Here is a 72,089-nt window from a genome sequence, read left to right as displayed (position 1 = left end):
ATTTTGTAACAGCCCGATTCTGGGCCTAGTCGGAATAGTGGTTTCGGGACCACAAATCCGACGAGGGAAAATATGGTTATTATTATATTTTTATGGTCTACAATTTCACGGAAAATTTTCGTAAAAATTTCGTTCGAAAATTTCGACGTTTGGGCACTCAATTTAGTTAAAAGGACTAAATTGTAAATAGTGCAAAAGTTGAGTTCTACATCTTAGAGGTGTCTAATTGTTATGAAATTTTAAATTGGAGGTCTTTATGTGGTAATTAGACCATTAGTTAGTTGATGGACAAAAATAGACATAAGAAATGGGTGAAATAGATTTTTTTTAAATGGGGCATTTTAGTCATTTGGTTATTAAATAGAATTAAATGGGAAAAAGATGGCAAAATATGCTCATCTTCTTCATGGTGAACGAAATCAGCAAGGGGAAGCCATATTTAGGGTTTTAAGCTTTCAAGCTCCATAGTAAGTGATTCTAAGCCCGCTTTTAATGTTCTTCGTATTTTGGAGTCCCAGAACTTGGTTTAGCTTATTCTACCATTAATTCGTGTTAGGGTTCATATTTGGAAAAATATCCATAGGTGAAATGTGTTTATTTTGCTGTTTTATGGTGGAATATGAAGCTAGAGATTATGTTAAACAACTTTTGCTAAGCAATTTTAAGCGAAAACTGTAAATAGACATAATCGGTAAAAATAATTAATATTCAAAAGTATGTGTTGGAGTGGGAATTTGATGTTGCCATAGAAGGAAAAATGTTCAGCATGTTATAAAACTTAAGAATAAGTGATGAAGTTTAATTTCCGAGCTTGGGGACAAAAGTGTAATTATGCAAAAGTTTGGAGGCAAAATTGTAATTTTCAAAAGTTGGGTGGTGGATTATTTTAATAAATGTGAATATTAAACGAGTTAAATTTGCTATTATAGATCAAGAAAGACGTGAAGAGTATATCAAGCGGGAAAAGAAAAGATAGTGGAGTAAAGTGCAAAATTACGATATTTTGCAATCGAGGTAAGTAAACACGTGACTTAATGTATTATTTTGATATTATTTGATATATGTTGAGATTTATTTGGAATTAAAATAAATGTTTGGCAATATCCTAAAAATGTTGTTAAATCGGAAAGGTGATAAAGGGTTGCAATATATGGGTTATGGGTTGAACACTTAATAAGCCGTAGTATGTTGTATATAAAAGGGGTTCTTGTGTCTGATTCCCGATTTATGGGTGGTGCTATGTGTGATCCACCATATCTTTGAAATGTGAAAGGGGTTGCTATGTGCTGATTCCCCAGGGGTTGCTAAGTCTTGATTCCCGATTTCATTGGTGGTGCTAAGTCGATATCCACCATATCTTTGAACCGAAAAGGGGTTGCTATGTCTTGATTCCCCGAGGGTTGCTAAGTGCTGATTCCCGATTCATTGGTGGTGCTAAGTGCGATATCCACCATATCTTTGAAATAAAAAGGGGTTGCTATGTCTTTGATTCCCAGGGGTTGCTAAGTCTTGATTCCCGATTCAAGGTGGTGCTAAGTCGGGATCCACCAATAACGGCTAACATTCCAGTGTTCAACGAAAAAGTGTGGAAGATGAATATTTCCATATGGTGGAAAATTTTATGGGGTAAATATTGAGTTGAATACTAAATCGACCCATGTATGAGATGGGAGAAAATATCAAAAAGCAAAAAGGAACGATTTAATTATAAACTGTGTTGAACAACAGCAATTGGGTAACTTTGAAAAATCACCATAAATGGTGGAAAATGAATGGGAAGCTGAATAATATATGAAATTGAAGTTGAATGTATCTATTCTCATATGAAAGAAATAGAATAAGCAAAGGAGTTGTATTTTTGGAGATATCTGAATTTTACTGAAACAGGGCTGGATTGATTTCGAGATCCCCTGTTCTAACTTTGGAAAATTACCAAAAATTTTAAAAAAATAATTATGGCATGAAATTTATATCCCTGGAATCCTTATTGAGTCTATTTTTATTAGAAACAAGCGACACCATTTTTCAAATTTTGTACAGAGAGTTAAGTGAATTTTAGTGAGGAAGGGTCAGAACCGTTGGGCAGTGAAACAGGGGAAGGTTTAATGAATAAAATGTACTAATTGGCTGGGTTAAAAATTCTGAAATTTTTATGGTGAAATGGTATATGAGTCTAGTTTCAGGGAAAATTTACGGAACTCAATTTGGAGCCCTGTATCTCCAGATAAAAATAAATTAGCGACTATGACGCAGAAAAACAGCTTGCTGGAAATTGCCTAAACAATAAAGTTATTCATGAATAAGTTTATATTTTGGTGTAGTTATGGGAGTAATTACTTATTTATCATGTGTTTACTTACTAAACTATATGCTTACTCGATTTTATTTTTCTCTTGGTTATAGTGACTTCCAACAACTCGGAAATTGGAACGAAGTCAGACAATCATCTACACTATCCTTCACATTTGGGGTATTTTACTACTAGTGTTCAGAAATTTTATGGCATGTATAGACACTTTATGTAATGTGGGATCATCATGTAAATATATGTTATGGTTCCTTTTAAATGTAGTGTTTATTAATAGTTAAACTATATGTGTGTTTATACAAATGAAATTGGTTGGTATATTGGAATGTGTTCTAAATTTGCAGGAGGTTTAAGCAAAAATAAGTAGGAATCTTTGTCAATTTTTTTAAAATTTAGTAATACCTCATACTCTGTTCCGGTAAGGAATACGGGTAAGGGGTGTTACATATTTCACCATTTCACCATGAATATTTTTCTATTTTTTAATTTAATCCCTAATTGACAATTTCATCAAAATTCCCTTTACAAAAATTGTTCAACTGTCATCAAACATTCATTTTCATCCATCAAATATATAAAAAAAACTAATATACATTCATGGTAAAACCCTAGAATGTTAGCAGTTTTGCAAATTAGTGTATGGGCTAGCTAGATTAAGCTACGACTCCAAAAACATAGAAATTATTAAAAACGGGACAAAAATGCACTTACCTGCAAGTGAAATAGTTGGCCGAATGCTGGAATGCCCAAAAAAGATGTTTTTCTTAGGTTGAAAATTGACTAAGAAAGAAAACAAAGATGATAGCCTTTGTTTTTATTATTTTACTAACTTTATTTATTAAAATCCATAAATAACCTTTAATTAAACCTTTAAAAATCACTTAAATGATGTTCATATTTGTTTACTATTTATTTTAATGGTCTAATTACCATTTAAGGCCACTCATTTTCCAATCTCATAGCAATTTGCCACCTTTTACTTATAGAACTCAAAATTTACACCTTATGCAATTTAGTCATTTTTATCAAATTAAGCATGCAAGCGATAAAATTTCTTAACAGAATTTTTATACGACCCTACTAACATGCTGTAGACATTAAAATATTAATAAAATAAATATTTCAACATCAGATTTGTGGTCCCAAAACCACTGTCCCAATTTTACTGAAAACGAGTTGCTACATTAATCACATACCTTTTAAAGCTTTAGTTACCCGTTGAACCAATAGAATAACATCGAATACTTAGGAATGCTCACACATGCAACTGTAACCTTTTCGATGATGCTCACACGAGCTGTGGGTCGGGATGATAGCTACACGATGCTGTTTACACGAGCTGTGGAGAATCCAAAACAAATGCAGGATCTCAGACATCGGTAGAACATCTAGGACCAGCACCTGAAATCGTATAATCTCTACTAACGTGCCATCTGTATCCTACGTATTCATGAGATTCAAACGGGGCATTTTTTACATATCAATCCTTTAATTTTCATTTCATTATATCCTTTTCAAACATACATTTCCTTCATCATAATACCATTTTGAATATCTTATCCAAACCAAAGCATTATTAGATCCAAATTGATTAACATCCTATTTTGATCCATATTACCAAAATATTATATTACTAATATAATCCATTCGTAACATAAGTATTTATTATTACATACCAAACATTTCATAATAGTTTAGTCTTTATACAAACTTACCTTAACAAAAACAGTTGTAAAAACGAAGTCTACGACTAACGCGACACATTAGCTTTTCCTCGATTTAGATCCGGTTGTTGCATATCTTGATCTAAATAGTAATATAATTCAATTAAACAATTCAAATAACTTAAAATAACTAATTCAAGCCTATAATCCTTGTTAAGGTGAAATTACAAAATTACCTTTAACATTTTAACTTTTGTGCAATTTAGTCCCTAATCCCGAACTTGCAAATTCACTATTTTTAACCAAAAACCATGCCAACCGATTTTTTTAATAGATTAAAAAACCCCATATTTTGCTCTATTTCACATAATTATCATAAAACGTTACTATTTTCTTAAATAAATCCTTAAACTCTAAAATCATCAAAATCACTTAACAAAATATCTCCATTTAACAACGAAGCTTCATAATCTATCAATTAAATTCACAAACCCTACAAACTCATTCATGAAAAGTCCCTAGACTTTTAATAACTTTACAAATTGACCCTCGGGCTAGCTAGATTAAGCTAATACGAACTCAAAAACAAAAAAAAATTAAAAATAGGGATAAAAAACATACCATGCACCAAAGAAAGCTTGCCCGAATATTTCTTAACCTAACAATGGTAGTTTCGACAATAGCAAAGTGACAATGAAAAAGATGATAGCTAATTTTTACTTGATTATGCATTTTATTTATTAAATTATCACATTACCCTTAGGTTATTAACTTATAAAATAACAAAGTCATACCCATAATTGTCCACTTACTTTTCATTTTGTATAATTACCATCTAGGTCCACTAGTTTTCCTTGCCATAGCCATTTAACCCATTTAACTAATAGAAACTCACTTTCGCAACCTTTATTTATTCCTTTTAATTAATTAATTAAAAAATATTAAAATTTCTTAACCATATTTTAATATGACCCTAATAAAACTCTGTAAATATTTAATAAAATATTTATGGGCTTGGTTTAAAGAAACAAGGTCCCGATACCTTCTTTTCTAAAACTAATTGAATTTAGGGATATACCACTTGAACCTAATTATTCATTTAAATAACTTAAATTATCAAATCAAAATTTAAGATAACGTTATACTTGGCTCATAAATATTAAATATAATATTTACGGACTCGCTTGTTAGATTTGTGGCCCCGAAACCACTATTTCTGACACCACTAAAAAATAGGCTGTTGCAAAATCATAATCACATAATAATCTATGTCGAGTATCATTAATAGCATTTCATTTTCAATTCATGATTTAAATTTTATATTCAATCAATTGAATATCGTTCGATGGAACTATAGTAAAACAGACTAAGATACACGAGAATGTCATGCTCACACAAGTTGGAGTTATATCGAGTTTACTCGTCTGAGCTAAACCTATTATACATATACATCGAGAATCTGCAACAAATTCTAGATCTTGTAATAACGAGTAAAATCCCTAATTAATCACTCGTATAACCCTAATGGCATGTCATACATATTCTAACCTTTTACTATGTTCACTTGGGTATCATTTCTGTATAAATGATATTATCATTTCCTGTACACCATTTCATTTTTCATATGAGACTTATATTCAATTAACAATCTCATTTGCATCTTGTTTTATTTCCATATAACCAAAAATTTCATGAACTTAGAATTTAGTCTAAAACATATATTTCGCCAATTACCTTGATTCTACTCAATTCTAAAAATATAACTCGAACATAACTAAAAGATAAGGTATTAAATTCCATATGAACTTACTTTGTTCAAAACAACAAACAAATTGAATCTTCAAGGACTAATCAACAATTTTTACTTTTCCACGATTATTCCGATTTGATTCAATTGTTGATCAATATAATTATTTCATTCAATTCATCAATATTGAGAACTTATACATTTTATCATGTTATGAATGAAATTATGAAATTTCAATTTTCAATACCCTTAAATTTTTACATTTTATTCAATTTTGCCCTAAAACTAAAATAACCATAACTTTCAATTTTGAGCCTCAATTTTAAAATTTATCTCAATTACAACCTTTAGGGACCCTCTACTATCTATTATTCCCAAAATTTCATATCAACTTTACATTTTATTAAGTTTCATCCTTATGAACAAAACTAACAATTAAACTTTACAATTTAGTCTATTTTCATATCTAATCTTAAAGTCTATCAATTTAACACCAATTTCCTCAAGAAGTCAACAACGAAACTTTCAAAAACATTAATAATTTTGAAAATTGGTACACAAGCTAGCTAAATCAAGCTCCCATGACCTTAAAAACATAAAAATTAGAAGAAAATGACGTAATCGTACTAACCAAATTATAGTTGAAAGCTTGAAGCTTTGAAAAGGGTTTTCTTATTGTTCGGGACAAAAAAAGGAAGAAGATAAAGAGGATGTTTACGTTTTTCCACTAACTTTAGTATATATAGCATAATTAAGTTTTAATTATGTAACATCCTATTTTTCTGTGGTGTCAGAAATAATGGTTTTAGGACCACAAATCCGACTAGTAAGTTCATATAATTAGTATTTAAATTATACAAGTTAATAATAATTTTTTATTGAATTTTGATTTGATGAATTGAACTAATTGAATTAAAAGATAGTATAAGTGGTTCGGTTCAAAACTCAAGTGGTTATTAAAAACGAGGTATTAGGACCCCATTTTCATAATTTTGGGTCGTAAATATTTTTATTAAATATTTACAGAGTTGTATTATAGGTAAATTGAAGTTTGGCCCGGTAATTTTGACGATTGATTGCTTAATTTAGGCAAAATAACTAAATTGTAACAGAGGTAAAAGTTAATTACTATAGATTAAAATTAGTGAAAGGACCAAAATGGTAATTAAACCATGTTCAAAAAGTCCAAACGGTGGTGGCATGATTAAATCCACTAACTTTTGGGTTATTTGCTCATTTACTCCTAATTAATTTAGGATTAAATTGTAATTGAGTTTATTTAGTTGGAATTTAATTTAATTGAAGGACCAATGGTGCAATTAAACCCTCCTTAAGTGGTAAATAAACCATATAGAGTTATGGTGGATAAATTTGGACAAATTTTTTTAGTTATGGCTAAGGATAAATTTGTAAATATCAAATTATAAGTTAAATTAAAACATAAAATAAAAGAACTAAAACCTATCATCTTCAAATTTCTTTCTAAGAAACCTGAATAGCCATGGTTAGGGTTGGGAAACCTTTGGCTAAGCTTTGATTTCATGATAGGTAAATGAAATCTTACCCAATTTTAGTAATTTTTATGTTCTTGAGTTTGTATTAGCTTAATCTGGCTAACCTGGGGTTTAATTTGTAAAAATGTCAAATGTTTTAGATCCTATCATTAATGAGTTTAGTGTATTATTTAAGTTTTACAAAAGATTATTGAGCTTGATTGCTAGATAGGACTATTTTGTAAAGTAAACTTTGGTAATTTTAATGTTTAAGGACTAAATCGTTAAAGTGATAAAAGTATAAGGACTTGATGTGAAATAACATGTATGGTCTGTAGAGAAATAGTGAATTATTCAGCTGAAATGAAATTTGAATAAAAATGGTTAAATTGCATGTTTTGGGCTTAGGGACTAAATTGTATAAATGAAAAATATTAGGGGTAATTTTGTAAACATTTCAAAAAAGAATTAATTGCATAAAATGAATTAATATTGCTGTTAAAATCATTGTACTTTGCCGGTGCTACAAATTAGTCTGGTAAGTTCGTACGGTTTAAACTTAGTACATTTTTAAATGTATTATACACCTTAATTGTATGATGTTTGAATTATATTGATATGTGTAATTGAAAATGAAAATAATGAATTAACACAACGTTGATCATTGATTGAGCTATTTTGGACCGTTACTGCAAATCAGACCTGTAAGTTCGGTCTGTTTATAATTCAATATTTATATGAATTTTATGATGATATGATATGAAATAGTTGATATTAATTGTTTAATGGATGATACAAAGTTGTTGGAAAAATGTTATTAAATTTTGGTACTTGGGCTGGATGAACGCGAGATAGAGTGCAACTGAATGACGGCGTGTTACGTGGGGTTGGAATTGAGATTGACATGGTGTGTTATATATATTTTCTTGAGTATACCGAGGTTTAAATTTTGTTGCGAACCCTCGTGTTATACTTGTAACGCCCTGAATTTGGGCTTAGAAGAAATAGTCCTTGAGTGTAGGAACACCTAAAAGTTTATGTGTGCAAGGAAATAACACAATTAATTGTCTGCTTCAGTGGGTAAGTGATTTAGCAATGCTTGGGAGTGTCTGAGAAGTCTTGGGGTTCAAATCTAGGCTTTAGCAAAAATTTCAGTTTTTTCCTTAAGTGAAGCATGGTGTTGGCTGGAAGGCCTTATAATTATTTATGGATAAAATATGAAAAAGGAAACATGTGGTCTAATGGCAAGTTAGTGTTAGGAGTATGTGTGTGGTTTGAGGTTCAAGCACACAGAATTTTTGGTTGTTCCTCGAATAAACCTGGATATTGGCGTGAAGGCTTTATAAAATATTGAGGATAAGTTATGACATAAAGAGCCTATTGGCTTGATGGTAAGAGGCATGATAAAGCTTCAAAGGGGGATGGTGTTCAAGTCACGCTTAGAGTGAAGAAATTTTTATTTTGCTAGCGTGGGACGGCAAGTATTGGAAGTAGATTCGAATTCTATTGAGTGAAAGTTTCAACTGGTCTTGGAGTTGTTATGAAGGATATCAAGGAGGGAAAGGGGAGTGATTTGTGGAGACTTTCAAGGAATTTGTAGTGTGAGGGGAGTTGTAGCCGAATTGGGTATCTTGAGTAGGTGAATTTGGCTAGGGGACCTTTGGTGTGTGTATTTGTGGTAGTTTAAGAGCTTTGGGGGATAAGATTGGTTGTGCCAATTGTAGTTTTGGTATTTTCCTTATTGCTTTCTTTGATGTTTTGAACCTCTAAATCCTTCCCTTTTCTCTGTAGTGCCAAAATTGGCAAGTGACCATTCGGGTTATTTTTGTAATTCTTCGTTTCGTGAAATACCGAAGCTTTGTGTTTCATTTTCCAGGTCTCTTTCTTCTTTTTATGTTTCAATCCCTATCGAATCAATTATTTGTGAGTTTTCTCTTCTACCTTCCCCACTCTGGCCGAAGATCCCTTTCTCTTTTACTCTATTCCTTCGGGTTTTTTTCGAGTTTCCCTTACATTTATTTAAGCCAAATATTTTCTTCTCTTTCCCTTTTCTATTTTCGGTTTCTCTTAAAGGAGGGGGAAGTCGGCTTCGATATTCCTCTGTTTCATTGGTTGAATATTTGGTATTCCTATTCCTTTGACTGTCTTTCTCCTAGCGGTTGGCTCTGCCCAACGCGAGTTGCTTCTGGTGGATAAGTATTTCGGTAAGGACAAAAGTAGCGTTGCAAGCGTGTAAGTAGTGTGTTATTTGGAAATCTATTAAGGTTCTTAACTTGTGATCATGTCGCATTGTTTTGGCAGCATCCAAACTTATTGAACTCGGCTTATATACGTAACACCCCCTAACCCTAAATCGTCGCCAGAACAGGGTTACGAGGTATTACCAGGCATATCAAAAAATTTACGGACATTTCATAATAAAATAACAATCGTAATATAATTGTATAACTAAGTCTCTGTAATAAGCTTTCAAAGTTTAAAACATGAATTAAAAGTGAAATGAAATTCGTTCGAGTACTTCAAATTTATTTATTTATTGTTATTTTTTTTTACAAAATTTCGGCAGCATTTCTGCTTATTTTCACATAAAACCCCCTGCAAATTAAAACCATAACATTTCCAATCACAACCAATTCAACCAATTCATTTCACATCCTCAATTCCAATTCTAAATACCTTCTAATCAACTTAATCAACATAATATCAATTTAAATTTAACAATGTACTAAATTAGATAAAAATAGTTAAACTTCTTTCATTATAATGCATAAACTTATAATGCTAACACTTTTAACCATTTATATTAAAAATATAATAACATTTATACGCGTCCTATTTACATGCCACATTACCAAAGAAAATATACATCACCAAAAAGTTTACTGAAGTCGGGTCTGGCTTTGGATGCTGGTCAGTACTTGACTTCTTCAACCTGCGCATGGAAACAACCGTACGCTGAGTATGCATATACTCAGTGGTATCGCAATAATTCAATTTATCATTAAATACATTATATCACTCACATTCTTTTTATTACAATAATCACTACTAATAAACAATTCAATATTTTTATATTATCCATTAATTATATATATATACAAATATCATTCTTATTTCTTTATTTCAAATTTCACCTTTCACATATTTTATATCACTCAATTTAATTTTTATCAGTCAATTCATTTCATTTGCCCCTATTAACTCGACTCGGACTCGGCGGATACACGGATTCCAACCAAACACACCATGGCGATGTCGATCAGACCTAGCGATAACAATAATAATAATAATATTCAACACACAAAGTCTTTGAATCATAATAAAGATATGATAACGATTTTGACACACAAAGTGCCGAATCGATATATGATAATGATGAGTCGGCACATAAGTGCCTAATCGATGGTCAACAATTACCCGTACTCTTCCATATCCTATGGCATGCCAACTATATCTGACTAGCCCGACTAGTTAATAGGGTATTTAATTCACTTTCAGTACAATTTTTCATCTTAGTTCAAGATCAATTATAAATTACTTATTTCAATCGGTTTCACGATATTACAATAATTTATTACTTGATAATTTCACAATTCAATGCAATATACATAACAATATTCAGTATTTTCACAATTCACTCAAGACTCAAATCAATATCCAAGATTCTATAATTCAGTTCAATATCGGTTTCAATTTCAATATCACATTATAAATTTATCATTTATTAAACACTTACCTTAAAATACTCACCACACAGAATTAGCAAATTAAATATTTAATAATAATAAAGTTTGAATTATAGTGATACAAACCGTAATTCTCGTGTCTATTCCTCGTCCACTTTTTCTTTTCCTTTCCTTGTGGATGCCTCGGGTGCGATATTAGCTACGAAAAAAAATTAAGATAATTTTCATAATCATTAGCATAACACAACTTAATTGCTGAAATTTTAATCTAACTTTTACTTTAATTTCAATTTAATCCTAGCTAAACCTATATATTTTTCTTTCTCAATTCATACCTTCTTGCTACTCAATTTCTTGCCAAACTCATATTTAACTATCTAATTTTTATCATATTTTCATAATTTTCGAATTTATTTCAATTTAATCCTAAAATTCAAAACTTATAGTTTAGTTTACAATTTAATCCTTTATTCAATTCCAATCAAAATTTCTATCAAGTACATCTCTAACTTAACAATTTATTCAACATGAACCATGCTTAAAAATCTATAAACTTCCAAAACCTCAACTTATCTTTAACAAAACTTTGTTTTAAAACTTCTAAAACATCTAAATTAAAAGAAAAGGACTTGATTGACTTACCAAATTAAATTCCAAGCTTTAAAAACCCTATTTTCCCTTTTTCCTTCTTTTTCTTCTTTCTTTCCCCTGTTTCGTTTGCTTCTCTGTTTCTTTGTTCTTTCTATTCTGTTTCTTTTCTTTTGCTTTTTTTTTAATTTCCTCTTATGTTTAATTAATTATTATTATAAAATATCTATTTTAATAACAAATATAATTAATACATTTGTACCATATCATAACCTTACAATTGTCACTATTTAATTTGTTTATCAATTAAAAATCTCATTATATAATTATTTAATTAATTAATGTCTTTTACTTAAATTTTAAGTAAATAATAATTATAATACAAGTGTATATATATATATATATCTTATTACACTTGTACCATCTTATCACCACAAATTTGTCTTAATTTTAATTTATTCCATAATAAATAATTCAATTAATATAAATTACCATTTGAATAAATAATTATAATAATTATAATAATTATATACATATAATATTTATATATAACTTAAACAAAATCTTGAATTTAATGCATATGCCGCCTCATTTATGGGACTTGGCATATTGGCCTATTTAGTCCTTTTAACTTTCTTTTAATCTATAATTAGACTTTTACTCTTTATTCAATTTGATCCTTTTTCCTAATTATTCTTAATTAGACTAAATTCACCTAATTAATACCTAATTAAGCATTCAACTAAACTCATAATTACTTCTAATAATTATTTATTAACTCAGTTTACTAAGACGGAGGCCCGATAATACACTTTTTCTGTGTCCACAGATTTTGGGTCGTTACAGTCTACGTATTTGTAAGACTACATCGATTGAAGCAGTGGAAGTGTGAATCATTTCAGGATCATTCATACCTGGAATCGAAAAAGGTGTGTAACTGCTTTTCGTAAATGATAATCGGTTTAAAAGCTGAAAAGGGTGTGTAACCATAAACCAAATTTGTTACTGTCAAAACTTGAAAAGGTGTGTACACACACCACTCCAATCGTAGATCGACAAATGCCGAAATCTCGAAGTATTAAAAAGTTAAAAAATCGAAAGTACGACTACGGCTATCACAAGAGCGCACGAACGCACGTGTGGATAAGTCGATACAACGACAGAGGTTACCACGAGCGATCTCGTGGTCTTAGGCCGTTTTTGGGCCAAATAGACCGGACTGGGCTAAGTGGGCCCGTGGGCCCTACGCTAGTAAATTTTTTTGGATGGATAGGAAATAATGAGCCGGCCATGACGATCGCATGGTCAAGGGTAGTTATGGGCCTCGTTGGGCTAAAATGGGTCGTGTGAGCCTAATAGGCTCGCGAGCCCCACACGGATAAAATCCACGTTAAGTGGAAAATTCTAGACTGGGCTATGTGGTTTGCATAGCCGTGACTGAAATTGGGTTAAATGGGCCACACAAGAGTGTGGGCCTACTTGGGCCGAATATTGGGCCTTAGGCCCATTTACACTGTTATGATCTTTTATGTTATCTGTGTCGCTCGAGATGACTGTAGACCTCGGAGAGGTCGTTATCTGCATCGAGACCCCAAAGTAAGTAAAATAACCGTAATGCCCTTATAGGGTAATATTACCGAAATACTCCTAGTTTGTAAAGTTATCGAAATACCCTCAATTTGTAAAATTATTGAATACCTCCAGTTTGAAAAATTACCAAAATACCTCTATAGGGTAGGATTACTGAAATACCCCAAAAGGGTAAAATGACTATTTTACCCTCGAGGCTAAATGACTGACTTGTGCTATGATTTGACTGATTTAACTATGATTGTATGAATATGATTTGAATGACTTAACTGTGAATGAGATGATGATTTGTGGGCCAGACATTCTGCATACATGACATATTGCATCGAGTTGGGATATTGGTTATGCAGGAAGTACTGTTCTGATAGGGTCGCACGGGACGCATGAGACAACTATGGACCCAGAAATGATCTGTTAAAGTCGTATGGGTTGCACGAGATGACTGTAGATCTATCGATGGCTTAAAATCACGTAATCCGATTATGGCTTTGTGCCAACCTAAATATGGCTCTGTGCCATCTTGATTATGGCTTTGTGCCAATCGTATTTACCTGTGGCTATGTGTCTAACATATATATTGATGACTCTGTGCTGATCATAATTACCCGTGGCTGTGTACCGATTATATTACCGTCACTGATGGCTACGTGCCAAACTTATTACAGGTACCGATGGCTCAGTGCCATCCTGATTATGGTTTATAACCATTCTGTCTATGGCGCTGAGTTGTTCTGTGTGTTGGCTGGGTAGGTCGATCTTATCCCCACGTAAGTGTAGGGTTGGTACAGGTGGTGTGTTGGCTGGATAGGGGTGAGATGTGTCCTCATACTGTTGTATATCTGTTTATGAGATTTGTCACTGTATTGGGCTTAGGCCCACTTGTTCTGTATTGGTTTGGGCTAGGTGCAATTGATCCTGTTATGGGCTGCGACCCAAATGACATTTGTTTTGGGCTTTGGCCTACATATACTCTGAACTGAACTGTACTGTTACTATTAAAGGGCTTAGGCCAGACTGATTCTGTTTTTGTATACTGACTGTTTCTTTAGTAAGGGGATTACACACTGAGTTTTCGTAACTCACCCCATTTTTAACCTTTCAGGTAATCTCCAACGTTAGATGGTTCGGAGCTGCGAGGGACTCGGAGAGGGCCACACAACTGCACATGTTTTATTCTATTTTGCTCATTTACTTAAGCACTTTGATTTTGATTCGGGTTGTAATAAGGCCTCTATAATTTTCTGGATTTTAAATTTGGGATTTTATTGATTGTGATTTATATCTACTGGAAGTAGAACACGGTCTTCCAAAACAATAACTATTTTCAAACACTACGTTTCTGCAACTCAACCATTTTTAAAATATCACGTTTTCATAAATCATTTGTTTTAAATTAAGCTTCCGCAACAAATAAGGTTTTAACGGTAATAATGTTTTAAAAGGGAATAACTTTTTAATAAACCACGATTGAAAATAAACAAACGCGAACTGAGGTTTTGTACAAGTTTTAAATTTTAAGAAGGGTTTTCAACGAAAACATGATTTTTGAAAAATACTTCAATGTGACATGCCAGATTCGGGCCTAACTTTTAGGCTGAGTTTAGGGTGTTACAACACTACCCTAATCTAACGTGGTATGGGGGCGAATGTATAGCCTATGGGCTACGCACTTAGTGTTGTGGCGTGTTATCAATTGGATTAGATCTTATGAGCATTTGGCGTGTTATCGAGTGGATTAGCTCTTATGAGCATTTGTCGTGTTTTTGAGTGGATTAGCTCTTATGAGCATTTGGCGTGTTTTTGAGTGGATTAGCTCTTATGAGCATTTGGCATGTTATTGTGTGGATTAGCTCTTATGAGCGATTGGCGTGTTTCGGTTGGATTACTTGTGTACTCGTATCTGTAAGTGCTACATGAAATTAATGTGGAAGAATTTAAGTAATTATTGATATTGAGCTCAAATAAATGAATTCGTCAATTGAGTTTTGATTGGCAGGAAATGTTTATGAAATGATTTACCTAAATGAATTATTATAGTATGTTCGGTAAGACTTATGTTAAAGCCAATGAACTTACTAAGCTTCATTAATATTACTTGTGTCGTTTAATGTTCTTTGTAGATTTTCAAGAAGTTTAGAGGATCGGATCAACACGTCGGGTCACACTATCCAGTTGCTCCGGTAGATTTTGTTATGCATTTTATGGTTTATATGGCATGTCTAGGGCTGGATTGGAAAAGAGCTAAATTTGAAGTATGGTTGTGAATGATATATATGTTTGTATGCATGTGTTTAGCAGTAGATTTTGGTAAATCAATAAATAGAGTTATTTAGGTAGGTTTAGGTAATTAAGTTGTGTTGAAATATTATGTTTAAAACATGATTTTTGGTTTGTGTTGAATGTTTGATTGGGGATATTTGATGTATTAATATGTTGTGTATAGGTTGATATAAAAAAGGGTGAGAAAAGTGGCCTTAAAAGGGCCTATTTTCGTCTACACGTGCGAGACATGGGCGTGTGTCTCAGCGTGTGTGACACACGACCTGGCACATGGGCACGTAGTCTGGCCGTGTGTCCTCTGCACCTTAAAATTTTGAAATAGAATACCCAAGTTTTTTCACACGGGCGTGTGTCTTGGCCGGGTGACCCCTGCACTTTGCACACGGCCTAGCACACGAGCGTGTGGTTGGTCGTGTGACCTAATTCAGAAAGTAACACAGGTATGGACACGGTTTGGGACACAACCGTGCACCTCACATCGAATGCCCACACGGCCATTGACACGGACGTGTCTCCTAGCCGTGTAAGCAACACGGGCGTGTGTCCTTTGTTCTTAAGAAAATTATTGAGATTTAGGGAAAAATTCCTTGTGTATCCGGCTTAGTCCCGATTCACTTCTAAGGAGTATATTAGGCCTCGAGGGCCCATCTAAGGGACAATATGAGTGTTATATGATTGATTCTTGATATAAATAATAAAGGTTGTGAAATGTCCGTAATTAATTCGTAAAGTCTGGTAATGCTTCGTAACCCTATTTTGACGACGGATAAGGGTTACGAGTGTTACAATGCATGTATCATTCTTGGTTTCCTTGAAAAGATTCATCCTCACATACTGCCTTTGGTCAAATCTTGGTTTGATTTGCTTGACCTGTGACCTTGTTGTTCGGCCTTGAGGTAGTGTAAGCCCATCACATCTATGGGCTTGAAATTGGGCCTCGATACTTATATCATTTATGGGCCCAGTTTACAAAAAATAGGATTCTAATACCACTAAAAATCGAGTTGTTACACAGTAACACCCCTTACCCGACCCGAATTACCGGTCTTGAATATCAGATGTTACAATATATAAACACTTAACCAAAATTTTTACAACAATCGTATGGTCAATCTAAACATACTTCTTATTCCCTTATTTACTATCTAAAAACAAAAGATTAAATAAAGAAAATGTTTAAGAATACATCTGACATTCAAAAATAGCATATGACGTTACAACTTAAAACTATGTTAAAGGCAGACTCAACATGGTGTAAAATACTAAGCGCCATAGCCCTATGGTGTCCTCTGTATGAATAAAATTGTAACTCAAACTGCGACCTTGACGCATTCCTGGCTTGGTCTCTCTCAGTGTACCAACTCTTTAATTGAAAACCTGTATTGTAAACAAACGCTTGTAAGTTCAAACGAACTTAGTGAATATTAACTCAGATCTTGAAGTATTTATTGTTACATTCCTTAACTTGAAGATTTTGTATTTCTTTTCAATCCTCAACTTTTCTAATATCGGGCACATACATATACGCCAACTTTCATACTTGACCACCACATACCCAATTCACTTCTTAGGCAGGTTATAGATTTCCCCACTCAATACATATCTCATTTCTTTTCAGAAATGGATACTTTCTTTAGAAGGATATTCATACAAAATCTACTTTTGACAGTTTCAAACATAGACAAATGTTGAACACTTCACCCAGGATTGTGTACTCTCCTATATTTTTCTTGGCGGATACTTATACTAACTGATCTTTTAGGATGAACTTCAAACGAACTCTACCTTAAGTGGATTCTCATACTAGAATTGGCAACTATCAGCATATCAGTCAGATCATATCTTAAAACAACCCAACTACCAACTTATTCTGATGGATGAAACATTCTAAGTCATCCTAAGGACCCCAGACAACCATATTACATATCATGAGAATGCCCTCGTTTGATAACCTTCTTATATATAACGTGAAACACTCAGATTTGGCAGATATTATAGAATTTAAATAACTTTTTTACATAGTGTAGACAAATTATAACACCCCCGACCTGACCTAAGAGTTTTGGCTAAGTTGAAGGCATTACATTAACCACCGAAGTGATCTTGTAAAGCCATTATTTTGCTTTAAGTTGTATTGTATGAAAATTGATTTTCTGTTTTTAAGGAAAACATTCATTAATTAAAACGGCTTTACTTAGCAATTCAATTACAATACAATTAATATGATGTTTTGAGAAAAGCGGTTAAGGTTTAAAAAGACTTTTCAAAACTTTAAAGTATTTATAAAGCAATAGAAAACATTTTTAAGAATAATAATTTTCTAAACCAAATAACATGAAAATTTCAAAGTATTAACTAAGTATTATGCTTTTAAAGTTAATAAGCTAAACAATCCCTAACCTAAGATATAAAAAGCAAGAATTAATTAAAAATTGCTAACCTAAAAATAATTAAGGGAAACTTTAAAATAATAATAAGAGAAAAATGAGCTGTTAATTTGAGATTCCTTAGATGCCATACCAAGTCCTAGTTCTCTACAATACCCGAGAGGTAAAAAAAGAGGGAGTGAGCTTATGACAGCTTAGTGTGAGTCTAATTTATAAATCATTATAAATCATTATGTATAATCATACAAATAGTAAAGTATTCAATTTATAGCACATAACAAATTAAGCATAATATGAGGATTATTCATTAAATCAATGTATGTATAGAATAAATTCATGATGAAACACAATTATGATTTATTTTAAATTCCCACTCATCCATCCTATCTGCTCTCGAGTATTGCTTGACACTCCAAAACACATGGCAATAACTAACCATATTAGATTTCCTGGTGACGATGGTTGTTCACTTGTCATTTGTGACGATGACTTTTTCTACAATAACTTACTATTCTGATTGTCCAGTTTTGATGGTTTTTTAAACTATTATCTCGGTTTATCTGGTTTTGATAAAATTTCCACCTACTTCATGTAGTAATGTCTATGTGCGGAAAAAAATCAATATCCAAGGGCTGTTTGGTTTTTATTTCTTCTTCCAAGGTCGGTTTAACTTGTAATTCGTCTAAGACGCCTCCATCATCGTAAAAGCTTAATCTTGTGAACATTACCCTTAGTTCTGTTTTTGCTTTTCTACTTAGGGACCTCTTAGGTCATATTCGAATTTTTTCATAAGGCTATCCAAACAAAGATATTTTCAAACTTATCCAAATCTCTACCATAGAGTCGTCTAGTGAAGAAGTCTCTAAACTTACCTTAATCTCACCACAAAGGCGGTTATCCAGATTTCACCTCAAAGGCATTGCAGAATATGTCACAAATGCATCACAGAATACACTACAAAGGCTTTACAGAACATTATGTGTTTACTATCCTGGTAGACTATCTCAGAGGGTAGCATAGGTTTCTCCCACATTGTCTTGTACATATTTTCATGTTGCGATATGTTAGTCTGGTTTACATCTTACTGGAGGCTACACCATGAGTATTCTCATTGTCATATGATGCCATGGGTCTCTAACACATGTTCTTACATATATTTTCATAAATTTTCATGTTGTGATATGTTAGTCTGGTTTACATCTTACTGGAAGCTACACCATGAGTATTCTCATTGTCATATGATGTCATGGGTCTCTAACACATGTTCTTACATATATTTTCATATCGTGATTTTTCAGTTCGGTTAGCAATGTACCTACCCTACTGGAGGCATCACAAATGGTTGTGTTACTCATTTAACACATGATACACTTACCTAGGTTCATTCACACTCCTAACGAATTCATATTCTCTCATAATTTATTTCACATGCATACATACCACACATCATCTTATTCATGTAGCAACTCATATATCTTATTTGTAATTATGCAGAACATTTAGGATAAGTCATACACACATGCACTCACCAGTTACCCAAGAAGACCTTGACACATGATTTACCATTATAAACTAACATGCATGAGTCAGGATAAAGACTCACCTTTACTGTAGTTTGGAGTTCCAAATCTGATCGTGCTTCCTGAACTAGCAACAACATCTGCTTAAAAAATATGAGATTGCCATTAAAACCCTTTTTTAAGATATTTTACCAATATATCAATTACATGTAATCCTCATGTAGGGCCTTCTATTCACTTCCTACTGTATTTATACTTATTAACATCCTTACTCTTTCAGAATCATAACATGTAGAGCTATCACACTTACCGGGAGATTGAAACATCCACCGATTAACCCAAAAACCTTAGCTTCTAGTTTAACGAAGAAGAAAAGAATATTTAGGTTTAAGAAGAAGAACCAAAGTGTGGAAGAGGAGGAAGAAAAACTATCTGAGTGTTCCCTTCTTACCATATATATTCAATTCCTCTTAGTAGATCTTGACAAGTGTCGAACGTATACAGATATTGTCTTTTAAATGTTCTACAAGAACTAGGATAAATATTAAAGAGAATCGTATGCAAATGTTGTTTGACCAATCATTCAATGACTCCTAATCAATCATATTACAAAACCTACCTTGCACAACACTCGAGCAAACTGGACGTACTATACCTTTAGTGGTAACTCTCATAAGGCGTGCTTTTGAAGACGATTTAATCTCCCAAAATTTTCTCATGCACTTAGTAGATGTTTCATACTAAGCCAAAACTCTGAGGCATACTTTTTGTTTTTCGTACTCTTCCTTCAATTGAAGAATACCCCGAGATGAAGTCCTTAGATACTTCTACGAGCGGATACATTATGCTCCAAGATTTAACTTGTCAGAATTATAAAAAGTGGCGGACTATACTATAATAGTGCGCCGGAACAGATAACCTTCACATCTACTTGTTTCTCTATCGGATCTGCCAATTTTGGGGTGTGATAGACACAGTTAGTCGTGTGTTGGCCAATAAGGCTATTGAGCTTGCAGCGAAGGATGGTCAATTGTTTTTAGTAAACAGACAAAGAGTGAAGCCTTATTTTGGGGGAATAGTCAGTAATCTTATATTTGGATTGTATTGTTTATCAGGCTGAGACTGAAGATCATGTTCTTGAAGAGGACAACAATGTTACGAGGTTGTCTTGGAATATAGCTGAAGTTTGAATTAGACAGTGCCATTGTATAGTAGAACTTAGATTTTTGGATTTTTGGGTTTTTATTTTATTTTATCATTTGCATGTTTTTGTTTTTGGTTTGTTTATTTTTTTATATAGACTATCTACTCGAGAATTACACAACATTCTCGACCTTCAATGAGGAGGTAGACAACCTCGAATTTACCTCACATCACTTCATGAAACTTGGGAAATCCTTAAACCTCTTATTCTTTATTGGGAATACATTGAGTACAATGTGTAGTTTAAGTGTGGAGGACTACATAGAATTTTCTTTTCTTTATTTTGTGTTTTCTACTTGATAGTTTTGTGTTTTCTTGTTTGGTGCATGGTGCTTAAGCATGGTATGTGTGAGTAATTGGTTGATTTGGTATGATATATTGTAATTGACATATTCAAAACATATAAATTTTGCATGATGGTAGACTTTTTTTTTTTTGAGTTTAGATTAGTTAGTTTAATTAATTAACTTATGCAATCGAGTAGAGGTGGTTGCTACATGTCGAAATATCTAAATTTGTGTCATGTGATAAATAGTTATTTGTAAATGCATGTATATACACATGTTTTGAATTTGATAACCATGAGGAAAGGGGTTGGCCGGTTCTCATCATTTTCTTAGGCACGCTACAGTTATGTTTGTTGAAATTTGAACAATACGTGATGCATCAATGCTTGTTAAGGATTTTAATGTCACTTAGTTGTTGAATTTAATGCTACGTCAGTCATCAATCTTGTTAAAGGTTCTTCAACAAATAACATTACGTCAATCATCAATCTTGTTAATGATTATAGGGCTATTTTTAAGACTTTTCCACATAATTGAATCCATCATGCTTTCCAAGAAAGAAATAGATGTGTTGATGCTCTTGCAAGGAAGGGAATAGCCTTATTTTATGTAGTAACATTGATATTTTGAACTTTGATGAAGACTGTGTTGTTTATTCTACTGTTCCAAACATTATTTATTAAGTAGTGAAATGTTTTTTTTAAAGTGTTCACATTGATTATTTTCCTACAATCAAAATATAATTGGTAGTGGTAAAAATAAGAGGAAAATATGTCGATTACTTATCTAATTCAATAGATTTGATTCAAATAGGATCAAATTTAAGAAATGATTCTATAAATTTGAATGGATTTTATCTAATTTTAATTATAATATATAAGAATATTAATATAATTTTTAATATATTAATTATTTATACAGTAAATGTGCAAATGCTAGTTCCCAAAATTTATTGGCTAAGAGTTCTTGTTGTAAAACAAGGGAAAAAAATTATCAAGTGCTGAATGCAGTATTAAGACATATTTCGTTTTTAAGGGGAGAATTCTTGTTCGAACCTGTTGGTGCGTGGGAATAAAATGAACTTATGAGAAATTAAATGAAAGCTTCAAGGCGTGTAACCATGGCACTATCTTCAATGTTTTATTTGCCCCTACTATTTTGGTGTGCAAAAAAGTTACAGAAAAGTTACAGATAAACAAATCTTGAGGATACAATGAAACCTAATGACTGTCGATATTATGCACCGACGGAAGCAGTCCACTTAGCATTGAGCGGAGCAGAGCGAGAATATCAATTTTTATAAAGAACTTTTGCAATAGTTCTTTATAGAACAATCTAGAAATATCAGATGAATGAGACTAGAAAGAAACTTTGTTCCTCAATTTTTGATGTCTTTTTGGTAATCTTTCGTATCCATGCAAATGAAATTTATAACCTATTTATAAGAGTTATCATGTTTCTTCATAGAGACATAACTTTTCAATAGGTATCTATTCTAAATAATTACATCTTTTACATAGACATAACTATTCAAGTATTGAATGGTTTTAATTCTTTCTTAAAAATAAGTGACATAACTATTTGTATTTAAGAGACATAACTCATCACTATAATTATAGATTAATAATTAAAATCTATAACTATTAGTTGTTTATAACTTTTCATTTGCAACTATTGGAACACTATGTATTTTGAAAATGTTCCAGCAGAACCTTGAAGACAATATTGTTGAGAGGGATAATAATGAATCGTCGAATGAAAAAATTTATTAAAAAAAGAAAAGAGGGGAGAGAAACAAATATCAAATCATTTGTTCGCGTTGTTTGTTATATTTTACATGTGAATAGATGATACTAAACACGGTATGATCATACAACATGAATATGATATGAAAATAATTAAAATATTATTTTAAATTTAAATTTTGATAAACCACTTAGCACTACTTATAATTCTTTCTTAACCCTAAATAGGATAATAAATGTACTTCAAAACGCGTCGAAATCTATGCCTTCTTGTACTAATAATAATATCAATATTAACGAAGCTAAAACTCAATTCACATTTTAAATTTAAATTTTAAATATGCAAATAACTCAAAAATATAAACCGCCATAAAAATTTGAAAAAGCATATTGTCCCCAACTGCTTGACTTTTTACTTTTATGGATAAAATAAAAGTGGAGTTGAATAACGCTATAATTGAAGCAAAACTGTAGATCAAGATTCAAGTTTACCATAAATAGTGATACAACAAAAAGAAACAATGTTGTACAAAGAATAATTTCATCTAATTTTGGAATACATACAAGATGTGTCGTCAAGGTAACGTGTCTACCATTAAACCCATTGAATGGTTGAAAGGGTATGTATAAAAATAACATTGAGTTTAAAAATTATATCATTTTAACTCTAATATTCGAGATTTAAGCTCGATTTATAATAGTTTTATTTTTATGCATTCTATAATATAATGTGTTAAATTTATGTTTAAATTAAAAATAATATAAGTAATTTAAATGAATTTAAGTTTATAAAAATTTAGACTGAATTCACCAAATTTAAGCAAATATTATAGTATTGATAGATGCATTAACTCAACCCAAACTAAACTCCACCCATGCTTTGGCTAAAAGAAATTGTATGCGTGGGGAGAAAAAGGAAAAAGAGTGGATCAATCTTTACTAGAAGAATGAATTACCAAATCTAATTAAATAAACCATTCCCGTCGGCTAGTTTTGCCTTGGATGTATTTTGGTTTCCCCCTTTTCCTTTTTCCTTTTTTATAAGCTTATAAATATTCAAAATATAAACATAAGTACATAAATAATCACAAAATAAATTAAGAATTGAAACAATTTAGACTAAAATTAATTAACCGAACTAAAACACAATAATATATGATGGGACTCGAAGGTCTAAACATATAATTGTACATGATGAATCTCAAACTTAAATGCTCAAGACCTAAATCCTTTGCCTTTATCAATTGCACCAAGGCCTCTCGTTGATTTGGTTTGCTTCTTGAAAGAGAAAAGATCTAGATTCATACTTTCATCAAGTGAAGAGGTATTTATACATTAGATCATGTTATAATTAGATTTTAAAATTTTCATGCTCAAATCTGATAAGATACGGTGTATCAAACTCGTTTTATTATTTTAAAAAGTAAAATATTAAAATTAATATTCATATTATTTTATATTATATTATAAAAATAAAATAAAAATATTTTTATTGGTTAGTTTTAAATTGAGTAGGTTGGAGTTTGAAATTTTTTGTACAAACTAAGTTGTTGCTTTGGGAAAATAGCAATAAATTATCAAAGTTTAAATTATTTTTTATTATAATATGAATCTATTGAGTGAATATACTATTAATAAAATTTAATATTTACTGTTGAAAAATAACAAGAATTGTAGGAATTTTCTCTGTGTTTTATTCCTCCCAAAATCAAGAACATATATACACGGTAAAATACAAAGATAGAAACCAAAATATTATCTCCTAAACTTTAGCATCTAATCTCCTAATTAAACCAAAATATTATCTCCTAAACTTTAGCATCTAATCTCCTAATTAAAAGAAAATAGATATACACAAAAACTACCATACATATTTACAGAATTAATTCCAATACCCCCCTCAAGTTGGAGCATGAAGATCACAACTTGCAAAGGAGAGAACGAAAAGATGTCTGACCAAGAGCCTTGGTAAATATATTCGCAAGTTGTGATGTTGTTGGAACATAGGTAGGTTTCACATTGCCTTGGAGAATTTCATCCCGAACAAAATGACAATCCACCTCGATATGTTTGGTACGCTCATGGAAGACCGGATTGTGAGATATATGAAGAGCAGCTTGACTATCACAAGCAAGCGTTATTGAGTGCGGATGACAGACTCCAAGACTACCTAATAATCCCTTTAACCATTTGAACTCACATGTGGTCACAACCATGGATCAATATTCGGCTTCTGCGGAGGATCGAGACACCGTGTGTTGTTTCTTTGTCTTCTAAGATACCGGAGAAGTACCCAAGAAAATCAACCATCCTGTGAGTGATCGTCTTGTCAACGGACAATCGGCCCAATCCGCATCGCACCAACCGTACAACCGCAGATCACTTTTGCTACTCAAAAACACTCATTGACTCGGAGTTCCTTTCAAGAAACGAACAACTCGAAGCGCTGCATTCCAATGATCAATGCGTGGTTGTTGCATGAATTGAGATAAAATATGAACACTGCATGCAAGCTCCAGTCTTGTGAAGCATAAATAAATAAGTCGTCCAACCAAACGACGATACGGTTCTGGATCATTTAAAAAAGAACCTGTAGCAAGAACTAACTTATGATTCTGCTCAATAGGAATACTTGATGGTTTGGCTCCTAAAAGTCCAACTTCCGAGATGATGTCAAGAATGTATTTTCGTTGATTCAAAACAATCCCCTCTGGAGAATGTGCAACTTTCACCCCAAGAAAATATTTTAAGGGTCCTAAATCCTTCATATGAAAACAATCACTGAGATAAGATTTAAAAGACTCAATAGCTTCATGATTATTACCTGAGATAATCAAATCATCAACATAGAAGAGAACATTGACTTGAGATGTATCTCTTTGCAAGGTAAAAAGAGAGTAATCCGAATGCGATTGTTTGAATCCATAATCTTTTAAGGCTGTCGAAAGCTTGGCAAACCAGCATCTTGGTGCTTGCTTGAGCCCATAAAGAGATTTTCGAAGCTTACACACTTTTCCCGGTTGTGTTACTCGAAATCCGGGTGGTATCGTCATATAAACTTCCTCCTAAAGATCCCCATGTCGAAAAGCATTATGCACATCCATTTGACGTAATTCCCATTTCTTGGCTGCTGCAATAGCAAGAAAAACCCGAACAGTAACCATATTTGCAACCGGTGCAAATGTGTCGGTGTAGTCAATTCCAGCCACTTGATGATTACCAAGAATCACAAGACGAGCTTTGAATCGTTCAACGGAGCCATCAGAGTGATGTTTTATTTTATACACCCATTTGCATCCGAGTGCTTTTTTCCCTTTCGGAAGATCCTCAATCTCCCAAGTTCTTTGCTTTTCTAAAGCCTCGATTTCACTAGACATGACATCACGCCATTTTTTGCTTCTAGCAGCTTCAGAATAAGATTTCGGCTCTCGTTCTACGGTAATGGCTGCAAGAAAATTCTAATGTTGCACAGAAAATTTATCACAGTTCACATAATGTGCTATAGGATAGGGCTTACCTTGCGAATGCCGTGGAGGGGAGAATTTCGGGGATAGACTTTTCCTCTGAATGGTGTGTATGATAAAGTCCTACAACCGAACTGAGGACTGCTTTAAATGCCGTCCACGTTCCAACTCTTCTTCACCACTTCGAGTATCAGTTTCGCTACTTTCATTTTCAGCCTGCTGCTCATCTACATCAGTAGCTTGATTATCATTTGAAACCGCTACCTCATTCCATGCCTCGTCAAGTCCTTCACTTTGAGGGAGTGCAATTGTGACGATCATGGACTGATTTGCAAAAGCTGTAGCAAAAGGAAATTGATCTTCAAAGAAAACAACATCTCTAGAGACAAAGAATTCCAGTTTTTCTAAGTCATATAAACGCCAACCTTTCTTCCCATAAGGATAACCCATGAACACACATTTTCTACTTCGGCTGGCAAACTTATCCCTAGTCTTACAATGAGCGTAACACGAAGATCCAAAAATTCTTAGGTGACCAAAATCTGGTTGTCGACCATAGAGAGCCTCATATGGCGTCTTTCCATTTAAACCCAAATAGGGAGTTCGATTAATTAGGTAACCTGCAGTCAAAATGCACTCACCCCAGAACTTGATAGGAAGCGATCCTTGAAATCTAAGAGCACGCGCAACATTTAAGATGTGCCTATGCTTTCTTTCGACTCTCCCATTTTGTTGTGGAGTGCCGGTACATGAAGATTGGAAAATAATACCATGTTCCACAAAATAATTCTTCATGCAAGTAAATTCTTTCCTGTTGTCACTACGTACCATCTTTACTTGTTTATCAAATTGTCGTTTGATCATAGTGAAGAAATTTTTAAACATTGAAGGTACTTCAGATTTATTGTTAATCAAAAAAATCCACACACTCCTTGAAAAATCATCAACTATTGTCAGAAAATATGATGCTCCACAAGTAGACAAAGTGTTATAAGGACCCCATAAATCACAATGTATTAATTCAAAAATATCAACTGCACAATGTTCACTTAAAGAAAAAACTTCTCTAGTTTGTTTTGCTCGAAGGCACACATCACAACATTTATTCAAAATCTCATCCCTACTATCTCTATCTACCTTAGAAACAAGTTTCGTCATCTGTATTGATGGATGACCTAACCGCTTGTGCCACATTTCTAACGAGTTACCAGCAGTCACCCTCATTGCCTTGATCCTTGAAATTTCCCGAAAGTAGTAGAGTTCATCCCTTTGTTCACCCGCTCCAATCAGCATCCCCAAGGTACGGTCCTGTATAACACATAATTTTTCAGTGAACTGGATAAAGCAAGAATCATTTTCCATAAGTTGTGACACAGAGATAAGATTGTATGTCAAATTCGGCACAAATAGAACATTTCGTAACAATAAATCTCCTCCAAGAGCAACAGATCCTTCCAAAGTAGCCACAGGTTCACTCCCATCCGGTAACCCAACGGGACAATTAAGAATTTTATGAATATTATGTAAAAATTTTAGATTACCCGTCATATGATTTGACGCTCCTGTGTCAATAATCCAAGACAATTTCTTACCCGTCATCTTCTCAGTCGTAGTTGATCTTATACCCTTTAAGGTTTGGAGCAAAACTTGCCATTGTTCATTGCTAAGCCCAGGCAAAGTGTTTGTTTCAGTATCATCAGTGCTAGAATTTGAAGACGATACTCCCCCTGTGTGGGTCCGGACAGCATTAGCTCGCTGCCCCCTCGTCCTCGACCGTTTGATTGACGTTGGCCTAAATTCTTGCCACGGCTTCCACCCTTCATAGTTCCTCGGGGTCGATCTCCCCACCATTCAGGATAACCAATAATAGCAAAACAATTATCAATATCATGTCTGGGTTGTTTGCAATGGGAACAAACCCCCCCTTTCTCCTTACTTTCTCCACGGCCTCGACTTTGCACCGCCATAACCATCACATCAGAGTGATCTTCCATCTCACGAGATATGGTCTTCACTCGTTCTTCCTGAATAACCATCGAATAAGCCTTGCTCAAGGATGGCAACAGATCGTTAGCCAAGATGTTGGATCTAATCGTGCTATATGTCCCATCCAATCCCATCAGGAAGTGGTGAACTTTTTCCTCTTCTCGTTACTTTTCCAACTCGGCTGATAGTTGACAAGTACAATTCTCGCATTTACAAGTCGGCAATTGATCAAAAATCGCCAATTCATCCCATATCAGTTTCAATTTTCCAAAATAATTGACAATAGTCAATCCTTTTTGCTTGCATTATACAAGATCAAATCTGAGTTGTTGGATTCTTGGACCATTGGCCATTGAAAATCTCTCTCGAATATCATCCCACAAATCCTTAACCACCTCGACATGAGATATGGTGGATCGAAGAGTTGGTTCAATGGTATTCCGAATCCACGAAACTAGCAACGAGTTAATGGTCCACCAATCTTCAATATCGTCTGATGTATCATCTGGTTTTTTAATCGATCCGTCAATAAATCCGAACTTCTTCCTAGCACGCAACGCCGTTCGGAAAGAACGAGCCCATTCTTCATAGTTTTCCCCTTTCAATTGTACTTGAGTGATTGCAAGTCCAGGATTATCAAGCGAGGTTATATCGTACGGAGAAATCGTTTTTCGCACAACCACCCCTTCGCCGAATTTGTGACCGGAATCACCTTTCCCACCAGCCATTAGCAAAACTTTACACGTTCAAAACTTGCTCATGATACCATGAAAAAATAACAAGAATTGTGGGAATTTTCTCTGTGTTTTATTCCTCCCAAAATCAAGAACATATATACACGGTAAAATACAAAGATAGAAACCAAAATATTATCTCCTAAACTTTAGCATCTAATCTCCTAATTAAAAGAAAATAGATATACACAAAACTACCATACATATTTACGAAATTAATTCCAATAACTGTTTAAAATTTTTCATTTACTGTCTAATAATGCAAATAAAACCATTTGATTAAAGTTGAATAAAAAATTAAAAATAATAACTTTCATATAAAATTTAAGCGATAAATGTTAATGTTGTTTTATATTTTACTAGTACAATAATTAAATTCATAGGTTTAATAGTAAAAACAAAACTAATTAAAATCAATCCCTTATACTTTCACATTTCACTTATGCGTCTCTTTTGGAGTGTGTTGTGTTTTTTCCAACCAATGTGACCATTGTTCAATCCTTTTAACTTGAACTTGTCCAATCAGAAAAAGGAAAAGAAAAACATTATCAAGTATTGTTTTTATGAATATGTATTTGGTTTTATAATAAGATATGTGGAGTCAAATTCGTCTAATTATTAAAAAATATATTATAGTAATTTAAAATTTTACTTGGAATTTATTACGGGTAAGAAATTTAGTATTAAAATCACAAAAAAAAAAATCGAAAAATTCAGATAATGTCGGTTTCTGATTATTTATTTACTATGCATGGTGGCCTGGCTTTAAATTTTCACGCCGAATTTCAAATTTACAAACCATTTTGAAACCTTCCAACAATTCAAATTATAGCTTCACTCCCGCATGGCGTCCGCCATTGAACAGTCTTCTTCGCGACGAAATGAAGAACAACCAGAGTTCAATTTGAGGGAGTGGGGTCTCAAAGCTCGAATCCGCCATGAAAACACTGTTTCAAGAAGATATTCGGGTTCTTATATCAGAAATTTCAGAGAAAATACAAGCTCATTTCGATCCAACTTTACCATTTCCAGCACTGCGTCGTCTCCGGGATGTTCTTTGAAAGGTATCTCTCTTGTTCATCTTTCCTGTAAAATTTGGTTTTGGATTCAGTTTTTTATCTGAAACATCTGCATCCTTTTATTGAATTCAGTGTTTAATCTAACAACTTTCGCATCATTTTTGCAGATGGGATCGATCCTTCTACATATTCATTCACTACAGCTCTTAAAGGTGATTTCTAAATCATTGTTATTCAAAAACTTCATAGTTGTCTGACATTTATTCGAATATAGATACCGGAATACATATCAGTATTTCCAATTATATCGAAAAACTTTAGAAAGTTAAACACTCGAGTCCGAATAATTTAGGTTTAACTTTCAAGTTGTATTTTTGTTGTGCAGCATTGCAGGCGAGGACAGTGTATAATAGTTTGGAATGCTCACCTGAGGGATTTGCTTTAAACTCCAAGTGGAATGAAGCAGAGAAGTACATTTGCAATCCTCTTTCAGGAGAGTTTCCAGTGGAATGTTTGTCTGCAAAAACACTCAGTGGAAGGTCATTTCGCAAATTACCAAACAAAATCACCATTTCTGCTCCACTCTTTTACTCTTCAACCACACTTCAGGATGACATTGCTCACTTCCCAATTCCAGGTTTCTGAAATTCCTCATCATCTTTTCCCAGCATTTCATGGGGTTGACCAAAATAATTTGGTTCTTACCAGTTTTTTTTAAAAAGATTCTACTGTTAGTTTGCAGTATTCTGTTTTTTAGAAAATCGAATTGAATATCAATGTTAACTGAACTTACTTGAACCGGTACGGTACATTGATTTTTTAAATTTTAAAATAGTATTTTTATAGGTTCTTTTAAATTATTTTCATTAATTTAAATGTAAAACATTTATTTTTATAATTAAAGCGAACACTATGGTTCCCTTTGATTTCGGTTTTCTCTTTATTTTTGCTCGGTCCTAAGCTGAACTGGTGAAATTGCTTGATTCAAAATTGGTTTTTAAGTTGTAGTTCACCATCTGTTTGCAGAAACGACAGCAGAGAGCTTGACTAGAGATGTGGGAACTCAAAGTACTCCACCTGCTCTCAGTTCTGGTAGTCTTACTCCTGTTTCAACCCCTTCAATCTTAGAGAGAGCAACGCATCGATGGGGAACTGAAAATGAAGATTCCCCAATCTCTAACACAAAATCAAAATCGGATGAACAGGTATGCTTTTTCATGTCTGCTGCTGTTAAACTTACTCTTCTTTTGGGTACAAAGATGACCACAGTTCGGAGATATGGATGATTTCATGAATCAATTAAACTAAATACTACTTTTATTGGAATTACTAAGGAACTCATCTCAACCATAAAAAGAATAGTTTTCACTTTAGGATGTTCTGCTTATATCATGGACAATGTTGGGGAATATTTTCAAGCATCATTAAGGCTTGATGTTCATTTTACTACCGTCAAAGCCCGTCATAGTGTTGGTAAAACTATCGAACTTTAAATGCACCTGCCGGGCAATGATGTATATCGCCCGGCGCTTGCTTGCAGTCAGTTACAGGCTTGCAGATATTCTTAATACTTCCACAGGACTAGAAAGGAGCTGATAAAATCCCATAGAAAGCCTGCCATTTAGCTTTATGAATCTTATATGAACTGAGGACATAAGTGTTGGTACTGCTTTCCTTTATTGTGTCGTGTGAGGCCCCAAGGAGTCACAGTCGACAAATTGTGTTGATAAAGCTGCTTGTTTAGTCCTTTTGCATCTTTTGCATGTGTTGCATACCTTATGGTGGCTTATGTTTTCAAGATAAAACAGCTAGGATTGGCAGGATAGAGATATATGCTTACACTGTGCACTTCCAAAGTGCGGGACTGTTTAACATTATTTGGTCCCCTTCCTACTGTGGGTACATAAGCAGAGGGCTAAGGAAAAACAAAAAAACAAAACTGAATAAACCAGCTATTATATTTGGTTTCTCTTCATATGTTAAAATATCCTAATTATTCAAATTGAATTTATTTTACTTTTGATTAATTTTTATTTTAAGTGTAAAATTAAATATTTTAATTCAGATTTAATAAAAAAATAATTTAAAATATTATATAAAAAATCAATTTTTAAACATCTAAAAATTTGATTTGATGTAATTTATGATGCTTAATTTGATTTTTTTAAAATTAAAATACTAAATTAAAACATGAGCTGTGAGTTCAGATGTTATGGCCCAACTAGCCTGTTTTTTGTGCAGATATAATTGAGCTATGTCCTTACAACGGGGGCACTAGCCTCTTAATAGGTGTGTGGCCTTTTTATGGGCACATAAACTTGCCCCTACTAGCCTCTTTTCCTGCACCAACAATTGAACTTAAATAAATATTTTAAATATATTAACATTTTTAACTATTTAAAAATATAAATGGTTAATAAATCAAAATTTGTGAAATATGGAATGTTTTAAATATTATTATAACATGAAAATATATATTTTTTTAGAAAACATGAAAAATGTTTAAATATAATTCGAAATCGAATAGCATGTATTCTCCCAAGATGGGAGACTGATATCTCAATAGGGACCCTCTAAGAATGATAAATACATGGACTCCAATTTGCTTATACAATAATAATAAAAAAAGTTAAACTTAGTAAATCGTATATTTTATGCTGTCATATTTTCAATAATTTGAAAATTTTACGAATAAAAAATATATTTTAATTATTTTCTGGGTGTTATTTTACATCTTGTAGTCCTACAGTGTTTCCTTACCCAAAAAAAAAAAAAAAAAGCAGCCAACTTTCCAGCACACATTGTTGGATCTGTCTCTGACTCTTTTCCAGGGGCAGGCTTTTCAAGCACCAGAAACAAGAATTGGAAAACATTTTGGGATTTTTTAAAAAGTTGTCTCTTTTTTATTTTTATTTTTACTTGAATCATCTCATTGTTTTAATGTGGATCAACCAAAGATGCTTGCTTCAAATGCCAAATCTTTGAAAGAATTCTTCAGTTTTTGTGTTATTTCATCCTTTTGATTGTTTATGGCTTTGAAATAGGTTGCATTTGCAACATACCCTCTTATCCAGAATCCGTATAAGATAGGGATACTCATGTTTCATGGGATATTTTTATAATAAATCTGAAGTTAATTGGGATTGGACTTTGGAGGCAAACTCCTTTAATACTGTTTTTTCCATTCACAATTCAAACTTTAAGATATTGCTTACATTTAACCAGTATTAATCATATATTTAAATATAAATATTAGCATTTGATGTTTCAAGAATCTTTAAATATATGAAAAGCATTAAAATCAAAGATCAGACACCCTCATTAGAGTTTGAATACCATAGTTAAGTCAGCATCCCTTAGAAGATCAAAGAAGTTCCACAATATGTCAATGCAAGGTAATGGTAATTTTCAAAACTTATTTTGTTTAGTCTTTTCATTTTACTTGAAGTTTTCTTATTTGCCACATACTCAAAATTATATATATATATTAAACACATATTTATCATCCAACAATTAAACTTAAATTCAAAATCTAATGATATAGGTGAAAACAATCGAAATGTTTATTTATCAAAGTTAAACTTGAATCTGAATAACATAGGTGAAATGAAAACAATGGAAAGGTTTATTTTATCAAAGTTGGCTAACGAACTGCATGGATGAAGGCACAAATTCATTGATATAGTGGGTTTTGCAGGTTGAAGTGAAAGAAACAAAAGAGAAGAAAGAAGAAGCAGCCATGGATAAAGAAGATGATGGTAAGATTCAAATGAGAGAAAAAGATGAAGAAATGAAGTCCAATTGCTTATCATGGGTGAGAAAAAGGCAGAGAAACAAACACAAATTTACCAGAAAAATTATCTGTTTTCCTCTTCCTAAAGGCTGCTAAAGATGGTATATATGAACAATGTTGGTGGAATTCTTGAGATTCTTCATCTCTCAAAAACAAAGTTGGAAGGCTGGAAATTAAACTGGGCATGTCGGATGTATTCATGTTGTTGGTGTTTAAACTGCTATAAATTTTGATATACTAATTACTCGTCTTATATATCTAATATTATATTTGTATCATGTATTTTAATTTTTTTTAGGGACATCGTGTTACTACATGTCCATAATAATTATGTGTTTATGGGTCAGAGCATTCGAGCTATAATCTGAAATTTTATGTCTTGTATTTTTATTCAGAGAGGGTTAGAATAAGTAGATTTAAAATTAATTTTATAGTAATATTTATATAAAAACTATAAAATATGCATTTAGGTCTAATTGAATCAGTTAAAAATCACGAAAATTTTATTAAAACTCTACTTGTGTAATAGATAACCCAATTTTTAAACAAGATTATAGATTTTATTATAGTTAAATTTGATAATTCATGTCTTTATGTTATGTTTGATTAAGTTAAAGTAGAGATAATAATAGGGACAGGGTAGTGCTTGCTTCACCCATCTTCGCCTCATGTTTGTATGGGTGTTGAAAACACACATCCATGGATATCCGACACTACTCCATTTTGTTCCACCCTATTTAATAAAATTTTAATTTAATATTATTAAATAATGATTTATAATTTATTCACCAACATAATTTCGTTACATATAAATCTTTAATTTCATATTAACATATTTATGATATTTACCTTACCCCCTCTATGGGTAACAATAAAATGTTCTATATCTCATCACTATAATTGTCCCTGGAGTAAAAAAGTTTTACAATATGCTTTCTTTAAGTATTTTTATTATTTTTTATATTCTAAAATGTTAAATTTTTAAATAAAAAAAGTTAAACTATGGGAGTATTGTTTTAAAGGAAGTATATTAAATTACTTCAGTCACTATTAATGTATTACTTTTTTTTTCAAAATAGATTTGGTTTTTCTTTTTCCCAATTGAATCGATGTTTAATTAGCTTGTGGTAACAATTTTTATTATTATATTAAAGATATTTAAAAATTTATAAGAGATAAAATAATAATTTTAAATGTTGAATGGAATGAAACGAAATAAACATTTACCACAGTTATTTCACTACGTAAATATTCATTTTTCTGAAAAAAAAATCATTCAAAGTGAGTAGATGTAAAACATGTGGAGCACACCATCTCTAAGTTAAAGTTTTTGTTGTTGTTGTTGTTTTTTAACAATAATCTCATTATAGGTTCTTATCGTATCTTTTTTTTTAATAAAATACCTAAAACTATCCATAGCCTTTCCCCAACCCTTAAATAAGGAGGATAATGTGCTGCAATGCACTTGAACCCATGACCTCCTACACTAACAACAATGTTGATCTCAATCGAGCTAAGATTGAATCGACATATGTTTTAGGATATTTAATTATATTTATAACTTTTTACAAGTTAATTATTTTATGTTAGGTAAATTTTAACATGTTAATATATATATATATATATATACATGATTAGGTTGGTATTGTTTTGGGTAAACTACACTCAATGTCACTAAACTATTAATAAGTTTACATTTTGGTCATTTAACTTCAAAAAGTTACAAAATGATCACTGAACTATTCAAAAGCTTTTATTTAAGTCACTAGATTGTTTTTTTTTTAATTTGGCTAGTGAGTTCCAAGTAACAATTCAGTGATTAGTACAATGGATCAAAATCCATCAATGAGTAGAAGAACATATCATAAATCCAAGTCAATCTGACGGCCATTTTCAAAGATCGAAGAAGAAAGTTGTTTGGATTTTGATTCCCAAATTTGTAACATTCAAAAATGTTTCATGAAAAAAATTGAATTGTATAAGACAACGACGAGGAGAGCATTCAATTGGTGTAGGCAGTGCGAACAGAGAATGCCATACAACAACTATTTTAATAGCCCAGTGATCTAATGAAAACTTACAAATAGTTTGGTGAGTATTTTATAACTTTTTTGAAGTTGAATGACCAAAACATTAACTTATTAATAGGTTAGTGACCTTAGATGTAATTTACCCCATTAATTTTCATGTTACAAATACTACAGTTTAGGGGTGAGCAAAACTCAATTTGATTTAAAAAAATTGAATTTTGAGTTAATCAAATCGAGTTATTCAAGTCAACTTAAATTTCGAATAAGTAATTCGAGTTTCAAGTTAGAGTCAAGTTGAATTTTACAATTCAAATAACTCAAATAATTTGAACAACAAATTGGCGTAAATACCCTTTTGGCCCCTATTAATTTTGAAAACGAGTAAATTGGTTTCTCTTACAACAAAATTACAAAATAATCAAAATAATTTTCAAAATTCAAAAAATTTAAAATTAAAAATATTTTTAAAAATTCCAAAATTTATATTTTTAAAAAATTAAAAAATCTAAAGAATATATAAGAAAAGTTAAATTTTAAAAATTTTCTAAAATAATAATTTTGTGAACTAAATAAGTTAATTAATAATACTAAAGTAAATTATCTTTTTATTATTTTGTTTTGAAAATATTTTTAAAAATTAGTTATCTTGTAGCAAGTTTTAATTTGTCATTTTAATTTTTAATTTAACTTAAATGATTTCACTTGATTCAACTAGGCTCAATTTCATTTCACTTAACTAAATTCAAAAAAATTTAAATCGATTTAAGATGATAAAATAAAATTAATTAACTCAAATTTTTTTGATTAAACGAGGATTACTACTATAGTTAATATTTATTTGGTGGGGCATACGATGTTATGCGTTGTTTCTTGTTTGAATAGGGTGAAAATGGCAGACAACTCTGTCCGTGTGTTCACGTGCAATGCATGTGTGTCTCATGTTAGTGGCATTGCAAGTTGGAATTTTGCAAATATTCTTCCGTACAATTAATGCCTAACGTTTCTTTCATCAATACATTTTTTATATATATTTTATTTGTTTTAATTCATTTTAGGGTAAATTACATTGATAGTATTGGTATATTTCATTTTTTTGGTTATTTAATTATGAAAAATTACAAAATAGTCATCTAATTATTCGATTTTATCTTTTTTTTATCATCTGCCGTTAAATGGCTAACGAAAAAGATGATGTGGCAACTTTTAAATTTAGCATAATAACAACTTGAACCCTCAACATTTATACAGTGTGTCAATTTAATCTTGATTCTAAAAATTTTAACCCTTGCACATTGTGTAATTTGGTTTTCTTTGTAATTTTGCTTTTCTTCATGACCTTTTCACCTAAAAAGCTTAAAAAATAAAATTATCAACTAAATTTGATTGAAAATATACCAAAAAAGGAAACACCCAAAATCCAAGGTAATCATTTTCATTTTTCTCAATCTTTTAAAATTAACTCTCAATGTGGTAAAGAGAAGCAAAACTACAAAAAAAAAAAAGCAAATTATGCAATGTGATGTTGAAGGTTAATTTTTTAGAGTCAAGACTAAATTGATATAATATATAAATGTTAGGGGTTACAATTGCTATTACTAATACTTGGGTAATTAACATTGTAGTTTAACCATTTATTTAATTATCTCTATATGTGGTTGATATTTATTGTAAGAGTTAATTGCATCAAGCATCCACAGACTACAACCTTTATTCTACATTAGTCTCTAAATTTCAAATAATTCTAATTAATCCCTAAACTATTGAGGTCATATAAATTAGGTCATTTTGTTACTAAAACTTTTAATTCAACTATTAAATGATATGTTAAATCTTATGTGACATAGTTAAAATGAAAATTTTAAGAAAAATGAATATCAACAAAATGGATGTTTAAAATATTAGTTTTGAGGTATTCAAAGTTTTCACAAAAGCTTTACCATTCACTATTTTTTTTGATGTTCTATTTCTTTAAAATTTTCATTTTAAATTTAGCTAAATAAGATTTCTGTAATGGCCCAATTTTGCCCGGGCCCAAGTTAACAAACAAATAAAAATAAATTTACAAACAAATAAGTTACAAGCCCAAATGCAAAGAGGCCCAACAACCCAAAAAACTAAACTAATTTCAGAATAGCCAGAAACCCTAGGGTTTTTGGCGCCGCTCCTCTCACGCCGCCCAGGCTCCTTGTCCCGAGGCCTGACGCATCTACCGCCGTTGCACCAAAATGACAAAGGGTGCCTCTTCTCTCCCCTTTGTTAATCGCGCCAATACCTGCAAAAAAAGAATGGAAAAGGACAGAAGCAGCAACACAAGAACAACAAATAAATAGTAGCCAAACAGTAGATGGCAGAAACAAAAAAAAAAATGTAATCAGCTATAAAATCCGGATTCGAAATGTAATCTACACACGCAAAGCAATTGAAAAAAGATAGAATATAAATTTCAAAGGTGATTTTTGGCTTTTTTATTTTTTATTTCGAAAAAATAATAAAGAAAAAGATAGTAATCGTTTTTACCTGGGACGCTTCGTCTCCCTCCATCGTCGGAGGTTTTCTCCGGCACCAAAAACCCAGAACCCATTAGGGTTTGGTTTGGATTCGATGGAATGGTCGTGCACGACGGCTATATAAAAGAATCAAAAGTTTTTTTTTTTGGATTTTTTGCGAATAGAAGACTTTGCCTTCGAGATCGAGGCCAAAATGGGTTAAAAAGGGAATTTTTCGGATGCCGGAGGCAACAGTCGTCATCGCCGGTGACCGATGACCCACGACAGCGTCGATGGGTGGATTTGGGATGATTTTAGAGAAAAAAAGGGATGGGTTTTCAATTTTTTTTTTTTTAGAAATGGGGTCTGAAGTGATTTTTTTGATTTTTTTTTTGGTATTTATAGGTCCTTTGCACGACGTCGTTTTCGGCTTAATGTCGTTTTGTGACGCGACCTGTTAACCAACCCGACCCGCCTCAAGATCCGCGTGTTTTTGTGACTAGGGTCTAATTGCAACCCTAGTTCTTCCGATTTTTAGGCGATTTCCAATCCGGTCCTATTTATTTTTTCTTTTTATAAAATTTTACCATTTAATTTTGTATTTTTCTGTTTCGGTCCCTCTTGAAACGGCTCGTTTAGTGGGCCTAGGAACAATTTCCCAGTTAGTCCTTGCTCTTTTTCGTGCATGCATTTAATTTTGGTCATTCATTCTGCTTTATTTTTTTATTTACAATTTATCTCTTTAATTTCGTTTAAATTACGACTTAATCCTTATTTATTTAATTTCGACCCTTTATAGATTTTTTATATATTTTTTATTTATTTATTTATTATCTCTTCCCCTTTTTATATATTTAAAAATTATAATGTTTATATTTCCTTTATTTGTGCACTTGTTGTTCGTATTATTCTTATTCTTCTTATTATTATTTATTATCATTATTTTTCTCCTATTATTATTTAATTAGTATTAGAATTAGCAATCATAATATGATTATTGCCATTGTTATTATTTGGTGTTTTATTTATTATAATTATATCATCGTTATTTACTAGTATGATATTTTTATTTTTATTTCAGTATATCATTGTTTCATTTTACGCACTATCCTTTTATTTTATTTTGCTATAATCATGTCATGAATCGTGTTTAAACATACTTATGCATTTTTATACTATGCCCAAACAAGTTAAATACACATTGCTTTAGATGTTACATTTGTTTTACTCGATGCATAAAAAAGGGGATTTCAAAAATCAAGGTAATGTTCCGTATTTAGAGATTTGAGAAGTCATGCCCTAACTTACGGGGTTCGACTTTCTCCTTGAACCTAGATAACCAAACATTCCTTTTAAAACTAAAACACATGAAGATTTAATTAATAATCAAATAATGAGCAAGCTTATTTTTAAGGATTTGAGATGTTGTGTCCTAACTTACGGGATGTGACCTTTTTGTTTACCTCAAGATAAGAAGGCCTTTTTACATATGTCATTTAAGTGATTTTAATTAAAAATAACATTATGCAAAGAGGGATCATGTTTTAAATTCTCTCCAAATTTTCAATTCTTGACACTGAGACATCAATTAATCAATTAGGTACCAATTTTGGACGTTACGAGGGTGCTAATCATTTCTCGTGCCTAACCGACCCGAACCCATTTCCTAGGTTTTGTAGACAAAAAATCATCGTTTTAGTAAATCTAAACTTTTATTAAAATGATCAAATTACGAGGTGATCCGATCATATCTAATAAAAAATTGGTGGCGACTCCATTTTTTTAAAAATAAAAGTCGATTTCCAAAAAGGTTTCGACAATTTGAAGTGTCATTTAATAGTTTTAATAACAAAAGGACTTGACTGATATAATATTGATAGTTTAATAATATAATTATAATATTTTAAAGTTTAGAGACCAAATTAAAATAATAGTCATAGTTTATGAATGTTTGGTAGAATTAACTCTTATTTTAATAACAGTTATTACATTATAATCACAAAAAATGTATTTGATGATGATGATGATAATGATATAAGTATGGTTTTCATGGTTCGCATTCGTTTAATTATTTTTTGGATCAAATTAATGAGTAAAAATTTGAAGGTTAAAATATACTTCAAGTCTATGTACGTTTCATACGTTTAAAATTTAATCTATATACTTTTATTTTTTAAGAATTTAGTCCCTTTACTATTTAAATTTAAAATTTAAGTTTAATTATTAACACCATCAAACTCTTCTATTAATTTCACTAGTCCTATATTTTGAAATAACTAAAAAAAAGAAGAAGCTCTTGGTAGCTATGTAACAAAGTTGTAATGGACCTCGGTTTAGCATAAAATTTTAACGATATTAATTTTTTAAAAAATAAAATCAATATTTTAATTAGGATAAACTATTTAGACTACCTAATGACATTATAAAATTGAGATACTAAATTATCAAAATTAAAATATATCGTAAGTTCTATAAAGGCCAAAATTTAAAATTCGCCATTATTATAATTCCAAAAAAAAGGGAAGATTTTGAATGGTTGTGACATGAGTCACATAAGGAATGATTGCATCACAAAGGGCCAAAATTAAAATTTCACTATTATTATAATATAAAAAGCAAAGGATTGGCACGTGTCGATCCCATTTTTTTATATATAATTAGGTGAAAATGAAAATAAAGAAATTAAATTACAATTTTAACAAGGATTGAAAATTTATTACTATTGTACAATTTCAAAAAAGAAAGATAAGGCGATTTTTTTTATGTAGAATATATAAATTAAAGTATAAAGAATATAAAGACCAAAACTGCATAATTTCAAAGAAAAATGAAAAAACGGTGTGCTTGTTCTACATTCTTTTAATCTGATATCAATAATCATGATGTATGAAATTCATATAATTAATTAATACAAAAAGATGAAAATCTATTCAATTATACAAAATAAAAAATTAACTGCGAAGGTCAAACCAAAAAGTGGTGCTAGGAAATGGTAAACTTTTGAGGTACTGAATAATAAGCGTTGAAACAGCAACAGAATTACCCTTATACTCGAATATTCTAATCCAATCCCTCTCCAGGATGATACTTTTAATTTTATGGTTTCTTCCGTGCTATGCTGCTACGTTCATTGTTTTTATGGTGCTCCGTCTGTGTTCGCCATTTTAGTAGCAATACTCAACTTTCAGTGTATGTTATCATATGTTTTTAAAATAACATGCCGTCAGTTTCTAATCTGATTATTAATCACACCGATTAGTCAAATATTGCTAAATATGCATCATAATAATGAAAAATGAAGAGTTCTTCCTAACCAAAATACATTTTAGCATGAAAGATCAATTCTAGCTGATGAACAAAAAAAAATTCAGTTGTTCTAAATTTTCTTTTCTTTTCCTTGTAACTTTAATGTCAATATAAAGCGTATGCAAATTAATATATACATACACATATATATATAATACAAAATTTCACAAGCACAAGAAGAAATCATGATGTACTTGATGAAGCATTGTAGGTGGAATTTGAAATAAGTCTAACTTCATATAGGTTATTCTCTCCTTCCTGAGCCATATAAAAACAATATTAAACAAATTTTACATAATTATTGTATTTCTAGTATTTTTAATGGTTGAAAGTGGTTTGTATCTGAAAAATATTTTAAATTATTCAAAATTTGACATAATTTAAGTGAATAAATATGAATATGAAGGTCGGGTTGATAAAATATAAATCATATAAAAAGTTATGTAAGCATAAAATTATTTTTATGTACACAGGCAATTTCTATGGAGTAGAAAAGTGAAAACGCACCTACTTCAGCAGAGATCCCTGGTCCAAAGAATGAAGCAAATTTTGCCTAAGAAGCCATCATTTTAGTTAAAATTAAGGAATTAAAGAAATTCACAAACCATAATAACTTAATGTTCACGAGTCAGGTCAATCAGTGACTTGAAATTTGTTTTCTAGAACTGTTTTGACCGATTCAATCCAGATTCTTGACACGAATTTACTAAACATTTAATATAAAAATAAATTTATTTTTACTTTATTTGATTGGCCAACACATTCATCCGTTTGGATCGCTTTTTACACTAACGGAATAAGCTATTCCTCATTCATGGATACTTATGGAAATGGCATGAATAACCCAAATATGTTTTAATTATTTCAAGCTTTTTCACGTTTTTGGAGGGTTATACATCTATGCCTATGTTCAAATATGTTTGGCACATGAGTGTTAAACATGGAAACATCAAGTAAAATAAGAAATCAAAACAGTGGAGCATATTAGTTTACCTGTCTCTTTTCGAAATCCGACAACTCCAAAGCTTTAGCCTCAAACACCAGGACTAAACAATATTTACCATCTTCTGTCACCTAAGACATGGTAAAAAAATTACAAGTAAAGCATCAAACATCACTTTGGAATTGGAAAGACACAAATTATTTTACTCGAATTTTTAGTTGTGCATCTTAAATATTTTTCATGTATTTGGATGATTCTTGGAGAGTCATATCCCAAACGATTACGCAAATGTGTTGGACAAGAATACTTCAAGAAAAGGAAAGGAAGAGTTGTGGCAACATAGTGCCGAAATATTCTTCAGAAATCACATATGTTTATTGTATATGCCATAGGGACAAAACAAGTTCCCATATTGGACGCATTTGCTTATTAATGTACTCTTAAGTCGTGTTCATCAAAATTGCGAATGACAAACACCAATGATATTTTCCATTTATGATCAGCAATAAAAAATATTTTCATGCTACAGATTAAACCAAAGTTCAAAAAACTTACTTCTTCTCGGATCATTTGAAGAATAGGTGCATTTCTCCGAGGAATTCCTCCTCCCTGAAAGTTGATATAGAAAAAGAGCTGACATCAAATAACTTAAATTTGGATATAGGAAATTTTACAACACATAGCAAATTGGCAATGAATCAGGTTCGATTTCCCTCGTTATATGTACGGGTTGGTTATTGTTCAATAATTTTTGTGATAGCGTTTACAGATTAAAAAACATATTACATGTTACTCGGATTCAAATGCGAGTGTCAAATAGTGCATGTGTTCAACACTGGTATGGCCAGATATTTTAAAGTTGTTTCATGTGTTCGGAGGATCTTTAGAGATTATATCCCCATATTCAATTTTCGAATATGAATGTATACTTAAACAAAAGTAAAGATTCAGAGTAACATAAGACATACCAGACCAAACTGGAAAATCCGTTTCAATGCCTCATCCAAATGCTGTTCATCCCCGTAGCGATATCTAGTAACATCATTCCTTACCTAATGAAAGCTAAACAAAAGTCATTTTTTGATGTGATCCACAGAATTGAAAAGAATAAGCACAGATGTAGTCCCATGATGGTGGATAGGTTGACAAATTCAAGTTGGAAATTGAAGACACTAATGCAACCCAATTTAGCCATTGTGCAGAGAAGCTAAGTTACTCCAACTTCGGTGTGAGTGTTGGAAATGAGTTTGGATGAAGAATCTGATTTCGAAAGTACCTGCTTAAGGATAGGAGTGGCAGCGGTTTCCCTCAACATTTGAGCATCCGAATAAGTCAAGCATGGCACCGGTTTCAGTTCTGCGTACTGTAATACAACCGACAACCGAATAAGATCATGATGAAAATGTATAGTCAGGCTTTCCCAACATAAGCCCAGACAAAGTTGGACCATCATGCATCAAGCAACTATGTCGTGGAAGTCCTAATTTCAGATCTCTGAATCCACTATTTGATGAGGAAATATGAAACATAATGTTTTCAAATATCCATTTCAATCCTACTCCAAGGAAGAAAACATTTACCTTGAGGGCCATTCCGATTATTGCAAGAGGGAAGCCGTAAGTCAGCATTATCGCGGACCATTCGGATCCCGGAAGAATGTTGAAGTATGCCCCAAAACCATACCTGTATGTTCAGAATGTAACCAAGTATAAACCAAATACGCTAAAGAGAAAGAGGGAAACACCAACTGGTAAAGTACTCACGAGAGGAGCGAAATTCCAACACCGAGTCCAACAACACCAAATGAAAGCTGCAAATAAACAATTATCAATAATTATATTCATCCGAGTATAAGAAGACAAGAGACATACATAAATACATACGTACATACATACATACACACACACACACACACATACACTAGCAATTATAAGCATTATCAAACTATTGCTCTAACTAGTTTTAACTTTAAATCAGAATCAAGGTTATGAATTTCTGGAAATAGGGTGACTACGCAATATCAAGATGCCTTCAAGGTAGGCCTAACAATTTGTATATAATACCAAACTTAAACTTCAACTGAATAACTAACTCGTTCAAAATCATAAAAAGAAAAAGAAAAAGAAAAAAACTCCTTTAGAAAGGAAATAAAAAAAAAAAAGATTGATTACCTTGGACAATGAGAATCCATCATCAGTGACAATGGTTTTTGCTGAAGTAGGCTGAGAAGTTGAATCGGCCGCTTTTGTTATGAAAGTAAGTTTAAGACTATGGGGTCGGGTGATTGATGCGGCGGGGTGGAACTGGCGGTTTGATGGAGGCGGCAGAGATAAAAACCAACGGCGGTGATTTAGGTAGTGATGATGGGAATGGATGATTATAGCCGCCGTTGATGGTGGTGATATTGCTTTCATTGTTTTGTAAATTTCTCTGAGTTTCCTGTGAAATTACTTTGGTTTTCTTCTTGTTTTGGTTTGGAATTTGAGTGTTATTATCTTTTGGTGTGGGAATGAGAGGCTGTGGTTGGTTAGAGTCTCAGCTTCATGTTTCAACCGCCAAATTACATATGACTCTACGTGTCACTAATGTTTTTCTCTAATATTTTTTTCCCTTCACTTTTTTATTTGATTTTATTCTTTAGATATTTTATATTTTATTCATCACTTTTAGGATCATCTTTTTCTTTTGTTTTTTTATCTCAAGAATTTCACAAATTTGAATTGACCAATTCATCAATCAACACTAAGGGTCTGTTTGATTGAAGGAATTAATTTTCCGGAAAATCATTTCCAACTTTTTCAGCGTTTGATTGGCGGAAAATATTTTCCATTTGGAAAATGAACTCCAAAACAAGAGAAAATGGGTTACATTTTAGGGAAAATGTCTTACCCTTTCAATTTCCGTAAGACATTTTCCGTGCTCTCCTCTCTATCGTCTCCTTCATTCTTTCCTTCATTTCCGGTAGAAAATTACTTCTATTTATCGATTTTCCAGTAATTTGTTTTTTTAATTATTTAATATTTGTTTTTAACACAATTACAAATAATTTATTTGATATTAATTTTTTTTCAATTTATAACGATTAATACTGTGGCTTAATAATTGAGTATTATTATAAATAAATCATTGCAATATATGTAAAAATAATTTAAAATATAAAAATTTATTAATATATATCAATATATGTAAAACAATTTTTTCAAAAATATTTCGAAAAATCGCCAAACAAATTAAAATATTTTACATGATTCAATCAAACACCGAAAATATTTTCCAAGAAATCATTTTACGAAAAGTAAAACATTTTCCGAAATCATTTTACGGAAAATATTTTACTGGCAATCAAACAGAACCTAATATTTAAATTCCTAATTTCAAAGGCACAAAATTCTCAAACAGATTGATGAAAAAGGAAGAAAAATAAGATTGAGTTGATTTCACGTTTTGATTTTAGCATTCACATTAATAGGGTTTTATTCCATAATTACTTCAGCATTGCAATCCCTCTTAATTATTTGTCAAATTAGTGATTACTAGTCTAACCGCAAGCTAACTTCTAATATCATCTTGATTGATTTAAGTTGAATTAATACATTATTTTTTGATTTTGATGTATGTAATTATATCCAATCGAGAATTCAAGGGAGATTAATAGGGCCTTGTTTTAAAAAATTGTAGTAAGAAAATGGTCTATAATTTATTTATGTTAGAAAATATGGAAATCACATATATAATAAGCATAATTACATGTTATTATTTACTATCATGATATGTTAGCCCAAATTAAAAGTTATCTAGTTTGGTTGTATGGATCAAATATGTGTAGATGCTCTAGTAATTGAGTTCTAATCAAATTCTAATTAATAATGGGCTAATTAGGAATTAGAACTAATATGCCAAGGTTATAAATATTAGGGTTATGGTCCCCAAATTACACACAAGATATCTTTTCTAATAAACCATCGTTAGGAAAGAGAGTAAATATTCTCTAATTTTTTTGTACTAATTTGGAAGATTAAATTCCTAAGAATCCGTAGATTTCAAGGAATTCATGGATTCAGATACGCTTTCGCATCTAGTTTTATTCTTATTTTGTTCTTGATGATTTGACATTACAAGATCTTGATTTATGATTTATTAAAGTTTTATATCATATATTAATTTATTATTCTAACAAGTGGTATCGAGCCTCGTCATATCGAATCATTGGGAATTGATTAAAGTTCTTCATTTGAATGATTGATTCATAAAATTTCATGGGTTTTATATTTCAATATATATGTTAATCTTTGAAGGTTTATATTAAAGTATTTTTTATCTTGATTATCTTGAATTCATATAAAAATTTTAGGGTTTTGTTTTAATTTTTAATTTAGGTGATTTTCAAATTGATGAATACAATTACAGAGTTTGAAATATTTTACTTCAGCGAATGATCATGCTAAATTCAAGATTTTTTTCATTCTTTGTTGTCATGTGTTTCAATTTGCAAGTGTTTCAATTTCTATTAAATGAATGAATAAATAAATAAACCTATACGACATTTAGTTAAAAAATTGGAAAAGAAGTTCACAGTTTCGTATGTTTCATTTATATATATAAATATATAATATGTGCATGTTGTGATTGGTTTAATGCATGTTGTTTTGGAAAATTATATAAATATAAATGATTATCTTTTAATTTGATTGAAAGATGAAATTAAGGTAAATATTTTGAAACAAATAAATTCAGATTTTGGCTTTTAATTAAAGATGTCTAATATTTTAAATAGATTAGTTGAAACAAAATGCCGCTAAAGTGACATCTTTTGTGTAGATTAGTTTATTTGAAATATCAAGATGATTATATGTTTTGTGATTCATGCGTTTATTGATTAACCCAAAGGTAAGTTAATATTTGATGTAATTTCAATGACATCTGTGGTGATAAATGTGTGACAATTTTAAGCTATTTTATGTGAGTAATAAGTTAGTCCAAAGATTAATTAATTATTTGACATTATTTATTGTCAATGTTTGATTGCTACAACAAGAGTATCGCCATCGTTAGTATTACTAACTAAAGACTTGATATTAATGTTGTGCTTGGTATCTTGAGATGAGATTAGCAATTATCTTGAATTTATTGTTTACTTATGAATATTGATTTAAGCTTATTTTTATTTGTTCTATATTCAGTTAATTCATCTTCTGCTGCCACAATATCTGCTAATATAAATTATATACCCATGCTTAATGGGGCTAATTTTAAGGAATGGAAGACACTTACTTATAGTGCTTGGTTGTATGGATATAGACCTTGCATTAAGGGAAAAACAACATGCACCTCTCACTACGGAAAGCACCCTTGATGTTAAGAGGGATTTTGAGAGGTGGGATCGTTCAAATTGCATGAGTCTAATGATCATGAAACACAGCATTCCAGAAGCTTTTAGAGGCACAGAAGCTGAAGAGATTACTCTTCCTTGATGAAATTGAGAAACATTTTGCTAAAAACAAAAAGGTTGAGATGATATCATTTCTGAATTCTTTGATGTCTATGAAGTATAAGGGTCAAGGAAACATAAGGGAGTACATTACGGAGATGTTTCATACTGCTTCAAGACTTAAGGCACTTAAAATCGAGCTTTCTGAGGAATTTCATGTTCTTATGGTTTTGGTATCGCTTCCTGCACAATTTAATCAATTTAAAATTAGTTATAACTGCCAAAAGGAGAAATAAACTCTAAACAAGCTCATTTCTCATTGTGTGCAAGAGGAAGAAAGGTTGAAGTGTGATAAGTCTGAAAGTGCTCATTTGGCCAATGACCCTAAAGACAAGGGCAAGAAAAGAAAATATCAGAATGAAGCTGCTAAGGGTCCAGCTCAAAAGAAACAACAGTAAGCTATAGAGAGTTGTTTCTTTTGTAACAAGTTTGGACACGTAAAGAAAGATTGTACCAAATATTATGCTTGGCGTGCAAAGAAAGGTATAATTCTTAATTTAGTATGTTCTTAGATTCATTTAGCTTTCTATGCAGGGTTGCCTGAGTTACCCTGCATAGATTCTGGTGCTACTACTCACATAAGTGCTTCTATGCAGGGTTGCCTGAGTTACCGAAAGCCAAGTGATGGTGAAAGACACATCTTCGTAGGCGATGGAAAATCGGTAGAAGTGGAAGCGAATGAGAATTTTAGGTTGTTATTAGGAACTGGTTTTTATTTGGATTTAAAAGACACTTTTATTGTACCGTCATTTAGACGGAATTTAGTTTCTGTTTCTTCATTTGAAAAATTTGGATATTATTGTTCATTCAGAAACAATCAATTCAGTTTGTCTTTAAATTCAAATATTATTGGAACTGGTTATTTAAATACTTATGACAACCTTTATTTATTAGAAACGGTTGCATTCTATAATGAAACCTTGCATGTGGAATCACGTGGTATTAAACTCAAATTAAATAAGGAAAATTCAGCATCATTATGGCGTAAGTGCTTAGGTCATATATTAAAAGGTAGAGTTGAACGTCTTGTGTTTGATGGTATTTTAGAGTCTTTTAACGTCAAAGACTTTGATGTTTGTGTTGATTGTATTAAGGGAAAACAGACCAAAACCAAGAGATTGGGTGCCAACAGATCTTCAGACGTCTTAGAATTAATTCATACATATATTTGTGGGTCATTTCCTATAACATTCTGGAATGGTTAAAAATATTTCATAACATTCATAGACGATTACTCACGTTATGGGTACCTATATCTCATTCATGAGAAATCTTAGTCTTTGGACGTGTTCAAAGCTTATAAAGCTGAAGTTGAGAATCAACTCAACAAAAGGATTAAAAACGTCAGATCTGATCGTGGTAATGAGTACTTCGGTAGATATGATGGCTCAAGTGAACAATGTTCAGGACCATTTGCAAAATTCCTAGAGGAATGTGGTATTGTCCCACAGTACAATATACCAAGATCACCTAGTATGAATGGTGTAGCTGATTGCTCATTCTACCTTACTTGAGGATATGGTAAGGAGCATTATTGCTCATTCTACCTTACTTGAATCCTTCTAGGGAGAAGCACTAAAGACAATAGCTTACATTCTGAATAGAGTACCCAATAAAGCAGTTGCAAAAACACATTATAAGCTTTGGACAGGTCAAAAGCCTAGTCTAAAGCACTTTCACATTTGGGGATGTGCAGCTGAAGCAAGGCCTTATAGGCCACATGTAAAAAAATTAAACTCCAAAACAGTAAGCAACTACTTTATTAATTATTCTGAGCTATCTGAGGGCTATAAGTTTTATGATTCCATAATAATGAATATTTTTTAGACGGGAACTGTAACATTATTTTAGGATGTTGAGTTTGGGGGAGAAATAAGGTTAGAGACATTACTTTTGAGGAGGAATTAGATTCTAACTCAGTTCCTACTATTACTTTTGACGATGTTCAGGTTCTCATACCTATCATTGATCAAGAAGTGAATTTAGAACCTCAATAAGACAATGTTGAACAACTCCTCATTCAAGATGAGATAATTATTCCAGAAGAATAAACTCAACAACCTCAAGAACAAGTGCCACTAAGGTGGTCCATAAGAGAAAGAAGAAATGCTATTTTAGACGATTATGTTATATTTCTCCAAGAAAATGATGATGATAATGGAATGATGGAAGGTGATCCAATCAACTTTCATCAGGCCATGAAAAGTTCTAATTCTCAAAAGTGGATTAATACCATAAAAGATGAGTATAAGTCTATCAAGACAATAAAGTTTTGGAACTTATCCCATTACTTGAAGGTGCAAAACCAATTGGTTGTAAATAGATATTTAAAACCAAGAGGGATGCAAATGGTAATGTGGAGAGGTATAAGGCGCGTATTGTAGCTAAAGGATATACTTAGAAAGAATGTATTAATTTTACAGAGACTTTCTCTCGAGTTTCATCGAAAGATTCTTTCAGGATAATTATGGTGCTTGTTGCTCATTTTGATCTTGTGTTACATCAGATGGATGTTAAGACTACGTTTCTTAATGGCGACATTGAAGAAACAATTTATATGGTGCAACCAAAAATTTTTGAGTCGAAAGACTCAAAGAATACGGTTTGCAAATTGACAAAATCCATTTATGGACTCAGACGAGCTTCCCGTCAAGGGTACCACAAGTTTCATCAAATAATTGTTTCGTTCAATTTTGAGATGAATATTGTTGATGATTATGTGTATCACAAATTCAATGGGAGTAAGTACATATTTTTGGTTCTATATGTCGATGACATTTTGCTTGCCGCTAATGATATGGCTTATTACATGGAACCAAGAGGTTTTTATTTAAGCATTTTGAGATGAAATATCTTGGGGACGCCTCTTTTGTTTTAGGAATTCAGATACATCAAGATCGATCTCGAGGTATTCTTGGATTATCACAAAAGAGTTATATCAATAAAGTACTCAAAAGCTTTGGCATGCAAAGTTGTATACCAGGTGACACCCCTGTTGCTAAAGGAAACAAATTTAGTCTTACTCAATGCCCTAAAAGTAACCTTGAAATTCAGGAAATGCTAAAGATTTCCTATGCATCAGCTGTTAGGAGTTTAATGTATGCTTAAGTATGTACACGTCCAGATATTGCGTACATTGTTGGGATGTTAGGCAGACATTTAAGCAACCCTGGTATAGACCATTGGATAGCAGCTAAAATGGTTATGAGATATCTTCAGAGAACAAAAGATTACATGCTTACTTATAAGAGATCAGATCTTTTGGAGGTCATAGGGTATTTTGATTCTGATTTCGTTGGGTGCCAAGATAGCAGGAAATCACATCAGGCTATATTTACCTTTTAGCTGGAGGAACTATATCTTGGAAAAGTGTTAAATAAACACTTGTAGCTTTGTTCACTATGGCAGCAGAGTTTGTAGCATGCTATGAGGCATCAAACCATGGAATATGGTTGCGAAACTTTGTCATAGGGCTGCGCATTTTGGAGAATGTAGAAAGACCACTCAAATTATTTTGTGACAATAAGTCAGCAGTGTTGTATTCTAATAACAACAGGAGTTCATCTAAGTCAAAGCATATTGACATAAAGTTCCTAGTTGTGAAAGAAATAGTGCAAAATGGTCAAATATCCATAGAGCACATTGGGACAAACTCCATGATAGCGGATCCGCTCTCAAAAGGTTTACCACCCAAGGTCTTTTATGAGCACATTGCTCACTTGGGTGTTACATTGTTGAAGAATATCATGATTTAGTGGGAGTTTATATTTTATTTGTTTTATGTCTGTTTTTAGACATTTATGTATTTGGTTATTTTCTGATCAGAAATAAAGTATTCAGTTTATTCACTCTATTTATTATTTTAATATTGACTTCACTTAAGTTTAAAGAGGAACAATTGGAAAAAGACATGTTTAGATCATATTGCATGTAATCCATGCTACACATCCATACTAGATCTATGCCATTTGTTTGTGTTAATATATGTGATCAGGGATGGATTTAGTTACAATATATGTAACGAAAGTCACCTTGGTTCTATGTTAGCATAATTAATGGACGAGATTGTTCGGAATACCTTTTGGATATGTTAGCATAAAATTTTGAGCTCATATATAGTAAAATTAGTATATATATGTGTGGTCCAAGTGAGAGATTGTTGGAAAATATGGACATCACATATATAATAAAGGTAATTACATGTTATTATTTACTATCATGATAGGTTAGCCCAAATTAAAAGTGATCTAATTTGGTGAGAGTTTTATTGGGTTTTAATTATTAAATAAAGTATGTGTCAAATATGTGTATATACTCTAGTAACTGAGTTCTAATCAAATTCTAATTAAGGATGGGCTAATTAGGAATTAGAACTAATATGCCAAGGTTATAAATATTAGGGTTATGGTCCCCAAATTATACACAAGATATCTTATCTAATATCTCATCCTTAGGAAAGAGAGCAAATATTCTCTGAATTTTTGTGTGCTAATTTGGAAGACCAAATCTCTAAGAATCTGTAGATTTCAAGGAATTCATGGATTCAAGTACGCTTCCGCATCTAGTTTTATTATTATTTTGTTATTGATGATTTGACATGACAAGATCCCGATTTATGATTTATTAAAGTTTTATATCATATATTTATTTATTATTCTAACAATTTATTCATTTTAGGTTTTATAATTGCAGAGAAAAAGGGAGAAGAGATGGAGTTCTTGATTCCAACTTTAGACCTACTATGAATCACTATAATTCAACATAAACAGTACTACTTACTACTTAAAGAAGAGTTGTGGTAAGGATAAATAAATCTAAATTTGTAGCACATTTTTTTGAAACAAAGCTCTTCCAATGCGTCGGATCCTTGGTCACATATAATTCGATTGAAAATTTGAGCTTCCTACTATGAACAACTTCTCGCAGGATACGTATGTAAATTGAAGTTTTTTTTTTTTTGTCTTAACAAGATTTGTAAAAGTATCATGGTTTCTAAATTAGAAGTTAGATTACATTTTGCCCTCTTTACATAAAAATGAGTAAATTAATTTCTACATGTTAAAATCAAAGAGCAAACTAGTCGTTCTATTAAAAGTTCTATTCATTTTTACCGTTAAAAATCGGTTTTTGTACATCGACACAAGGTACACATGATTAGGGATGTTCAATCTGTTAATCGACCCGAACTAGCATTAAAAGAATTAACCGACCCGTTTAAACCCTTAATCATTAACCGAACTGAAAATTTTCAAAAAAACATAATCGAACTGAATTTTTTCAGTTAATTCAGTCGGTTAATCTAATTAACAGAAATTTATATGGTTTTTAATTTTTGGTTAAAACAAGTATAAAACATATAAAAAATTAACTGAATTAATCGTGGGCTAATACTTATATATTGTAATATTATTTATTAATTTCGGTTAATTAATCGATTTCGAACTAAATTAACTATTAGCCAAATTTCAAAAAATTATTAACCGACCCCTGGTCGAATTAATTCAGCTGGTTAAATCGATTTTACCCGAAATTTGCACACCCCTACACATAATGCATTATATGTCATTGTTCGGTTATTTTGTTAGCCACATCAGTTTTTAACAGTACAAATGGATGTAATTTTTAATAGAAATCATCAAATTACTATTTGATCTAACATATAACGACTACTTTGCCCAATTTTTGAATAAAAAGGACAAAATGCAATTTGACTCCTAGTATAAGGGGATCCATGATACTTTTACCAAATTTTGGTTGAGTAGTTGTCATCTATCACTGGGTTTCTACTAGACCTATTTATGGGTCAGGCTACCAGTCTAAGTTTGAAATTTGGGAGAGTTTGAGTAAAACTATTAGGCCTAAAAAATGGGATTAGGCAAAAAAATTAGGCTCATTTAAAATATGAGTCGGGCTCAGGCTTGAACAATTAAGACTAGAGCCCTGCTCGATCCAACCCATTTTTAAGTTTATAATACTTTATATTATGTTATTTTTATATATTTTGTAATTTATAACACATTAAAAAAAACCTATATTAAATATATAATACTATTCTAATATAAACATTAAAATGATGTTAAGATTATTATATACAAAATTTCAATAAATAAAAAAATATATGAAATTATTAAATATTAAATTAAAATAATATAATTTGTTTTTAAAACTTAAAAACAATATGAGCGAAACTAAAATAGGCTTAAGTTAGTCTTTTGTAAATATGGACGGACTTGGGAAAATATTTAGGCTCATATTTCAAACCGGGCCAGGCTTGAGCAAAACATAAAGTATATTAATATCATGCTTAGGCCTGACCCGACCTATGAACATTTTTAGTCTCTACTCATTTGTTAAATTACCAAAAGGTTCTTATTTTAACAAAACAATAAATATTATGTTAAAGATATTTTTATCTTTTTGTATAAAATTCAAGAAAAAAAATGTATATGATAGGATTTGAACGCAAAACATTATGAATTCTATACATATATTTTATCTAACGCACTGATTGAATGTCGAGCCCTAGTGCTTTCTCTAGTTAGCAGGAAGGCTCGCCCTGTTGAGCATGCTTTCTCTAACAGAATTTCTTCTGCCTAAAATTAAAAGTCTGATGATTCGTATTTTTCAATTGCTTTAACCATGTTTCGAATATTTTCTTCACTCCTGCTATGCGTTTTCAATGAAAATAATTTTTTTTTTGCAAACAGACCCTTCCCTGTGCTTATAAAAGGGGCGTCACACACACCAAGCTTCATTGCCCCTTAAGCATCTTCTACCACACACTCTCCACCTTTATTCCATAAATCATTTCTAGGTGCTAACAATTTCAGTTACTAAAAATATTTCCTTAACATTCGAGGTATTCTTGAGTCATCGGTGATGCGATATCGCTCCAAGTCTCACACATTTCATATATCATGTCGATTGGGGGACATTACCTCTAAAGCCTATCCTGGGGAAGTCAAGTTCGGGGTGGTTTTGCTTTCTATGGTCAAGGGTGGAAGTCTACGTGGAGGTCTCAATCGATGGTCATTATGCGGTAATGGATCAGGGTATAATAGGGTAGCTAGTTGACGGTCGTTACGCTGCCGCGAGTTCAATCTTTTTGGATACCCGTAAATGATGCCGTATAAATACCATACAGAATTTTGAGGGCAGATTCGTACAAAAAAACTTTGGGGCTTCCCGCTATAATTGGTGTAATTTTTTTCTTCATTTCCAGGGAATCGGTACCTTTAGCCTTCTTTCTTATTCGAAGGCCGTCACCGTCGTGGACGCAAGAGGACTATTAGGCGGGGAGTGGTTCCTGCGATGCAATAAAAGTGATGCTCTTTTTGGGGCAATGACGATTGTCTTTATTAAATAAGTCATTCTAACTACAACCGTTGCAATGCCGACCTGAGTTTGACCTCTATTATGCCAGAACATCCGCTCTCCACCTGAGAGCCCTCTTATGTCCACCTCGATGTCAGCCTTCAGATAAGAATGAAAGGTCAAAGATATTGGCTACTTGAAAATAGAGAAAAAAATTACATTGATTACACTAGAAGTCCTCAAAGCTTTTTCGTATGATTATGACTTCAATCTTATGTATGATATATATAGGGCATTGCCTGTGGGTATCTAAAAAGCTTGAACTCCTGACTGTGTAACAACCGTCACCTATCCCCTCGGTTATACTCGAACCCATGACCGCATCACGACCGCCGACTGAGACCACCACCTAGACTTCGACCCCTGATCGTATTAAGCATTATTACCTAAAACCAGATTTCCCCACGATAAGTTTTTGAGGTTATAGTCCTATCTTGGCATGACATATGAAATGTATGTGTTCTGAAGCGCATTATCACATCTCTGACCCCTCAAATCTATCTATGAACTTTTATGGTTTTAGTATTCAAATTATATATAACCAAGTAATATTTTAATCGAAAAGTTAATAATATTAATTACTTAGACTAATTCATAAAATTATAAAAAAAATATAAAAATCAAATTATATTTGCTGAGTAATTTTGTTTCATGTCTTATTAATGGAGTGTTCATGTACTTATACATGCTGTTACAGCTCATGATATGACCTCACTATTTTGTCTTGACTCCGCCTTTCCTAATACTAATATTCCGTGAGGGTTTCAAGCCTGCTGGACACGTGTCTCACTCTGGCTCACCTGCGGAGCACGTGGTCCTTTCTGTTCATAGTATTGACATTCTGTGCGAGCTTCCGGCCTACTGCACACGTGTTTCATCCTGGGTCACCTGCGGAGCACGTGGTCTCCCTTCTGCGAGCTCCTTGAACGCATGCGAACTGAGACCGTGGCCTTATTTTGGTTCATGAGAGCTAGATTCGCGAGCTGGGTCCGTAACCTCCCTTTGTTGTCCTCTTATGGTTTACCTTGCATTCAACCATCTGGTAGGGCCTATTCGAGTCACGGGAAGGTGACCCGAATCCTATCTATGACTCGAGTTGGTGATTACTGATGTATAACAATAGCCCCCTATTGGTCCTAATGAGTGATATAAAGTGGCGCTCTTTAATGCCATCATTACGCATTTATTGTAACTTGTGGGGTACACGTATGCTGTTGGAGCCTGATCTGTGCCTCGCCACGTGTACGAGTGGATCATGGTCACATGTATTTGTTTGTTGGAACTTCTTGGTTATCCGAACCGTCAAAGCGTGAGGAAAATTTTCTTTAAAAGAGGGGATTTCTAGAACCCTAAGATTTATACTTACTCTTAAAATTAGAATCGACTGATGACTTTTCTCAAGGTAATTTTTTTTTCTCTACCTTTGTTTTTTTCATCAAGCATGCCTAGAATGAGAGGAGCCAATGACCGATCATTGCCCCATTGCCTACCGCAGGAGCATGCTTCTAAAACCTCCGTCAAGGCTAAAGTTGTTCCTTGAACCACTAAGCAAGAAGAGATGAGACGAAGTTTGTATGCGCGGAGGATTGAAATTCCTCATATCGCGTACGAGTTTTCTATTCCCAAGGGAGAGCATAGCCTTAGCGACATAAGCGACGGTGGTTTCCTTCTTCCCCTCCACACTCTAGAGGCTGGGTTTCACTTACCCCTTCACCCATTTTTTTGCAGCCTCCTGCGTGAATATGGGATTGCTCCTGGGCAACTCTGTGGGTTCTTTTGGTGGATTGCAGTTTTGTATTTCATTGGCTGCCATCATCGAAATGAAGCATCAAAGCTCGCCGTTTTCTAGAGTCTGTATTTGTTGAAGGCTCAGAATCGATGGGATTGGCCAAGCTTCTATTACTTCTGTCCTCGCAAGAAATGAGAAACAATAATTGTGAACTTGTGTTCTAAACTTAGGTTAAAATGGGACAAGCATATCAGAGTTAGATACAATGTGACAGATGAGTTTGATTTTCCTACAGAGTGGTCCATGTCGAGCCAAGATATGTGTTTGATTAAGTGGACCATAATGACAGGTTATAGGAAAGCTTAACTGGAAAGGCTTCGCACAGTGAGTCCCTTGATCATCGATGACCTCGTTACTGTAAGGAATGTGTTTCTATATTGCTTGGAGGGTCATAGTCCTAACAGGTATAGGCTAGGTGATAGCAGAAAGGTCGTTAAAGCCTTAGGGGCAATTGTTGAAAGTTGGTCATGCCCACATGAAATTTAGGATAATATTAATATCGACGACTTGGGATGAATTCTGACCGGTCTTTGAAAGGATTTGACAAGATCATTTTGCATGGGAGAAACCATGCACTCCATATTAAATGAAGAAACAACTTTTAGAGAAAGCTTGTCTGAGTGTCCTATCTTTGAGGCCTTGTCCAAGGTATTTTTGTTGGTCACGTAATTCACTATTTTCTCTTTTTCCTTATCCAAAGTGGAGTCTATCTTGTCAGATGTAGAGTCCAACGTTGACTTCCCATTGTCCTTGGCCCTATAAGCCTCCAATTGGTTCTTCCCTATTACTGAAAGAGTTGTTTTTTTGAATATTCGTCTAAGATCTCCTTTCACTCCTTTTGGATTCTTTTGGTACTATCATCCAAGGTTGAAACCCTTGTCCCTATCTATCGATAAATGATTTTTGTCTTGTAGTGTTGAGTTCCCCATCTCATATTGATCCTTTTGACTCAGGGTAAACTCTCTGTTCTGAGTCGAGCTCGACTAGGCCTTGTCTTCTTCAACCGGATGACTTTTTCTTTTTTTCTAAGGGACTCTCACTATTGTTCATGTCAACATTCACTTTGTCTTTTATGTTACTATTAAGAGTGCTAATAAAGATTTAAAATTCTGTTATTCTGTTTTTATGTTTTCATGTTTAAACACAATGTTTTGAAGAAAAGAGAATGAAACAAATCGTTTTTATTTGTCTTAAACGTTGTGTTTTGTTTTAGTTGTAATCGTCTTTATTTTAAGGTCAACGTGGTAATCTTTCTTCTTTGTTATAGCATAATAGAGGGGCGAAAGAAGGTATTTTTTTGCTATTGAATATTCACTGAAATTTTCTTATTTTTTCTTTGCTTCTTCTCTGTTTTTCTATTCTTGGGTTTTTTGGAAACAATCTCATAACAAAGGTATTAGAGCTGGTCGATTGTCATGGCCAAGAATGAAATTTCCACTCATTTGCAAAATAAGGTTACTCATCTGCAGCAAAAAGTCACTAAGCTCCAGTCTGAACTCTCTCAGTTGGATAGTCGTATTTAGGATAGGTTCAAGGAGCTTAAGGAAGATTTTTGGGGCGAGCTAAAGATTGAGCTTCAAAGTCAGCTTCATGGCATATTTGAAAAATACCTGGGAAAGCTTCTACCGACCAACAAAGGGAAATGAGTGTTAAGTGGGCCTTTACCAGACTTCCCCCCCAAAGACCCCTTACTTCCGTTTAAAAAATCCAATGCTATCGATGTCAATCCTAAGTCCCCTAAACTAGATTGTCCTCATTTTGATTGTACAAATTTTAGGGGGTGGTGGGCAAAACTAGAGTAGTATTTTCTAGCTAAGGTGTAACACCCCTTACCCGAGACCGTTACCGGAGTCGAGCACGAGGCATTACCCAACTGAACTTACTAATTCGGAGCATAAAAATTGTCTTTTAAAATTAATTCACTCACGTTCATTCAATATGTTCCTAAAAAGGAATCTCGAGACCCTAAATCATGCAATAGAAATAGTTCGGGTCCAAACCGAGAACATTAATAATTTTCTGAATACTAAAACAAATAAAAACAATTCATTTTACAATTCATACTAAAACTGTCCACCTGCGCAACATTCACTAAATTAATTATAACTCAAGTTACGAAACTCGAAATTTAGATCTGTAAATTTTTCCTCAGACTAGAATCACATATTTTCTTACCATAAAATTTTTAGAATTTTTGGTTTAGCCAATTAGTACAGTTTATTCGTTAAATTCTCCCATGTTTCATTATTCGATAGCTCTGACCCCTCTTTACTAAAAAATAATTATTTTATTGTACAAAATTCAGATAGCATTCTCGTCTGCTTTCTATTGAAAGTATACTCACTAAGGATCTATACATATAAATTATAACATCCAATTCTTTATGTACAATTTTTAATGATTTTCTAAAGTCTAAATAGGGGATTTCAAAAACTATTCTGACCCTGTCTCACTGAAATTCAAATATCTAAGAATATACAACTCTTTTGCTTACTTATTTCTTTAATATGAAAATATACTCATTCAGATTTAATTTCATATCTCATCAGCTTCTAATTCAATTTCCACCATTTTTGGTGATTTTTCAAAATCATGTCAATGCTGCTGTCCAAAAACTGCTTTAGTGGAAAATGTTGATAACTAAGTTTATAACACCTTCACTTTCTTTCAATTAAACCCTATACATGCCATATAAACCTTAAGATGCACAATAAAATTTACCGAAGTAATCTGGATAGTGTGCCCTGATGTGTTGATCCGATCCACTGATTTCACATCAATCTACAAAGAACATTAATCACACAGGAGTAAGCTTATGTAAGCTTAGTAAGTTCATAGGCATGGAAAATAATTCTTACCCAACATCTTATAACAATTATACAATATATAATTTCACTAATTCTTCCTTTTCTTAATCAATTTAGGAAACAGTTACAGAATTGAGTACTTCGTTTTTTAAAATGCCATAGTATAATTATGGTCTTGCACATAATCACATATCACACACCGAAGCCATAGCCCAGCCATGGTCTTACATGGAAGCATATATCACACTGATGTCATATCCCGGATATGGTCTTATACGGAAATCACATATCACCATGGTCCAACCATGGTCTTTTCCGTCAATGCGTATGAGTCACTAAACGAAAGTACTCAATCCAATGTTCCACTAAATTAGAACTTTTATTCAAACATTTATATTTTCACAATTATCTCAGTTTAATAACATTCATATAAAATAACATATCATAGAATTCATGAAATTTTAAAGTATAATATAACATTTCCTGCCAACCATAATCTCAAACAATGAATTTTACTCAATTGAGCTCAATATCAAATATCAACTTATATTCCAACATTTAGCTTCAATTGCACTTACAAATACTTGTCAAATTAAGGATCGTCTTATGGATTTGAGCACATCGTTTGCCCGGTGCCACGATTTGCTTGAATATTTTACAATGCTATAACTCAGTATGGTTTCCTTCACTGAAATATCATACCTACTTTTCACAACTCAGTATGGTTTTCTTCACTGAAACACCATACCTACTTTTCACAACTCAGTATGGTTTTCGTCACTGAAACACCATACCTACATTTCACAACTCAGTATGGCTTTCTTCACTGAAACACCATACCTGCATTTCACAATTTTCCATGGATTCACCATGGGGTTATTCGTCAATTCATCATTGATTACAGAACGTATGTACTCAATCTTACGTATCCCTTAATTTAAACTAACAATCTCATTTTTACCATAATCATAATTCAAAAATAATATATGAATTGATACAATATATCATTCCCAAATTAACAATTAATCATGAAAATTCAGCCGTATGAACTTACCTTGACCAATTTGTAGGATTTGTAAAAGTTCAGAGACTATTTTGATATTTTCTCTTTTCCACATTTATCTTCAAATTCCCAATCTATAATATAAAATTTTCCATTCATTAGCATCTAACTCAATACTAATTCACTTAACAATTTATGCCCTTCAATTTTGAAATTACACTTTTACCCCAAAACTTACAATTTTTACAATCTAGTCCCTACTCAATTAACACTTTAATTCAACAAATTTTTCCTAAAATAACACTTTATCTAATAATTTTAGGCTATTATACAGCCTTTTATATTCATAATTTCAGTATAAAACCCCAATTCCTAGCTTTTTCACAATTAAGTCCTAAAAATCATTTTCTACTAAAATCACTTAATAAAATCATAATATAATAAAATTAAAGCTTCAAATCTGTGATAATTCATTATAAAATTCCAGTACTCACTCATGGTAACTTTCAAAATCATTTATAGAATCAAAACAAATGAATTCAATAGTTGGGCTTAATTGTAAAAGTCACAAAACATGAAAATTACAAAGAAAAAGCAAGAATTAATCTTATATAATGAAAAATATGAAAAACCAGCTTGAAAACTCTCTCCTATGGCGTTTTGGGTGAAGAAAAATGATGATATCTCTAGATTTTTCAATTTTGTCTTTATTTTATATGTTTAATTTGCAAAATTTCTGATTTTGCCCTTATTTCTCCTTATTTTCTTGCTGATTTTCTTGCCCAAACCATCCAGACCATATACTTTAGGCCCAATTGCCTTTTAAATCCCTCCTTATTAGTCACTTAAACTATTTAATCATAATTTAATAAATTTTGCACTATTTTCAATTTAGTCATTTTTAATTAATTGACTATCCAAACGTTAAAATTTTCTAACGAAACTTTTATACTAACTCAATGACACTCCATAAATATTTATAAAAAATATTTATGGCTCGACTTATGAATTTGAGGTCTCGATACCTCGTTTTAGACCCAATTTACCAATTAAATTCTTTTTAAATCACAAAATTCACTAAATCACAAAATTCACTAATTCAAAAATTCTTATAAATTCACAATTGACCCATAATTATTAATTTATTAAATTTCGAAGCTTATTTGTCAGATTTAGTGATCCCAAATCACTGTTTCCGATACCATTAAAAATTGGGCTGTTACAACTCTCTCCCCCTTTAGGGATTGTCGTCCCCGAAAATCTTACCATAAGAAGTTGCTTTCAACTCTCATGAAACACTTTCATTAACTTTCTAGAATCACTAATCAATTAATCTCGTATATCTCTTTCCAATAACCTTTAAACTTTAGCACCCAGTGCCGGAGTGCATCGTCAAAATCTGAATTACTCTCTCCGGAACACATATACTTAGTGATCTGTCAAATAAAAACTCTGCACGTACTGAAATGATCATTCGAATCTTTGGCAAACAATCAACCACAATCGGAATAACATCTTCTTTTTCAGAGATTATGACAATCCCGATACGAAATCTATAGTAACTCTATCTCATTATCACTTTTGTACAATCACTGACTGTATTAGTCCTGGATACACTTGATATTCGACTTTTATCTATTAACATATCGCCATCTGAATACAGATCCAAAAATATCATGTAGCATACGCAATCACTAGCACATCTACTTTAGATAACTGCACATTTTATTACTCTTGGATGAACAAACATTTTACTATTGAGCCTCATACAAAAATTTCTGCATAAATCTGGATTCATCAATACGCAAATTCTATCTCGAAATAACAATAATAACAGGAACCATGTCCGACCTGAATTCAACATCAAGAGTAAATTCACTCTGAACTCTTTTAGATTAACATTCACTATCACGTTTCTGAGCCTCTTAATTTCGCAAAGAAAACCTCGTTTCAGCATTTAATATAGCTAGAATTAGATCATCATCACATAAGGCCAATCAAGTAACCAGGACACAAAAATAAATAAAGATTCTTCCATCTAGGTATCTGTAACTATAAATATTTTCTCAGAGATTGTTCGATAATTTCTCGAAATCTTTCAATATCTAAATCCATTGATGATGTCTTAAACTTCAGATCTTTTTCTGTAACATTAGATACTTCAAACCATTAAGATCAGGAAGCATATGACATTTTCCGTCGAACATAAGATATCATCGAACTCACAACACAGACATAAAAGTGGCCGTCTTCAAATCACCAGTCAAACAATTCTCTTTTAATATGACTTTACTCGTCTGAACATACGAACCATCATTTTACATTTTTGTATTAAAACATATTCCAATCTGTTCAATAGTACATCACTGAAAAGTCTCAAATTCTTTTCTCAATTTAGACTGAACGCAGAACTAGAGCTTCGATTAATAATACTTTCAACTATTTCCAACTTTGTTAGCATGCATAGATCATTCAAACTTTCATAAATGTGATGACTTTATCAATCGGTACAACTTTAACTCATAATAACATCATTCGGTTAAGCAATAAGTATATCTCTATATCATACTTTCTAAAATATAAAATTTTCATTCCGACTATCTGTCTTCATACTTGCGAATGCACAGAATTTATTCTCTTAGTTGAGGACATGCTTAAATACATATAACTCAATACATCTCGATAAATCAGTTCACTCTAATAAAAACAACTGAGTTGATTTCAACTATCAAATAATAACATATCAAGGTACTTTTTTCATCATGCTGAAGATACAGCTCAAACACACAATCTTTCAACATTTTTTTAGCATGCAAATCAAATATCTTTTAAACCGTATTAGTTCAAGAAACAGATATCCTGATTGAACTCATTAACTTTAATCAAACTTACCTGAGGAAGAATCATATCATACAATTTTGAGTTTGTGCGCTCATCATTTATACCCTTGCTTAAAGATAAGCCATGTCAGATAATTTACATAATAAGGACGATAAGAAACCCAAATACGATACCATACCAGAAATCTGAGAACATAACTCGTAAGGAAATAAGAATGAATATCTGGATAATTTCTCAGAGAAAGATAGAAGAGAACAATACTTACCAGATCTGGAATCCATCGTAGCAAAGATAATACACTTTCTAAATATGCATATAAAACAGAAAAATAACCGGTCATAAACCAACCAGAGCAACAAGGCTTTCGTCTGACATCATAGTTAGCTAACATTCTCTCAACATAAGAACTCTATCAGAAAATAAACAATTACACACATCTTTGAGGATAAAAGAATATATAAAATACCCAGAAAAGATCATCATGTTCATTTCGACTGTAATCGTCACACACAGACAACTTTACCACTTAATTTTCATTTCTCTAACTAATTCTGTCATCACGAACCTCACATTATTCCATTCATTAATGAAAACTAGTTCAGAAGAAATTTCAGCAAATATATCTTTAGACTTCATACCTAATTGAGTCGATTAACCTAGACTAATTTCTTCTTTGTACGTGACATTGCACAATCTGTATAATCTTTATAACATTTTGATATTCTTTCCAAAACTGTTTTCACTTTCTAAACTATTCTCATCTCTATATGCATTACTAATTATTTCACCACTGAACTCTTCAGTTTCCCACTTATAAACTTATTGAACATAATTATCGTGAATTTTTATCATAAAGAAACACTGGTAAAGGGTGAGGTCGTAAAGCCTCTAATTCGACTCTTATTAATACACATATATGACTTAGTATTCATCTTCAACATCATATCTTCACAATCACATAATTCACTCTAAGCAAATTTACATACTTATTATAATACTCATGGTTCAATAACAAAGACATAAAACAAAATATTGTATTATCTTTAATTTAACAGTTAAACATAATATTCAACCATATGAACATATTGATTACACTTATTCAAACAAGTGTACTTAAACACACATTCCGTTAATTTGTGTAAGTGTACTTGTCATATTCACTTAATCAAATAAGTCAAGCGCATAACATTATATAAATCTCAAACAAACATGGATGGGCTTATCACCATATTTTTTTTTTCACGTTTCCACGTTTCTCAACTTATGGTTATCCCATTTCATACATTATCACATAAAAATCATGAACTTTTATCTATACCTTTCCAACTTTCAACACTTGATAAGCATATTTCAATAATCTCAATATCATTATCAGCGTTATCAAAAATAGTTCGATTGGAAAGCATCTCTGTCTGTAAGTAAAATAAAGATTAGATCGAATCATACGCATCATACTATCACAGATTTATATGGCATGTATTTCTAGACACTTTACACTTCTCATTCGTTTTGAGAATCGGCTAAACTGAAGCTCTGGTACCAATAAATGTAACACCCCTTACTCGAGACTGTTGCCGGAGTCGAGCACGAGGCATTACCTAACTTAACTTTCTAGTTTGGAGCATAAAAATTTCCTTTAAAATTAATTCACTCACTTTTATTCAATATGTCCGTAAAAAGGAATCTCGAGACCCTAAATCATACAATAGAAACAGTTTGGGTCCAAACCGGGAATATTAATAATTTTTCGAATACTAAAACAAATCAAAACAATTCATTTCACTATTCATAATAAAACTGTCCACCTGCGCAATAGTCACTAATTTAATTATAACTCAAGTTAAGAAACTCAAAATTTAGATCTGTAAATTTTTCATAAAACTAGACTCATATATATTCTTACCATAAAATTTTTAGAATTTTTGGTTTAGCAAATTAGTACATTTCATTCTTTGAAGTCTCCCCTGTTTCATTGTTCAACAGCTCACCCCTCTTCACTAAAAATTAATTATCTCATTTTAAAGAATTTGGATAACATTCTCATTTATTTCTATTGAAAATAGACTCACTAAGGAATCTAGAAATATAAATTATAACTTCCAATTCTTTCTGTACAATTTTAATGATTTTCTAAATTTAGAACAAGGGATTTCAAAACTATTCGACCATGTCTCACTAAAATTCAAATATCTAAAAGTATACAACTCTTTTGCTTACTATATTTCTTTCATGTGAAAATAGAATCATTAGGATTTAATTTCATATCTCACTCAGCTTCTATTTCAATTTCCACTATTTTTGGTGATTTTTCAAAATCATGTCAATGCTGCTGTCCAAAAACTGTTTTAGTGGAAAATGTTGATAACTAAATTTATAACACCTTCACTTTCTTTCAATTAAACCCTATACATGCCATATAAACCTTAAGATGCACAATAAAATTTACCGAAGTAATCTGGATAGTGTGCCCTGATGTGTTGATCTGATCTATCGATTCACATCAATCTACAAAGAATATTAATCACACAGGAGTATGCTTATGTAAGCTTAGTAAGTTCATAGGCATAGAAAATAATTCTTACCCAACATCTTATAACAATTATACAATATATAATTTCACTAATTCTTCTTTTTCTTAATCAATTTAGGAAACGGTTACGGAATTGAGTACTTCATTTTTTAAAATGCCATAGTATAACTATGGTCTTGCACATAATCACATATTACACACCGAAGCCATAGCCCAGCCATGGTCTTACATGGAAGCATATATCACACTGATGTCATATCCCGGATATGGTCTTATACTGAAATCACATATCACATATTGCCATGATTCAACCATGGTCTTTTCCGTCAATGCGTATGAGTCACTAAACGAAAGTACTCAATCCAATGTTCCACTAAATTAGAACTTTTATTCAAACATTTATATTTTCACAATTATCTCAGTTTAATAACATTCATATAAAATAACATACCATAGCATTCATGAAATTTCAAAGTATAATACAACATTTCCTGCCAACCACAATCTCAAACAATGAATTTACTCAATTGAGTTCAATATCAAATATCAACTTATATTCCAACATTTAGCTTCAATTGCACTTACAAATACTTGTTAAATTAAGGATCGTCTTATGGATTTGAGCACATCGTTTGCCCGATGCTACGATTTGCTTGAATATTTTAAAATGCTATAACTCAGTATGGTTTCCTTCACTGAAATACCATACCTACTTTTCACAACTCAGTATGGTTTTCTTTACTGAAACACCATACATACTTTTCACAACTCAGTATGGTTTTCTTCACTGAAACACCATACCTACATTTCATAACTCAGTATGGCTTTCTTCACTGAAATACCATACCTACTTTTCAAAATTTTCCATGGATTCACCATGGGCTTTTTCGTCAATTCATCACTGATTACATAGCGTATGTACTCAATCCTGCGTAACCCTTAATTTAAACTAACAATCTCATTTTTACCATAATTATAATTCAAAAACAATATACGAATTGATACAATATATCATTCCCACATTAACAATTAATCATAAAAATTCAGTCTTATGAACTTACTTGGGCGAATTTGTAGGATTTGTAAAAGTTCAGAGACTACTTTGATACTTTCTCTTTTCCGCATTTATCTTCAGATTCCCGATCTATAATATAAAATTTTCTATTCATTATCATCTAACTCAATACTAATTCGTTAACAATTTATGCCCTTCAATTTTTGAAATTACACTTTTACCCCAAAACTTACAATTTTGACAATCTAGTCCCTACTCAATTAACATTTTATTTGAACTAATTTTTCCTCAAGTAAAACTTTACCTAATAATTTTAGGCTATTATACAGCCTTTGATATTTATAATTTTAATACAAAACCCCAATTCCTAGCTTTTTCACAATTAAGTCCTAAAATCATTTTCTACTAAAATCACTTAATAAAATCATAATATAATAAAATTAAAGCTTTAAATCTGTGATAATTAATCATAAAATTCCAGTACTCACTCATGGTAACTTTCAAAATCATTCATAGAATCAAAAACAAATGAATTCAATAGTTGGGCTTAATTGTAAAAGTCACAAAACATGAAAAATTACCAAGAAAAAGCAAGAATTGAACTTACATGATGAAAAATATGAAAAACCAGCTTGAAAAATCTCTTCTATGGCGTTTTGGCTGAACAAAAATGATGATATCTCTAGATTTTCCAATTTTGTCTTTATTTTATATGTTTAATTTGCAAAATTTCCAATTTTGCCCTTATTTCTCCTTATTTTCTTGCTGATTTTCTTGCCCAAACCATCCAGCCCATATACTTTAGGCCCAATTGCCTTTTAAATCCCTCCTTATTAGTGACTTAAACTATTTAATCACAATTTAACAAATTTTGTACTATTTTCAATTTAGTCATTTTTAATTAATTGACTATCCAAACGTTAAAATTTTCTAACGAAAATTTTATACTAACTCAATGACACTCCATAAATATTTATAAAAATATTTATGGCTCAACTTATGAATTCGAGGTCTCGATACCTCGTTTTAGACCCAATTTACCAATTAAATTCTTTTTAAATCACAAAATTCACTAAATCACAGAATTCACTAATTCAAAAATTCTTCTAAATTCACACTTGACCCATAATTATTAATTTATTAAATTTTTAAGCTTACTTGTCAGATTTAGTGATCCCAAATCACTGTTTCCGATACCATTAAAAATTAGGCTGTTACATAGGGAGATTCTTGTAATTGCGAGGGTAAGAATGGTGATGTTGCATCTGGAGGGAATAGCTCTCGATTGGCATCATTTTTATGCTTAAAGATAAGGAGGGTTTCACATGCTGAACTGGGAATCCTATGCGCAGAATATCAGGCACAGGTTTGGATCTCAAACTTTTCACGATCCTATAAAAGAATTAGTTTCCCTCAAGCATGTATGTATGGTCGATCAATTTTATGATGCTTTCATTAGTCTGTTGGATCAGTTGCAGCTATTTGAGCAATATATTCTTAGCATATTCATTAGTAATTTGAAGGCTGATGTGGGCCAATATGTAGAGCTTTTAAAACTGGCCACCTTGATGGAAGGGTTTCTGACTATTAGACAAGTGGAGGCTATTCTCAATGGCTTATCCAAATGAGGGTTGTTGACTAATGGGGGTGCTTATTTCAAACCTACACTCTTATTGAATTTGAGTTCCACGGGTCAGAAGAGTCTTGGGTACCTTCAACTATCGAACGTGGGGTCTGCACTAGGGAGTTCAACCAATGTTGGAGGGTAGCCTCAGGGAATTCTTAAGACTTTATCGTCTACAGAGATTGAGGACAGAAGAAAAAAAGGACTCTACGGTGCGGAGCCAAATACAGGGTTGGTCACAAGTGCATGAAATCCAAGTTATACAAACTTTTGCTGGAACCAAGTACAGAGGGTGATAATGAAGAGTTTCAAGAGTGTAGAGAGCAGTTGGAAGATCTTAAGTTGGGAGAGGAGTTTAGTGCTAGTATGGTTTTATTGTTGCATGCTATCCAAGGATCTCAAGACATTTACACAATGCGAGTAGCAACCAATATTGGGCAAACTAGGGTCATTTTCCTAATCGACTCTGGTAGTACTCGAAATTTTATAAGTGCCAAATTAGTCAAACAATTAGAATTACATGTGAGTCCCATGAATAAGCTGAAGGTTATTGTGTCCAATGGAGCTATATTAGGAGCTTGTGGCATTTTTCCAGCAATTCATTAGAAGGTAGAATCAACTTAATTTCATACTAGTTTCTATATGTTACCCTTTAAGGAATATGACTTGGTTCTGGGAGTGCAATGGTTGTTATCCTTGAGAACCATTTGTTGGAGTTTAGTTCTCTGGCCATGAAGTTTATGTATGAAGGTCGAGTTTACGTATTGAAGGGTATTCAACCTGGTAATTTTAAGTTGGTGGAGGGTTCTCAAAGTTCTAAATGTTTTTCCTTGGCAGATGGCCTTCTGGGTCCTTATGCTATCATGGTGTCTATTCCTACACAAGCTGCCTTGCGAGCTATGTTAGTTTCCACTCCAGAGAAGTTGCAACCGTTATTGGAAGATGTTAAAGTAAAAAGTAACAACTGCTAGTATCGTTAGGAGTAAGCTCATCAGTTAGTTTGTTATTCACATCAATCTGTTAATACTGTTAGCAGTAGTTATGAACAATAGCTAACTCATATACTCTATAAATAATGTAATTGTAAAAGGAAGAAATGAAATACCTATTTTCTTGATCAATATAATTTTACCTTGTTCTTTATAGATTTTAACATAGTATCAGACGCCTTGATCCTGGAGTTCTGTTTTTTGTTCATTTTTATGACTACCTCTTCCTCTGTTGATTCTGTTTCAATCGAGCCTAGTTGGTTGATGTTTACTGGTGATCGGATCGTACAGTCGTTTCCTCGTCATGACACCATTAAACTAGACAATAGAAATTTCATTCAATGGCAACAACACATTTGGTTAATTGTTGAGGGTTACGAATTGATAGGATTTTTGGATGGGACCTTACCTTGTCCGCCACTGTTTGTGCAATTGACTGATGGATCTCTTGTTCCGAATCTGAATGCATCGGTGTTCACTCAACAAGATCTCCTACTTGCCTCTTGGTTGCTCTCTACCATACATCCCTCATTGTTGTCCTCTTTCACTGACGCTCAAACGACATGTGATGTTTGGACTACGACCACTTGTTTGTTTGTGGCTTTCACTGGTGCGAAAGTGTCCAGAATCTGTCATGAGTTGCACTCTTTTAAGAAAGGTAATTTTTCTATTAAAGAGTATGTCACAAGAGTCCAAAATATTTGTACTTTGCTTGATACCTCGGGCTTTCGGGTCTCGTACGCAGAAAAGGTTGAGATTATTTTGGCAGGTCTTCCACCGAAGTTTGATGCAGTGCTTATGTTGGCATCATTTCCGTCTGAACCTTTGCCCTTTTAGCGCCTCATGGATGTGCTTCTTGAGTATGAGAATCGACAGATGCAAGTGATTCTAGACATGTCGATCCATGTCAATCTTGTGAAATTTGTTCCGTCGCTGGTGGTGGTAAAGTCGATTCGTGGTGGTCGTCCGTATAATGGGCGTGGTAGAGGATTTCGCTCCCGAATTCAATGCCAAATCTGCGGCCAATTTGGGCATTTAGCTGAGCGATGTTATTATCGCTATAATTGTGATTTTGACGGTCTAACGTCCATGGCTCGATTGCGTGCATTTGGTGGCGTTTCTGGTGGCTCGACAGCACTAAATGGTTTTGCATCTAACGATTCTGGTGTGGCACCTCATGTAACACCCCAAATCTAATCTAAACGTTATGACCGAATCTGGCGATGTCACATTGTAACACCCCTTACTCGTATTCGACGCCGGAATAGGGTACGAGGCATTAGTAGAACACATACACTTATGAACATGTTAAACCGAGTTATAAAATTACATTCAAATTTAAACTCTTCAAATTTTTAACATGCTTTTATAAATCTTCACGTTATAACTTCAAAATACTATATTTGTAACAAATAAGGCTTCTGAGACCCAATGCATACTCATGCAATTCAATACTTCATTTCCATTTCATTTAATTCACGATTCTCACGTTCACGATTCAATTCAATTTCTCAATCCAATATACATTTCAATACCACAATAATTCATTTAATTCAAATCATATCATTTGCAATTTCCATTTAATTCACTTACAATTCAATTTCATTAAGTTCAATACTAATACATATTTATCGTTTAACTTAACGTCTCCTTTTTCCATCATTTTACACTTCAAGCATGAACCTAGTATTTCATTTCATTTCCACTCCCGTTTCCTATGCATATCACACAAGATATAAACATTACACTCAACCATAGTTGCAAGCTAGTCTTTTTGAAGACTATCCACATGATAAATCATTTTAATAAAGATTACAAACTTTAAACCTTACCACCCTTTTATAATCACAAGCATATTTCCATCTAGACATTTACCATCTCAATGCATAATCTTATAAATTTAATGTGGCGTAATCCAACCACAACTTGGCCAAAGCCTAAGCATACACACCAAACATGCTAGCCAAATAAACATATAGTATAAGCATTATAAGCATGGATAAGCACCACATTTATTTATGTATCAAACTTATCAACATGAGTTATTTCATAAACCATTTCTGACATTGTTACATACCAAATCATATACCAAGTATACCACATACACATACTATGAAACTTTATTTTCTCACATGAACTTTAACTATAACTAATAATGCACAATTATAAACATCATTTCTTTTTAATCGTTTATCGATTATAATCGAGCATATGGCCAATTATACACAAATCATTCATATGTTATTCCAATTTTCCTCCTCCTCCTCTCCATTCCATGTCCTTAATATGTATAACACACTTAAACAACATTAACTACAATTTCACTATTCACTCACATGTATATTCAAAGCTGTCTATTCGAGTCAGAGT

General features: G+C 32.2%; 2 protein-coding genes across 3 annotated transcripts; one reads left to right on the top strand and one right to left on the bottom strand.

Annotated features, from left to right (window-relative positions):
- The first annotated feature begins 29,438 nt into the window (after positions 1 to 29,438).
- On the top strand, positions 29,439 to 33,884 carry LOC105803569 (uncharacterized). The gene is made up of 5 exons (XM_012635815.2): positions 29,439 to 29,746; positions 29,869 to 29,913; positions 30,087 to 30,338; positions 30,728 to 30,906; positions 33,399 to 33,884. The coding sequence occupies exons 1-5, from the start codon at positions 29,527 to 29,529 to the stop codon at positions 33,588 to 33,590; spliced, it is 888 nt and encodes a 295-aa protein (XP_012491269.1). The 5' UTR covers positions 29,439 to 29,526; the 3' UTR covers positions 33,591 to 33,884.
- Positions 33,885 to 40,838: 6,954 nt separating this feature from the next.
- On the bottom strand, positions 40,839 to 44,798 carry LOC105803570 (uncharacterized). Of its 2 annotated transcripts, none has more exons than XM_052624604.1 (9): positions 44,431 to 44,798; positions 44,023 to 44,069; positions 43,840 to 43,942; positions 43,536 to 43,622; positions 43,228 to 43,311; positions 42,815 to 42,868; positions 42,310 to 42,390; positions 41,824 to 41,869; positions 40,839 to 41,245 (listed from the first exon to the last, which is right to left on the bottom strand). In XM_052624604.1, the coding sequence occupies exons 1-9, from the start codon at positions 44,671 to 44,673 to the stop codon at positions 41,241 to 41,243; spliced, it is 750 nt and encodes a 249-aa protein (XP_052480564.1). In that variant the 5' UTR covers positions 44,674 to 44,798; the 3' UTR covers positions 40,839 to 41,240. The 2 variants fall into 2 exon arrangements, with proteins under 2 accessions (XP_052480564.1, XP_052480563.1); XM_052624603.1 differs by having other exon boundaries at positions 40,839 to 41,160.
- Between the last annotated feature and the right edge of the window lie 27,291 nt (positions 44,799 to 72,089).

The sequence above is a fragment of the Gossypium raimondii genome, chromosome 11 (assembly GCF_025698545.1).
Source record: "Gossypium raimondii isolate GPD5lz chromosome 11, ASM2569854v1, whole genome shotgun sequence".
In the NCBI taxonomy this organism is placed as follows: Eukaryota; Viridiplantae; Streptophyta; class Magnoliopsida; order Malvales; family Malvaceae; genus Gossypium; species Gossypium raimondii.
The sequence above is the reverse complement of the archived record's forward strand: the minus strand, read 5'-3'. Positions and strand labels throughout refer to the sequence as shown.

Bases quoted from the DNA above. Each gene is read 5' to 3' on its own strand.
- LOC105803569 (XM_012635815.2), top strand. From the start codon at position 29,527: ATGGCGTCCGCCATTGAACAGTCTTCTTCGCGACGAAATGAAGAACAA. The intron at 29,747-29,868 runs GTATCTCTCTTG...TCATTTTTGCAG, and splicing joins TCCGGGATGTTCTTTGAAAG to ATGGGATCGATCCTTCTACA. The intron at 29,914-30,086 runs GTGATTTCTAAA...TTTGTTGTGCAG, and splicing joins ATTCACTACAGCTCTTAAAG to CATTGCAGGCGAGGACAGTG.
- LOC105803570 (XM_052624603.1), bottom strand. From the start codon at position 44,673: ATGAAAGCAATATCACCACCATCAACGGCGGCTATAATCATCCATTCC. The intron at 43,623-43,839 runs GTAAATGTTTTC...GTTGTATTACAG, and splicing joins TAATCGGAATGGCCCTCAAG to TACGCAGAACTGAAACCGGT. The intron at 42,869-43,227 runs GTATGTCTTATG...ATCAACTTTCAG, and splicing joins GGATTTTCCAGTTTGGTCTG to GGAGGAGGAATTCCTCGGAG.